The sequence below is a fragment of the Python bivittatus genome, unplaced genomic scaffold (assembly GCF_059951505.1).
Source record: "Python bivittatus isolate LINGU-HERP-01145 unplaced genomic scaffold, Pbiv_v1 ctg000440_np1212, whole genome shotgun sequence".
Classification (NCBI taxonomy): Eukaryota; Metazoa; Chordata; class Lepidosauria; order Squamata; family Pythonidae; genus Python; species Python bivittatus.
In genome coordinates this window covers 8,761,363-8,833,451 of record NW_028277063.1, presented here as the reverse complement: position 1 = coordinate 8,833,451, position 72,089 = coordinate 8,761,363, and the positions used below count along the sequence as shown (strand labels likewise).

General features: G+C 38.0%; 3 protein-coding genes across 3 annotated transcripts; all 3 read left to right on the top strand.

Annotated features, from left to right (window-relative positions):
* The first annotated feature begins 30,957 nt into the window (after positions 1-30,957).
* LOC148215781 (vomeronasal type-2 receptor 26-like) lies at positions 30,958-38,462 on the top strand. Its single transcript, XM_088142492.1, has 4 exons — positions 30,958-31,212; positions 35,350-35,577; positions 36,518-36,644; positions 37,558-38,462. Exons 1-4 carry the CDS (start codon positions 30,958-30,960, stop codon positions 38,460-38,462), a joined length of 1,515 nt encoding a protein of 504 aa, XP_087998618.1.
* A 3,887-nt stretch (positions 38,463-42,349) lies between these two features.
* On the top strand, positions 42,350-53,369 carry LOC103054705 (vomeronasal type-2 receptor 26-like). The gene is made up of 6 exons (XM_088142491.1): positions 42,350-42,444; positions 42,971-43,253; positions 46,403-47,251; positions 48,054-48,281; positions 52,021-52,147; positions 52,468-53,369. The coding sequence occupies exons 1-6, from the start codon at positions 42,350-42,352 to the stop codon at positions 53,367-53,369; spliced, it is 2,484 nt and encodes an 827-aa protein (XP_087998617.1).
* A 9,590-nt stretch (positions 53,370-62,959) lies between these two features.
* LOC148215780 (vomeronasal type-2 receptor 26-like) lies at positions 62,960-71,629 on the top strand. Its single transcript, XM_088142490.1, has 4 exons — positions 62,960-63,214; positions 68,217-68,444; positions 69,690-69,816; positions 70,728-71,629. The coding sequence occupies exons 1-4, from the start codon at positions 62,960-62,962 to the stop codon at positions 71,627-71,629; spliced, it is 1,512 nt and encodes a 503-aa protein (XP_087998616.1).
* The last annotated feature ends 460 nt before the right edge of the window (positions 71,630-72,089 follow it).

The following is a 72,089-nucleotide window of genomic DNA, read 5'->3' as shown; positions in this document are numbered from 1 at the left end:
CCTAAAGTCTCCCATACTTCATGGCTGTTACTAGATGGGCCACAGATATTGACCTTTCCCACCCATCATGACTTTGGTCAAACAAGGCATAGCCTCAATTACCAGTTTTAAGTTTACTTAAACCACATATAGCAACCTCTGATAAATGTAAGCATGCTACTGGTCAGTTTTAATAGAATTTAGCCATGATGCCACAAATACAATTAAAGCCCAGTTTTACCCTATTCATTCTAATCCTGTTCTGTGCAAAGTTTGAATGTTCAGACTACCTTGCATGCCAACATATTGCTGTCTGCATCCCATGAACTAGGAGGTATACATAGTGTAGTAACACATAGGATGTAAAAAACAGAAAGTGGGGAAAATAAGTTGGAAGCCCTGGATTTTAAGATGGGATTGTGCCTTCATGTTGCTTTAGGGCAATCATGTGGCTACATTCTAGTATTTCATAAAGATTCATATCTAACGATGCTATGTTTGATTCTCTAGGTATCTTTTTTTGGGGAAGTTCAAGGCAGGGAGTCTGACAATGTCATTTTGCCTAGTCACAATGTTGCCAAAAGAGATATGATAGTGTATCTGGTAGCCAGGTTTGCTTAAAAAAAATGATTTCAGTGTTTCAATAATTATCTTTTATTGGTGGATAATTGTTTCAGAAAAGGGGCTATCACCAAGCCAGTATAGGCCGACTAAAGAAAGTCATTGTCCAGGATGACATATGCAACCAATCTAGAAGAGACAGTTGTATTACCATGAACATCTTTTCCACTACATAAACAATAACAACAACAAAAAATGTTTTTGAACACACATGCATATCAAAATAATGCAACCAGTGTCAAGCCTCTATATAGATGAACTTTGCTCTGAAACTGCACCCATCCGATTTTAAGAAAATCATCTTTGGAAATTCTAGCTGAATACTTAATATCATATGTGTTGGCTAATATAGCAACATTCCCCAGAAACTCCTTTCCCTCAAAAGGTTTTCTTCTTTCATTAATGAATTGATTTATCTGAGGTTGTTTCATTTGAAAATGATATTAGTCCTGACATCAGATATATAGCCAATAGGAAGAAGAAAAACTTTGGACAATACAAATATTCTCTGGTTGCTACGTTGCAAGAATGAAAATTTTGAAAGAACTATTAGGCAGAGTTTGGAACACAAGAAAAAGAGAGGGAGGAAAATCCAATGATAGAGGAAAAAGAAAAAGAAATAAAGTATGGAAGCAGATGTATCCTTTTCTAACACTCAAGATGTGCACGAGTAAAACAAGGGGAATGAGAAGAGCTTAAAGCTACAGGAGAGAGGAAAAAAATAACAATTGCTCCTTTGAGTTGATTACAAAATGTAAGATGCCCTGAGACATTTAGGAAAGGTGGAATAGAAATCCAATTAAATCAGCTACTGCTAATACTCCTTGAGCTCACCCTCAACTCACAACAGTATTTAAAATGAGGGTAGAGTCTTCAGGTTTTGGCCTGGTTTTAGAATCAAGAATGGATTCCTCATTCCTCTGAGGCCTCCTGCATGAATGCCCCTTTGTATTAGCATGTGTCTGGTTTGTCACAGTGCTTCCTCTTCTGTGCACACCTCCTTTTTGTCTGACAGAGTTCTTTTACAGCTTTCCTCTTTTTAATTGGAATGGGTGACCCAGGGCATAAGTCTTCTGGGCCATGGCCATATCCTGCCCCCCTTCCCCACAACAGGGGATTCATCTTTGATGATCAATATTTCATTCAGGTAGATTTGCCAATAGCCCTTTTCAAACCTCCCCTTCAGTCTGGATACCCTGATGAGTTACCCCCCCCACACACACACACACGTGCCATATCTTTCTCCTTTCTTTTGCTTTTCATAAATACCCCAGAATTTTAACCACATTCTGTTCCTCAGACAAATTTGTGGTGTCAGGGGAAGCCTGGATGCTACGTTGGAAAGTGCCATTGCGGCCCTGAAGAACATTGGCAAAATGACCCTCTATCTGTGGGTATTTCTAGATGTAAAATATCTCCAGAGTTTACTTTTCAGGATATGGCTAAACCTCTCCATAACAGCAGCCTTGGTTTCTTGAGGGGTGACAAAGTGATGAATACTGCTAAAAGTTTCTTCAGAAGATTGTTTAACAATTCTTTATCACCATCCATTTGTAATTTTCGGGAGGACATCCTGTATGGAAGATGTTCTGGGAGGCAGCTGGTACCTTGCTTCCTGACTTGTCAGGTAAAGGGAAGGCCCAGGCAGGTTTCAATAGCAGGAGTAACTGCTAAAATGACTTTTTTTCCCCCTGTGTTTCTCTTTGGAAGATTTTGAAACATCTGAGAGATCAGCCTGCCAGACACCATGGTTTATTTCCAGCAAAATTATTTCTTGGCAGCTTTTTGAAACATATAAGCATCGCTCTCCAGTGAGATGGTAACAAATTTGAAATATAAATGAATAAAATAAATGAATAAAACTTTGTCTTGAAAGCCATGTCTTGACTTGCTTTATGAACAGGTGTTTATCCTGTTTTCTGGTCTCCTGAAAAAGGGAATCCACACTCCAGAACTCCCTACATGACCCGGTGTGTAATAAATGCTTCCTAGAATTTTTTCACCCTCTGTTATATACCTTTAACAAAATTATCATTCATTGACTTTAACACATAATTTTCTTGATAAAGATTTCAAAGGGGCATTTCTATCCTATTGGAAGCAAACTCGTCTTCCTCCTTCTCCTCATCAGAAGAGGAAGAGTCCTAACACACTATTTTACAATACGTGGTCCTTTCTGGCCAGTCCATATCCCCCAAATCATACCCACAGTCCCAAGCAGGGCAGTTGTCACTTGATAGCACTCTAAATCACAATGAAAAGAGAGGGGCCTCTCTGGGAGAATGCAATTGCAGACGCATTCTAGATCAGAAAAGTCTTCAGAAGGTTTTATTTTTCAAAAGCACAATGAACTTTAAACAGCTGAAATCAAATGTCGCTTCTGCCCAGACAGGTGTGGGCATATCAACGCCCCCTCCCTACATCTTTACTAGTTGACCCAGGTCTAACTTCAGCACTTGCCCAGAATCCCAACTCCGACACGCCTAGACATGTGGCTGAAGAAGTGGCTTTGCTTGCTGCTGGCTTGGAGGGGATGTGTGTGTATTTGTCTTACCAGTTTTTGTTTGTTTTTGTGCCTTCAAGTCAGCGTTGATTTGGCAATTGCTTTGGATAAGTCCCTTCAGTTGCCTTGGCACGTTTTCAGAAATGGTTTGCCATTGCCTCCTTCCTAGGGCTGAGAGGAAGTGACTCGCCCAACTGGCTTCATGGCTAAGGCAGGACTAGAACTCACGGTCTCCCGGTTTCTAGCCTGATGCCTTAACCGCTACACCAAACTAGCTCTCTGTTACCAGTGAAACTTTGTCAAACTACATTGGGCTGCTGTGTTAACTTTCATGGCTCACTGGTGGAGAAATGAAAGTGTGGCTTTCTTTCTTGTAAAAATGCACAACAGAGGCTTCCTTCAAAATGTTTAGGTATGTGGGAGGCGGAGCTGGCGTCGCGGTGGTACGGTGTGCGATCTTGAGCTCTCAAGATCGCAGCCGATATCTCCGGTGCTGGATGGTCCCGAGGGACGCAAGCCGTCCCGTAGAGACGGCGACTATATAGGGCACGTCCTGTAGATCGCAGGGACATCGCAAAGTCCCTGGTTGATCCAGGAGAAGTCCCTAAAACCAGCGACAGAGCGGCAGCCATTAAGACTGCAAAAGCCGGGACAGCTCCAAATGCAAGAAGAAAGTGTGTCAACAGGGTGAGATGGACCTTTGCTATTTAACTTTTCTTAGAGAACACCCTAAGTAATTTAAAGTGAATTTTTAAAAGTGAAGAAAAGTGGGATTAAGCGGCGAGATCGAGCCTCTTAAAAAAACCTTTAGTTTTTCAACTTTCCCTTTTTATGGATTTGAATCTGGCAGAGTGTGGTTTGTTTTATTTTTAAACTCAACTGGACTGGCTTTTCTGTTCGATATTTAATAATTTTCGATTTCAAGCTTTTCCTTTGGGATTAAGATTTTTTTTAGTGCCCTAAGAAACATATTTCTTTTTCTTTTCCTTTCTTTTTTTTTTTTTTCTTTTTTCTCCTTTCTTTCCGGCTGGGAAAGAGGGAAAGCGAAGAGAAAATTAATGAAAGAAAGTAGCACTGCCATCTAGAGGCTTGGATATATTGTTTTTTCTACTGTGACTTGTTTTATCCATATTCAAGGACTTTGACCTTTCTAAAAAGATAGTGGGACATGCATGATAAACTGTTTATACAGGTGCCACCCGAATAACTATAAATAAGAAAGTGGAGTTGAAAGTGGATTTTGAAAATGTTTAAGGTGGAAAGCTTGATTTAGTCACAAGAGCCTTGGACACTTAGTGGCAGTAGCTTACTTCTTGCTAGAAGCTTTGGTTTTTTTTTTTTTTTCTTGTTTTTTTTTCTACCCTCTCTTTAGTTGGATTTTTAAAGAGACTTAGCTTTTTTTTTTTTCCTTCCCTTTTAATTTTTTTATTTGCATATTAGTGGATTAAGGTACACAAGTGCCTGAAGATTTTTTCCCCTTTCCCTTTTTTTCCTGTTTCCTTACTCCCTTTTCATTGTTTTTCATTTTCATCTTTTGGAGTAGTAGCTGTGGTTTTTGCCTTGTTTCTTTTCCCCTTTTCTCTTTTCTGCAGCTTCAAGCATCAAGATGAGCAGGAAAATAATAGCCCCGACTTCATCAACATCAGTAGCTTCCTCCTCACCACCTGGGAGACAACGCTCAATCCAGACAATGATACAATATGAAAAAGAGAAGGAAGTGACATTGCAGGCAATTATGCAAGAAATTCAGAAGATTGGAAAGAGGACAGAGAATATTGAGCATAGAATTGAAAAGACAGGTGAAAGTATACAACAGAGGATGACAAAATATGAGGAGAGATTCAAGAAAATCGAAGATGAAGACATACAAAGAGATAAGAAAATTGGAGATATCGATACCTGACTGAGTGAAGTCGAAAAAGGCAGGAGTGAACTGCTAGGATGGGAAATTGATAAATCAGAATACTATTTGAGATTTCAAAATATAGAGGAAGAAAAAGGTGAAAATCTTGCGGAAACAATGACAGAAATATTGGCAGAAGCATTGGAGATAACTAAAGAGAAGATGACGGATGGGATGGATGAAATCTTTTGTGTTTACACAAGATATGCAATGAGAAATAAACTACCAAGAGAAGTACATATAAGATTTACCAAAAAAACTATTAAGGCACAGATACTTCAGGTGGCAAGAGAGAAAACACTAAAGTGCAAAGACAAAGAAATTGTAGTCCTGAAGCAGGTGCCAAGAAGAGTAAGAGACATAAGAAGGCAATATTCATTCCTGACTGAAGAGCTACTCAAAAGAGGAGTAAACTACAGATGGCTGATTCCAGAAGGTCTCCAGTTTACCTGGCAAGAACAAAGACAAAGAGTTGATACAGTCCAAAAAACAGAGCTATTTTATTCAGAATTTTTCAGAGGAAAAGAAGAAGACATACAAGAGGAAGAATTGTTAATTGAGTTTCAAGAAGAACGTGTGGCAGTAATTGAAAAAGAAAAAGAAGAAAGTGGGGGAGATGGTGTTCCCAGAGAGCAACGAGAAGTAAGATCTACTAGAGCAATTAAACCCTCGTACAAAGCCTAACATGGAGGAAAGTAAATTGATTACGATCAATATAAATGGACTTAATTTAGCTACTAAAAGAAGGAAAGTATTTCATAAATTAGAGAAGTTAAAGTTTGATATAATTTGTCTGCAAGAAGTACACATTAAAAAACAACATGAATATTTGCTGCAGCAAAAAAAATTGGGTAAATTATTTACTTCTTTGACACAATGTAAAAAAAGAGGTGTGGTCTTATATATTAGAGATACAATGCTGGCAGAACAAATTTATGCAGATGATGATGGAAGGATTCTGATGGTTGAAATAACAGAGAATAATGTTAAAACTCTTTTAATTGCAATTTATGCTCCCAATGACAACCAAGAAGAATTTTATAGGAAATTACATATGAAAATAGTTGAATTGGACTATGTTAACATTTGTATGATGGGAGATTTCAATGGAATAATTAATGATCAATTGGACTACAAAACACAGAAATTGACAAAGAGAACTAGGAAGACACTGCCAAAATCCTTCCTTCAAATGATAGAAGAAATAAATTTGAAAGATGCATGGAGAGAAAGAAATCCGGCAAATAAGCAATACAGTTTTTATTCAAACAGACATGCATCTTGGTCTAGAATTGATATGGTATGGATGTCAGCGGACTTATTTGCCAACATTCGAGAAATTGAAATACAAACAAGTACTTGGGCCGACCACAACCCAATGGTAGTTATCTGGAAAGGACAACGGAAGAGATCTAGATGGACTTTAAATAATAGGATACTAAAAGAAAAAGATTTTAAACAGAAAATAGAGAAAGAACTTACCTTCTTTTTTAATGAAAATAAAAAAGAGGATACATCATTACAGAATCTTTGGGACACAATGAAGGCTTATACAAGAGGTTTAATAATAGATTATACAAGGAAAAGAAACATAATGCAGAAAAAGACCTTTAAATAATTGGAGGATGACCATAAAAAACTGGAAGAAGAGTTACAGAAATCCCCGCAAAAAAAGACATTAAAGCTAAAATGGATTTAATTAAACATAAAATGGGATTAATGGAAAAGGAGGAACTAGCACAAAAAATCAGAACTGCTAAACAGAACTACTTTGAAGATGCAAATAAACCAGGTAGATGGCTAGCTTATAAACTGAGAAAGGAGAGAGAATCAAAAAGGATTAATCAATTGATAAATGAAGAAGGACAGATCTGCTTTGGTAATGAGGACAAGAAAAAAATTATACAAGATTACTATGGAAAATTGTATTACCAAGAGAATGTACAAGAAGAAGAAGTAAGACAATATTTACAGAAAGCGAAATTACCTCAGTTACCTAAAGACATTGAAATAATGTTAGAGGGGAATATAACTATGATGGAACTAACAGAAGCTTTAAAAAAGCAGAATGTTGGGAAAGCTCCAGGTCCAGATGGGCTGCCAGTGGAATTCTACAAAACCTTCCAGGACATATTGAGCCTCCAACTATTGGAAGTTATGAATGAAGTTATGACAAAGAAGAGGATACCTAAAACATGGACTGAAGCATATATTACACTTATACTGAAGGAGGACACTGACCCGCAACAGGCTAAAAATTATAGACCTATATCTCTACTAAATTCAGATTATAAAATTTTTGCTTCAATATTGGCAGAGAGACTGAAAAGATATTTAAATAATTTTATTCATGCTGATCAAAATGGATTTCTGCCAAAGAGACAAATTAAAGACAACATGAGAGTAATTCTGGACACTCTGGAATGCTATGAGGCACATCCTGAAAAGCAAATGGCCTTGATATTTTTAGACGCACAAAAAGCCTTTGACAACGTGAATTGGCGATTTATGTTACTGCAGTTGGTACAAATGGGCTTTGGCAAAAAATTTACTCAAGCCATTGAAACAATACTGTATATCATGAGCAGACTGCAAAGATCATGATAAACGGAGATTTAACAGAACAGATAGACATAACAAAAGGGACGAGACAAGGCTGTCCACTATCGCCCCTGTTGTTTGTTTTAACATTAGAAGTGTTGAATAGGAATATACGAGAAGAGAAAGAAATAAAAGGAATGAAAATCAAAAAGGAAGAGTACAAACTGCAAGCCTTTGCAGATGACCTAGTATTTATACTAGAGGACCCATTGGAAACAGCATCTAAATTAATTGAAAAGATAGAAGAATATGGAAAAGTAGCAGGTTTAAAAATAAATAAAGATAAAACAAAGATATTAACAAAGAATATGCTAGCAAGGCGAAAGAAAGAATTGGAAGAAGTTTTAGAAATACAGGTCACAAATAGGGTTAAATACCTAGGGATATATATTACACCAAGATGTACTACATTGATGGAGGATAATTATGTTAAACTTAAACGACAGATTGCAACAGATTTGACAAAATGGGAGAATTTACAATTATCAATGATTGGGAGAATATCCACCATTAAGATGAATATATTGCCTAGGATATTATATTTATTCCAGACAATTCCAATTCATCTAGGGAAAGAGTTCTTTGATGATTTAAATAAAATCGTATTGAAATTCATTTGGCAGGGTAAAAAAGCAAGAATAAAGCTTAAACTACTACAAGACACAAGAGTAAGAGGTGGGTTTGCCTTGCCTAACTGGGAATTATATTATCAGGTGACAAATTTGATGTGGGTAAAGGATTGGATAACTTTAAGAAACAACAGATTATTGACCTTAGAAGGACATGACCTGTTGTTGGGCTGGCATGCTTTCCTATGGTATAAGGGAACGAAAACACAGGGCTATTTTAGAAGGCATTATATTCGAGAGGCATTGTTTTTAAACTGGGAGAAGACAAGAAGACAATATTATTTAAAAGTTCCACGATGGATATCCACTATCGAAGCCTTCTCTTATCCAATAACATATAAAAAGGAACAAACAGTTAGATATACTGAGATATTGAATGAAAAGGGTGAACTTAAAACTATGCAAGCGTTGGAAGAACAAGGTATAAAAATGAATTGGTTTTCATATTTGCAAATACAATCTAGATTTGATAAAGATTCTAAAGCAGAAGGTATCTATGATGAGCTGACTGTTCTAGATAAAATTTTGATGGGTACTGATGAAAAGGTGATTAAAAAACTTTATGGACATTTACTAGAATTTAAAATGGAGGAAGAACAGGTCAAAGAAACAATGATTGCATGGGGGAAAAATTTTGGACATGGAATTGATTTAGAGAAGGGGCAAAAACTATGGTCTCAAAACTATAAAATGACAATGTCAACTGCATATAAAGAAAACTTGTATAAGTTGTTTTACAGGTGGCATTTACCCCCAGCGAGGATCGCGAGAATGTGTAAGAACAAGTCCGATAAATGTTGGAAGTGTCATCAGATACCCGGTTCATATTACCATATGTGGTGGACATGCCCAGAAGCCAAAAGATATTGGATTAAAATCCACACATGGTTGGAAAAAATGACAAAACAACATATAGACTTTAAATCAGAGACATTTTTTTCTGGGAATTATACCGGAAACATATAGTAAAGAACTGAAATATCTGATTGTAAATGTTTTGACAGCAGCTAGAATTGTATTTGCTAAGAATTGGAAGAATGAAAAAGTACCTATGCAGGAGGAAGTTATTAAGAAAATTATGGAATGTGCTGAGATGAGTAAATTGACATTTGAAATTAGACAGCAAGAAGACAAACAATTTTATATGATATGGGATTTGTTTTATCAATGGTTGGACGAAAAGATATAGTAATGTAATAGATCAGGAAATTATATAATAGAAACTTGACAAATTGATATAAATTACTACATATATATATAATCAATGGATAAAAATGATACAAATCTTATAATGAAAGCTGGTGTTATAGATAGACTAGTAACAAATGAATAATAATTGATAACTGATAAATATATAAATATATGTTGGATAGATAATATGAGACTATATAAATGGTGAGTGAAGACTATGAAAGGATGGCACAAATGATTGGTAACTGGCTGACACACGGTTTAAGATGGAAGATGGTTTTTATGTTTTTTACACTCTTGTTTGTGTTTGTTGTAAAAAATAAAAAATTTAAAAATAAAAAAAAATGTTTAGGTATGTGAGTATTTGCAATGTCAGTTAAATTTTGCAAACACATTTATGTGTTTTTGGGCATGCATGTTTTTTAGTTAAAGTTTGCCAAATGGTGTCTCTTCAACTTTTAGAAAAGGTAAAGCAGACTGTGTTTTTTTTCCCCTAGAACTCAATGAGGCCTAGGGTCCTGTTAAATATTTATTTTAGTTAATTTTGATTTGAATCCACATAGGATTAGGTGTAGGGTTAAATCAATCATTCACTCAAGGGTTGAGTAGCAGATATCAATAATTAAGCAAACAAGTACGTTTCCATTAAAATTAGTATCCACTATAACTACTGACTCATTCTAGCCTTGTTGTTCCATTAATTCCACAGAGAAATTGAAATTTGAAGGTTGCAATTTTTCCCCTCTTATGATTATAAAAATGAGTATGATTAATTTTTCTGCTTTTCCAGACCCTAATTGCCAATTGATTCCTACTAAGAAGATTGAGTACTAAGTGTTGATGGACAATTTAAATGTCTCATTTTTTATTGCTCTTTGACATTAGGGACAGGAGATCATTATCCAAATGATCTCTTAAAAGGATTTTTCTTCTAAGGCTGAAAACAGAAGATGAGGAACAGATTGAGGTTCAGTTCAAGCTAGTCTATTCTGAGAGAGTCTTCAGCATTATGTGGAATTGGGAGAAACTTTATCAACTGGGATTAATATTTAAGATGTTGTTAATGATTTTTCTACTACTGCTATTGCCACATAAGGCTTTTGAAATTCAAATGATAAAATGCAGGATCCGAGATCCTATCCCGATTCTGCACAATTATTTCCAACCAGGTGACCTAATTGCTGGTGGCACCAGTTCTTTTATCTTCATGCCTACAGATATCGAAACCTTTGAGGAATTTCCTACGCATTCTGCTGTTGGTGAACCTCTGTAAGACATTATTTTGTTTCTATAATCTATAGCAATCTAACTAAAATTCTTTAATGGACATATTATATTTTCTGAAATGTCCCTGTTGATAAATATGAGGCTGCTTAAATTTCACATCTAAAGCTGAATGGCATCGATAGACAACTGCAAACTATCTTGAATTATTTCTTATATAATAAAAGTTTCTATCTTAAGCTTAATACTGAACACTAAGGTCTGCACTGTATTTGTATTATCGTTGTTAATGCATATTAAGCAATTTGTCAGTATATCAATGGTGGTTATTTCCGCCTTCAGGGAACAAGTCTTGCTGTGTCTTTAATCTGCTCAATGAGTCTGAGTTGACCATATCGACATATGCAATTACATTTGTCTTACTCTAATTGTTTCTAATAAGGAAAGCATTTGAAGGAGATGCTAACAGTGAAATTATTGGGCTTCTTATTTTCTTTATAGAATTCCATGCTTTTATCAGATATTGCCTGATAATACGTCTTTTTAAAGTTCTATCCTCCTTGGTGTCTCTGTACCATAAATATCTGTGAAGTCCAGATCACACAACAATATTTTTACCCTGGTTATTTAATTGACCCAAGCCTCTAAATTCATGTTAAAATTAAGTGGGATTTTTAATATTCTGAGATTTTTGAATTACTTACTCAGATAATATAAAGACCTAAAATTTATGCCATACTGAATAATTGTTTATAGTTTTTACTGGTCAATTTATACCATCAGAAACAGTTTTTAATTCAGTACTGCATAGTTGTAAATGTCATTGTGGAGAGCCATTTTGGTGTAGTGGTTAAGGCACCAGGCTGGAAACCAGGAGACTGTGAATTCTAGTCCTGCCTTAGGCACAAAACCAGCTGGGTGCCCTTGGGCCAGTCACGCCCTCTCAGCCGTAGGAAGGAGGCAATGGCAAACTACTTCTGAAGAACCTTTCCATGAAAACTGCAGGGAGGTGTTCAGACAGTTGCCAGGAATCAAGACTGACCTGAGGACACACACAGACACACACACACACACACACAAAATCCATTCTTGCTGGGGCTTCAACAAGATATATGCAGCCTTGGAGGAAAAGACAAATTCAAAATCATTGCAATTTTTTGCCCTCCCTTGAACCTTTTTAGCCAAACAAAAAGGGACTCTACCACAGAGCTCTAGCTCCATGTTTGATTTGCTTGCCAATCATTCTCTTCAGTGTCATTCAGTCAAAATAGCTGAAAAATGGCAAATACACTTAAGAAAAGCTGGTGATTATTCCACTGAAATTAATTGCACAATATTTAAAGTGAATGGTAATCAATAAATCAGTTAATGTGAAACAATGACTACAGCTTTCTGACCAAGAATTTTATAGAGTGAGTTCACTGCCTTTATTAGGTGAAGAATCTCATTTGATATAGCATGTAATTCCATCACAGCCTCCTAATTAAGTATTATCAGCATATTGTGGCCATGATATTTGCTGTGAAGAAGATCAATGAAGACCTCCAGCTCTTACCTAACATCAGCTTGGGCTTCAGAATCTATGAAAATTATGGTGGGCCATACATGTATCATGCCACAATGGAACTTTTCTCCAGCCAGAAGAGATTCGTTCCCAACTACAGCTGTGGCATCATGAACAAACTCATATCGGTTGTTGGGACTCCTGATTCTGAAATTGCTTCCGATATGGCAAATATTTTAGGCATTTACAAAGTTCCACAGGTAAGATACATTAATGATAAGTTATCCATACTTTCTTTGTATTGCAAAACCTTAAGATATATTTAATTTCATTTACATTTCTCTATGAAATGTATTTAGGAAAGCATTTATTAAACCATAAAGCAGATGTAAATTCAGTTTTAGATATTCGTGTAATGGTTGGTCTTTTCAATGATTAACCATTAATGACCATTACCTGTTCATCATCGTGGCATTTTATGAAGTGCATACATAGCATTCAGAGAGAAGTGGATCATGAGGTACGAATGAGGAAAGAATCCACTCCAGAAACCTATTCACACACTAAAGATTAGAAAAGAATAGATAATATCACTATAGAGTTGATATCTGGGCAGAATCAGAAGCCTCCTTGGCCTTTATTTGGAGCAGAACAACAGCTTTGTATTTCTAGGAAGTGCCCCTGGATGTTGGTCCCTTTGGCCCAATATCCCAGTCCTATCCTGAGAAGATGAGATAAAGAGAATTATTTCGTGGCAGGAACAGACAGAACTGTCCATTGAGGTGCAAAGTAACAGCAGGGCAATTCAACATACTAAACCAGAAATATGTTAGACATCTCAGTTTACTGAAGCCTGAAACAGAAAAAAATACTATTTAGATTTTTCGGTGCCATAAGAAGGCAGTTAGAAAAGTTTAACATAAAATATTTATGGTAATTTACACAAGGTAGTTTGTCAATACTTCTATTTCGGCATATAATCTTCCCATGAAATTGAGTTTGCTTTGTAGCTGCTTTTGCTTCTTTCATATTGATGTGGGTGTTTATTATTTTGTTTTATTATTTTTTTCTTCCATGCTGTATGGTGCCCAGAGTCCTTAGGGACTGGAAGGACTCTGACTTTGTAAGGAAGTAAAAAATTAAATATATAACAGCAAAGCTACATCATAAATGTCAGGGGGTTTATGAATGCAAGTTAATAATGCCCATACTTTAACAAGACCACACATTGCTCTTTTTTATATTCCATCCTCATAGAAGATATTAAAAAATAAGGGATTCACTACAGAAAAAACTCAGCCCACAAAAATTTCAATAAATTGAGAAGACATTTAGATTCTCTCCCACGAGGTCCTTACAAATTTTAAACTGTTCTGTTATAAATTACAAATTACTTTCAGACATTATTTTCAGTATAGATGGAACAGAATAAATCCCTAATTTAAGTGGTAAAAGGATGGCAATTCATTTAATCATAGACTTGTGAATTTAGAAGGGAACCATAGTGTCGTAAGTATCTTGTGCACAGAAATTATGTGAAAGCATATACTAATGTATTTCAGAACTCTTATATTTCAGAGGATATACATTTTCTTATGTCAATCAACTTTTTTTCCCTCTAACCTTTCTATTTTCTTATCCAATTTTTATTGCTATAGTTGCTATACGGCTCTTCCCCAAGTATGAATGGTAAAACCGAAATCCCTTTCTATTACCACATGGTTCCAGGCGAAGACTTCCATTTCAGGGGAATTCTTCAACTACTTTTGCACTTCAGGTGGACTTGGGTTGGGATAGTTGTGAAAGGAGAGGGTAGAACAGAATTTTACCAACTCAAATTTCCAATATTTTCTCACCATGGTATCTGTGTTGCCTTCTTAGAACAATTCAAGTCATTTTATATAAATAATATATCTGATGACCTGAAATCACTTGAAAAAACATTTCACCTTCTTAGTAACACTGAAGCCAATGCTGTGATAATCTGTGATGATTATGTTTTATATTTGAGATGGTTGTTATATCTACCTGAAATGGAAATAGTTTCTATAAAGCCGAAAGGTAAGGTTTGGATTGTCGTTTCCCAAATGGGCCTTGCCTCATTCTTTTATCAGAGGAGCTGGGATATCCAAGTCCTCCATGGTGCTCTGACCTTTGCAGCTTCCTCCAATGAAGTTGAAGGATTCCAGCATTTTCTTCAGACAAGAAACCATTTCTCATTCTTTCACCAAGATGGTTTCATCAAAGATGTGTGGGAGCAGGCGTTTGGCTGTGTATTTCCAGATCCATCTGGAAATGAGGGAATGGAGGAGGTCTGCACTGGAAGGGAGAAACTGGAGAGCCTTCCTGGGGCTTTTTTTGAAGTGAGCATGACCAGTCAGAGTTACTGTATATACAATGCAGTGTATGCTGTGGCACATGCTTTACATGCCATGCAGCTGGGCCAACAACAGCACAGGAGAAAGTCGAGTGGGAGGAAACGGCATCTTCTGGAGCTCGAGCCATGGCAGGTAATTTCCTGCATATTTGAAATTGTTGGAAATGGGATTTTAATTGTACTGCATCCTCAGTACTTCACAGGCAGTAAGACATTGACAGAAAGTTAGGAATCTCTTCTGTCTTTCCTCTTTATCTTCACTCTGCCAGTTTTTGTGAGTTTGTTAATCTCAAAGTACTTTCTTCCAGGCTTTCTCATCCGGGATCACTTGTTCTCTAAAGATCTTCCTGATAAGCTCTAGTTAGTTGAAATCTATTTTTTTCCTTATTCTCCCTCCCTCCCTTTCACACACACACACACACACACACACACACACACGTAATTCATGCAACAACCATATTTTTGTTAAAATTCCAAAGAGCTGCTTCCTCAGGTTAGAGTTTGTTTATTTATTAAAAAAGAAAAAGAAGGAAGTAGGAACAAAGGGAAGGGAAGGGAAGGGAAGGGAAGGGAAGGGAAGGGAAGGGAAGGGAAGGGAAGGGAAGGGAAGGGAAGGGAAGGGAAGGGAAGGGAGGGAGGGGAGGGGAGGGGAGGGGAGGGGAGGGAGGAAGGAAGGAAGGAAGGAAGGAAGGAAGGAAGGAAGGAAGGAAGGAAGGAAGGAAGGAAGGAGAGCAAAGAACAAGCAAAAGGAGAAAATAAAAAAACCTGTTATTATGCTTAATAAGAAGAATTGTGGTTTCATTTCAAATTTTCATCAACTGTCTTATCATACTTTGTGTTTCTGTGATGAGAGAGTGTATATCCTAGTGTCTTTATTTGCTTGAAAATCTGCAAAAAGGGCTGCATTGGCCATGATCTTTCCCTTTCGCTGTTGATACATACTTTTCGCCCAGGCTTTGAATTCTTTGGTACTTCCACTTTTTCTATATTGCAAGTAAAAATTGCCACTGCAGGTTATCAAAGGCTTTTTCTGGGTCTAGTAAGATTAGTACTCCCATCTCTCTCTCTCTCTCTCTCTCTCTCTGTTAATATACAGTAGTCTATTGAATTTATTGTACACCTGGTGTAGTCCTTTATGTTCTTCCTCAGAATACAACCTGTTTGATCACTATGTAATATCTGGAATGCATTAAGTTAATATTGTTGTAAAAATTTTACAGTCTACATTCAACAAAGATATTGGCTTTTATGAGTAAAGTTTCTCCAAATCATTTCCTTCTTTGTAAATGAAAGTTGTATATGCTTTTTCCCATGTTTGTGGTATCATCTTGGTCTCATTAATTTCATTCATTGTGTTTGTTAATGGTTCTAACAATTCTTCCTTGAGTTCTCTGTAATATTAAGTTATCTAGAACTGGTGCCTACCGAAGTTTGATTTGTTTCCCTGTTGTTTCTTTTGGATAGTTATAGGTTTATTTAATATTTGTCTATGTTGTTCAATAAATTTTTTAAGAACAAACTTTTTAATGTATTTACTCGGAGCCTCTTCATTGATGTTAGCGATAGGATATAATTCCTTGAAAATAGCTGCCAGTCCTTCTACAATTTCCAATCTTGTATGTAACAGTTAAGTCTATTTATTTATTGCTGATATTGTCTGTTCTTTCTTTTTTTTTTTTCTAATCTGATATCCTAAAAATTTCCCTGTTTTCCTCACACGGTCACATATTTTCATTTAGCAAATGTTACCTTCTTTTGCAATTCTTCCATTATTATTAAATTTAATAGGTGTTTATTATAACTTCTTGCAATTCTTTCCTCAGTTGTCTTTTTGGGTTAGTTCTATGTACTGTTTCTAATTTTCTTATTTTGGCACCTAGTTGTTCTTTCTGTTTATTATGTTCTCTTTTTAGTTTTGCTGCCAATTTGGTAAAAAGGCCTCTCATATATCCTTTCCTTGTTTCCCAAATCATAGTAGGTTAGATTCTTATTCCTCAGGAACACACTCAAATCATTTCAGTCAACAAGGTTATATGCCCATTCTAGAACCACAAACCATCTTATTAAAGAAAAATGAAGTTTTGTTCATATAAACACTCAGCAATTTTCTTAGTCGACGTACAAAAACTCTTTTCAGCAAACAGGGAATCAACAAGATTCTCCCCAAGATTTCCCTGGGGAAAGGTAAGGAGCACATATTTGCAATTTAGGATGCATATCAACTCTAATCAGCATGGCCAACTGTACATTGCATATGTATTAATGCAATGGTACATTGATACATGATAGATTGCCAAGACGGAGCAAATAGAAGATTCCTGCTCCTGGAAGACATTAAGAAGGTGCCAGGCACTGAATTTGACAAATGGAATAAAGCTGCAGAACATGAAATCCAATAATGCTTGGATTCTCAACATTTGTGGTAATTGAAGGACTGATGTTTGATTATTGAAATAATTGCTTTCTGATAAAATTGTCAGGGATCCATCCCATTCTTTCCAATGCAGTGAGGTTTTTAGACTACCAGTCACAGGTAAAGGGTCATAGAGGATTTTGAACCGAGGATAGGACATAGCTGGAGAAATATGCCTTGTTCAAGTGAGTTGTATTTAATTTCAGCTGCACTCTTCTCTTTACCAGCAAAAGTATTGCTTCTTTCAGGACATTTTCATTGCAATGATTCTTTTAAAAAATCCATTACATTGCCTCCTTTTCAGGGAGAAATGTTTGCCTCCTTCCAGTTCCCTTCATAATCTTCTGACACATCAAGGATGGTATGATTCAATCACTTGATTGTAAGGATCAGTCCAGTTTGAGGAGAAACTGATCAGCCATTGAATAGCATTATCTTCCCTTCCCTATATAGCATCACATATTTCTGTACATTAACTATGCTGTCTACAAATATTTGCGTATGTGTTCTATCTTCAGCTTCACTTCTTTTTAAAAAGAGTCTCATTTAACAACAATGTTGGGGATGAAATTTCATTTGATCAAAATGGAGAATTGGTTACAGCACTGAATATTGAGAACTGGGTCACATTCCCAAACCAGTCCTTCCATCGAGTGAAAGTTGGGAAGCTGGATCCCTGGGCTGCTGAAGACAAAATGCTCACTATTGATGATGAAGCCATCAGTTGGCACAGCACTTTCAACCAAGTAGGTTCTGAATGTAGGTAATTTTGCTTCAATAACTGGGATAATATCCAAATTAACTACGCTGTATAAAATATTTGGATATAGGTAGTCCCTAGTTTAAGAATGAGTTCTGTTCCCGAGGTCTCTTTTTAAGATTAAATTGTATGTAAGCTGGAACAATATTATTGTCTAATACTGCATAACTAGTATTGTGTAATGATTTTGAACCATTATTTACTACAAAATAGGCTTCGTTCTTAATTATGGGTCATCTCTAACCGAGCAATCTTAACCCGGGGACTACCTGTATCTGTATGCAAATATTCAACTATACATAATATCCAAATGATAGCTATATTCCATTTGATTAAAAAATAGTAAAGATCTATTATAACAATTGATATGGTTCTATCTACAACTGAGAAGAATTATTAAAAGTGTAAAAAATTTTAAAACTTTATGAAAAGCAGAAATATCTAATCCATTGCACAATTTAATCGTGTAACTAAGCTGTCCTCTTCTGCTTCTTGGAATTTGGAGGTGATAATATGCCTTGTAAGCTAAAGAAACAGCTCTTTTCTCCCCCTGGTGTGCAGCTAGCCTCTCCCAAAACCTGAGCTCCTGAATAGCAGAGCTGGGAAGAATGAATTTGGGGGAGAATCCTGCTGCATGTCCACATGACATTTCTGGTAGCATCTTTTCCAGCTAACAACTTTTATTAAGAGGCATCTGATGAAGTGAGCTGTAGCTCACAAAAACTTTTTCTGAAAGGTATTAATCAGAAAAGGGGCTATAAGATTCCTGATTTGTTGTCACCTTTTTCATCCTGCAATCAAGCTTTTGCTTAAACTCCATTAAATTTTAAATAGGGAGTTGCATAGACACCATTTTTTCCAGATCTAGGACTGAATGCTAACATTTTCCTTCCTTCACCTATTGGGCAGACCCTACCTGTTTCGGTGTGTACAGAGAGCTGCCTCCCTGGTTATTTCAGAAGAAAGCAGGAGAAGAAGCCATTTTGCTGCTATGATTGCCTTCCATGTCCCAAAGAGAAAATGTCAAGCCAGAAGGGTAAGTGGCATCATGAACTGAGTTTGTCTCATACTCGTGAAGGTGATAGCAGGCAGATTCGTGGATTTAGAAGTATGGAAACTAAGTTCTCTTCTTTGTTTTTTGGCAAATTTTGCCCTTTCCACAAAGAAGGAATCCCCAGCATTCTGAAAGGAAGATTTCAGGCAGAGTTGAAAAAGGGGCTGGTATCACATGAATTGGGGAGCCTGGATAACTCAGCCCATTTCTCATGTAAGCATTTTCCATTCCACATCGATATGCCACAATAAACTTTTGAATACCACTTTTTCTTTTTCAGAAAAAAAATCTGAAATTGTTTTGCACAAAATTCAACCGATTAACAGAGTTGAGTAAAGTAAAATTGAAGTTGTCAATTTCTCTAACATTGGGATTACCAACAAATTTTTTATAACTATGTATCATTTTATCTCCCACAAATCTGTGCCACATGATTGAAATGAAGAGAAGAATATCAGATGGACAGTGTCAGTGCAGCTTGGCTTTCTGAGAAAGTATGATAAGAACAATAATCAAATGGCTATAAAACAACCTTATCTAAATATATATTTAAATTCAGACATGGATGGCTGTTCCAAATGCCCAGAAGATCAATATCCAAGCAAGGACCAAGATTCATGTATACCCAAGAAAATATCTTTTTTGTCCTGTGAAGAACCAATGGGAATGAGTTTACTTACCCTTGCAATTTTCTTTTCTCTCTGCACACTTGGGGTGCTGGCAACATTTTTGAAGTATCACCATACTCCCATCGTCAAGGCCAATAACCGAAACCTCAGCTATGTTCTACTCATCTCCCTCCTTCTCTGCTTCCTTTGCTCACTGCAGTTCCTCATTGCACCTGGCAATATAATATGTCTCCTCCGACAAATTAATTTTGGCATCATCTTCTCCGTGGCTGTGTCTTCTGTGCTGGCAAAAACCATCACTGTGGTTCTGGCTTTCATGGCCACCAAGCCAGGATCCAGGATGAGGAAATGGGTGGGAAGACGACTGGCCACCTCCATTGTTCTTTCTTGTTCCCTGATTCAAGCAGGCATCTGTACAGTGTGGCTCTTTACATTTCCACCATTCCCTGACATTGACACCCATTCAGAAATTGAGGAAATCATACTGCAGTGCAATGAAGGCTCAGATACCATGTTCTACTGTGTTCTGGGCTACATGGGCCTTCTGGCAGCTGCCAGTTTCACAGTAGCATTTTTCTCCAGGAAGCTCCCCAGCAGTTTCAACGAAGCCAAATGTCTCACGTTCAGCATGCTGATCTTCTGCAATGTGTGGCTCTCCTTTATTCCATCCTACCTGACCACCAAAGGCAAATACATGGTGGCTGTGGAGGTTTTCTCCATTTTGGCCTCTAGTGCTGGGCTGCTGGGCTGCATATATTTCCCCAAATGTTACGTAATCCTTGTTAGGCCAGAGCTAAACAATAGAGAACAACTCATTCAGAGAAAAAAATAGTAATAGCTGCACAAACCTTCTCGTTTCAATTTTTCTCTCTTTAAGCAGCCTTCTTTTAAAACTCTAGCATTTTATTCACTGATTTTGGAGAGGCAAAATTTCTTATGAGACTTTTCAAGTATAGAAGCAAAGCCCGGTGAAATTATCCTTCATTCAGTTCAAATTGAAAATGCAAGTACTGAAGAGAGCATGAGTCTTTTTAAGTTTCAGCTTTGATTTTGAGGAAAAAATGTTTCATTCAAGTTACCTAAAGAACTAGGATGCATTTTTTAAAAAAAGTTGTTTTTCTAATCTGTAATGGGGAAGTATGAAAATGACTGGAGCAGCATTCTTTTTTGGTACAGAAAAACAGTGGCAGAAACTCCCCTAGAGGACCTTAATTCAGGCACGATTTAGACTGAGAGCTTAAATATTCTGATTGAAAAACGTATTTGAAATATTGAACAGAGATGCCAGGGATACGGGATGATACATAACTAGAATGAGCAGAAAAGAATTTGAGTTGCTTTGAAGTATTGCAGAAAGCATCCCAATACCACTTTTATTTTCTTATGTTTTATGTTTTATTTATTTTTTGGAGTGATCCTCCTGCTCTTTAAGGCTCTGCTACAGCACAGATCTGGGAAATAGGGATTAGGAGCACAAACTGCACTGTCAGACTTGCCTTTATTGTCTGTTTGTCTGTCTGTCTCTATTTTCCTTAGTTATCTTGCTTCCTTTTTAAAAAGTATGATTATGTAGCAAATTAAATGAACATTCTGATCACTGTCTCTTGACTTTTTTTTTTTTTTTTTTGCCTATGCCAAACTCCTTAACATCCCATTTAGAAAAGAAAGCTACTTTCAGGAATTCTAGCTCAATATGATCTTGATAAAACTCCCCTCTCACCCCCATGGGTAGTATGTGTCTTCCTCAACCTTGGGCCCTCTACTGGAGGCCTGGGGATTTGAGGGTGTCTGTGCAGTATCTGAGCTGTTCGTAGCCCTGCACTCTTCTGGACAGAGAGCTCTGGAGCCACTCGCCCAGCTTGGGAGTCATAGCCCCAAGCACTCCTATTGCCAAAGTGACCACTTTGGATTTTACTTTTCACATCCTCTCTAGTTCCTCCTTCAGGCCCTGGTTCTTCTCTGGCTTCTCACCCTCCTTCTTCCAGATATTGCCTTCACTTGGCACCAGGACATCTATTATCACCGCTGTCTTCTGCTCCTTTGTCGACTACCAGAATGTCTGGTTGATTGGCCAGTACCTGCCTGTCTGTCTGGATCTAGAAGTCCCACAGGACCTTAGCTCCATTATTCTCTATGACCTTCTGTGGAATCTCCCATCTGGACTTGGGAGGGTCCAGCCCATACATTGTGCAGATGTTCCTGTACAAAATGCCAGCTACTTGGTTGTACTGTTCAGTATGTGCTGTTCCTGCCTGCAGCTTACACCCTATGACTATGTGTTGGACTGTCTTGTGAGGCGTCTTTGCACAACCTGAACCTTGGGTCCTGTGTAGTGTGGTAGACCCTTGTTTCTATGGATCTGTTGCTTCGTGCTATGAACAGTGTCTCAGTGCTGTCTTTTAGTCCACCTCTTTCCAGCCATTGGTAGGATTTCCCAATAACAGCCACCTCAACTCTGTCAATGGTACATCCCATGCAGGGTCTTATCTTGCCATGGCACTTCCTGTGCTTGAATTTCCTTCCATATCTGTTCTTGCCTCAGGGATTTTTTCAGCAGCTCTTATTTGGATGCCATCTTAATGACGTACTCTTGGATGCTCTGGGTTTCATCTAGGACAGTCACTTTGACACTCACCAGATCTACCCACCCTCTTTCCAGCTGATGTATTATCTCTGGGTCTTGGACCTGGGGTGGAAACCCCTGTACATTGTGAGGAGCTTATGGGTCTTCACACTGGGAGCCTCCATGTCCTCCTCTGGCCAGCTCACTCTACCGCCAGGGTATCTGATGCCTGGCAGGCCATATACGTTGATGGGGTGAATCTTGTTTTTCCCATTGAGCTGCCTATATATATGACAGTGAAAACCAGCAAAGGATTCTTTCTTCATATATGGAGCTGCAATTCTCTGACAGTGGCACTGTTAGCCATTTGTAAGGGTCTGAAAACATGGCTGTTCCTCCAGGCACGTGAACCAGGCAGTTAGGGGCTTTTTATCCTAGAGTGATGGGATGTTTAATTCATCTCAACATGTTCTATATGGGGCAGCCCTTGAAGACCATCCAGAAATTGCAACTGGTCTGGAATGTGGAAGCATGACCAACTTGGATGTCCCATGGTTCACCCATGTTATACTGTGTTGTGTGAGTTGCACTAGCTGTCCCTTTCTTTCTGGGTGCAGTTCAAGGTACTGCTAATCTCCTTTTAAGCCCTGAATAGCACAGGACCAGGTTGTTTGTGGGACTGCATCTTCCTGAGGGTATCTGGCTATTCTAATACATCTGAACACTCCATGTTCCTTCTCTTAAAAGTTGTCATCCAACAGGACCTCGGCAGCACACTTTCTTGGTAACAGCTTAAATTTTTGGGACGCCCTTCCCCCAAGACCTGGCAGGCCCCTAAACCTGGGCTTCCCAAAAAGCTGGGAGACCTGGCTATTCCCACAATCTTTGGTAGTGTGAGGCTGGAGCTCTGAGAAGTTCTAAACATCTTTCTGAACGTGTGGAGAGGTGTTCCTTTTGCAGCCCCAGGAGATTCTTTGTTAGCCTATTTTTTTTTCCCTTTAGTTTCCTTTTATTTTACTTTGTAGTTATATTTCTGTCATTTTGGTTATTTCAGGATGACATGCCTCTCATGACTCATTGATAAGACAGAATAGTTTAATGTGTAAAGATAACAAGAACATTATTCAGTAGTCCACAAAGGATATAACATTGAAAGCTTTAGTTTCACCAATGCACAGACCTTCCCTCCTTCCTCCCTTCCTCCCTTCCTCCCTTCCTCCCTTCCTCCCTTCCTCCCTTCCTCCCTTCCTCCCTTCCTCCCTTCCTCCCTTCCTCCCTCCCTCCCTCCCTTCCTTCCTTCCTTCCTTCCTTCCTTCCTTCCTTCCTTCCTTCCTTCCTTCCTTCCTTCCTTCCTTCCTTCCTTCCCCCTCTTTACTATTTTCTCTTCTTGTACATCAACTTACAGTCTCCCATTCTCCATGGCTGTTACCAGATGCACCATAGATATTGACCTTTCCCACCCATCATGACTTTGGTCAACAAGGCATAGCCTCAATTATCAGTTTTAAGTGTACTTAAACCATGTACAGCAACCTCTGATAAATGTAAGCATGCTACTGGTCAGTTTTAGTACAATTTAGCCATGATGCCAGAAATACAATTAAAGCCCAGTTTTACCCTATTCATTCTAATGCTGTTCTAGGCAAAGTTGGATCTTCAGACTACCTTGCATGCCAACATACTACTGTCTGCATCTCATGAACTAGGAGGTATACACAGTGTAAGAATACACATGATGAAAAAACAGAAAGTGGGGAAAATAAGTTGGAAGCGCTGGATTTTGAGATGGGATTGTGCCTTCATGTTGCTTTAGGGGAATCTTGTGGCTACATTCTAGAATTTCATAAAGATTCATATCTAACGATGCTATGTTTGATTGTCTAGGTATCTTTTTTGGGGGAGATTCAAGGCAGGGAGTTTGACAATGTTGTTTTGCCTAGTCACAGTGTTGCCAAAAGAGATATGGTAGCGTAGCTGGTGGACAGGTTTGCTTAAAAAAAAAAATGATTTCAGTGTTTCTATAATTATCTTTTATTGGTGGATAATTGTTTCAGAAAAGGGGCTATCACCAAGCCAGTATAGGCCGAATAAAGAAAGTCATTGTCCAGGATGAAATATGCAACCAATCTAGAAGAGACAGTTGTATTAGCATGAACATCTTTTCCACTACATAAACAATAACAAAAAAAATGTTTTTGAACAGACATGCATATCAAAATGATGCAACCAGTGTCAAGTCTCTATAAAAATGAACTTCGCTCTGAAACTCCACCCATCCCATTTTAAGTGAAAGTCATCTTTGGAAATTCTAGCTGAATACTTAATATCATATCTGTTGGCTAATATAGCAACATTTCCCAGAAATGCCTTTCCCTCAAAAGGTTTTCTTCTTTCATTAATTTATTTATTTATCTGAGATTGGTTCATTTTAAAATGACATTAGCCCAATTGGAATGATGAGAATCACTATTTTTTTCACAAATCAATACTTACATTTTTGCAATTTTCTCTCCATGTATAATCTGCAAAAACATTGACATTCATCCTGCTTACACTTAAAGCCCAGACATCAGATGTATAGCCAATAGGAAGAAGAAAAACATAGGACAATACAAATATTCCCTGGCTGCTACGTTGTAAGAATTAAAATTTTGAAAGAACTATTAGGCAGAGTTTGGAACACAAGAAAAAGAGAGGGAGGAAAATCCAATGATAGAGGAAAAAGAAAAAGAAATAAAGTATGGAAGCAGGTTTATGCTTTTCTAACACTCAAGATGTGCACGAGTAAAAGAAGGGGAATGAGAAGAGCTTAAAGCTACAGGAGAGAGGAAAAAAATAACAATTGCTCCTTTGAGTTGATTACAAAATGTAAGATGTTCTGAGACATTTAGGAAAGGTGGAATAGAAATCCAATTAAGTTGGCTACTGCTAATACTCCTTGAGCTCACCCTCAACTCACAACAGTATTTAAAATGAGGGTAGAGTCTTCAGGTTTTGGCCTGGTTTTAGAATCAGGAATGGATTCCTCAGTCCTCTGAGGCCTCCTGCATGAATGCCCTTTTGCATTAGCATGTGTCTGGTTTGTCACAGTGCTTCCTCTTCTGTGCACACCTCCTTTTTGTCTCACAGGATTCTTTTACAGCTTTCATCTTTTTAATTGGAATGGATGACCCAGGGAATAAGTCTTCTGAGCCATGGCCATATCCTGCCCCCCTTCCCCATAACAGGGGATACATCTTTGATGATAAATATTTCATTCCGGTAGGTTTGCCAATAGCCCTTTTCAAACCTGCCCTTCAATCTGGATACCCTGATGAGATCCCCCCCCCCCACAAACACAATATCTTTCTCCTTTCTTTTCCTTTAAATAAATAGCCCACAGAATTTTACCCACATTCCGTTCCTGAGACAAATATGTGATGTCAGGAGCAGCTGGATGCTACGTTGGAAAGGGCCATTGTGGCCCCGAAGAACATTGGCAAAATGACCATCTATCCGTGGGTATTTCTAGATGTAAAATATCTCCAGAGATTACTTTTCAATATATGGCTAAACCTCTCCATAACAGCAGCCTTGGTTTCTCGAGCGGTGACAAAGTGATGAACACTGCTAAACGTTTCTTCAGAAGATTGTTTAAGAATTCTTTATCACCATCCATTTGTAATTTTCGGGAGGACATCCTGTATAGAAGATGTTCTGGGAGGCAGCTGCTACCTTGCTTCCTGTCTTGTCAGGTAAAGGGAAGGCCCAGGCAGGTTTCAATAGCATGACTAACTGCTAAAATGATTTCCCCCCCCCCCCCCGTGTTTCTCTTTGGAAGATTTTGAAACATCTGAGAGATCAGCCTGCCACACACCATGGTTTTATTTCCAGGAAAATTATTTCTTGGCAGCTTTTTGAAACATATAAGCATCGCTCTGCAGTGAGATGGGTGGTAACAAATGAATAAAACTTTGTCCTGAAAGCCATGTCTTGACTTGCTTCATGAACAGGTGTTTATCCTGTTTTCTGCTCTCCTGAAAAAGGGAATCCACACTCCAGAACTCCCTACATGACCCGGTGTGTAATAAATGCTTCCTAGAATTTTTTCACCCTCTGTTATATACCTTTAACAAAATTATCATTCATTGACTTTAACACATAATTTTCTTGATAAAGATTTCAAAGGGGCATTTCTATCCTATTGGAAGCAAACTCGTCTTCCTCCTTCTCCTCATCAGAAGAGGAAGAGTCCTAACACACTATTTTACAATACGTGGTCCTTTCTGGCCAGCCCATATCCCCCAAATCATACCCACAGTCCCAAGCAGGGCAGTTGTCACTTGATAGCACTCTAAATCACAATGAAAAGAGAGAGGCCTCTCTGGGAGAATGCAATTGCAGACGCATTCTAGATCAGAAAAGTCTTCAGAAGGTTTTATTTTTCAAAAGCACAATGAACTTTAAACAGCTGAAATCAAATGTCGCTTCTGCCCAGACAGGTGTGGGCATATCAATGCCCCCTCCCTACATCTTTACTAGTTGACCCAGGTCTAACTTCAGCACTTGCCCAGAATCCCAACTCTGACACGTCTAGACATGTGGCTGAAGAAGTGGCTTTGCTTGCTGGTGGCTTGGAGGGGATGTGTGTGTATTTGTCTTACCAGTTTTTGTTTGTTTTTGTGCCTTCAAGTCAGCGTTGATTTGGCAATTGCTTTGGACAAGTCCCTTCAGTTGCCTTGGCAAGTTTTCAGAAAGGGTTTGCCATTCCCTCCATCCTAGGGCTGAGAGAAAGTGACTTGCCCAACTGGCTTCATGCCTAAAGCAGGACTAGGACTCACGGTCTCCCGGTTTCTATCCTGATGTCTTAACCGCCACACCAAACTGGCTCTCTGTTACCAGTGAAATTTTCTCAAACTACATTGGGCTGCTGTGTTAACTTTCATGGCTCACTGGTGGAGAAATGAAAGTGTGGCTTTCTTTCTTGTAAAAGTGCACAACAGAGGTTTCCTTCAAAAGGTTTACGTATGTGAATATTTGCAATGTCAGTTAAATTTTGCAAACACATTTACGTATGTGGTTTTGTGCATGCATGTTTTTTAGTTAAAGCTTGCCAAATTGTGTCTCTTCAACTTTTAGAAAAGGTAAAGCAGACTGTGTTTTTTTTCCCCTAGAACTCAATGAGGCCTAGGGTCCTGTTAAATATTTATTTTAGTTAATTTTGATTTGAATCCACATAGGATTAGGTGTAGGGTTAAATCAATCATTCACTCAAGGGTTGAGTAGCAGATATCAATAATTAAGCAAACAAGTACGTTTCCATTAAAATTAGTATCCACTATAACTATTGACTCATTCTAGCCTTGTTGTTCCCTTAATTCCACAGAGAAATTGAAATTTGAAGGTTGCAGTTTTTTCCCTCTTATGATTATAAAAATGAGTATGATTAATTTTTCTCCTTTTCCAGACCCTAATTGCCAAATGATTCCTACTAAGAAGATTGAGTACTAAGTGTTGATGGACAATTTAAATGTTTCATTTTTTATTGTTCTTTGACATTAGGGACAGGAGATCATTATCCAAATGATCTCTCAAAAGGATTTTTCTTCTAAGGCTGAAAACAGGATATGAGCAAAAGATTGAGATTCAGTTCAAGCTAGTCTATTCTGAGAGACTCTTCAGTATTATGTGGAATTGGGAGAAACCTTATCAACTGGGATTAATATTTAAGATGTTGTTAATGATTCTTCTACTACTGCTATTGCCACATAAGGCTTCTGAAATTCAAATGATAAAATGCAGGATCAGAGATCCTATCCCGATTCTGCACAATTATTTCCAACCAGGTGACGTAATTGCTGGTGGCACCAGTTCTTTTATCTTCATGCCTACAGATATCGAAACCTTTGAGGAAGTTCCTACGCATTCTGCTCTTGGTGAACCTCTGTAAGACATTATTTTATTTCTATAATCTATAGCAGTCTAACTAAAATTCTTTAATGGACATAGTCTATGAACCAAAATGAATGGCAGTGATTTTCCCAGTTAAAATCTAAATGTGATGATATTTTCCAAATCATACATTATTTCCTTATACTTTCTAAAGGATACCTATAGCTAGATACTGTGTTCCTTAAATCCAAGGGAAAAAAATCAAATTAACCATTTAGTATATCTTGCTCAGAGCATTTTGACAATACATAGATTTCACCCTCCTCCCCAGGTGCTGGGAGTACAGCATCAGCTTCTTAACTGACTTTGCAAAAAAAAAAAAAAATGAAATTGCATTTAATTAAATAGAATAATACTATTCATTTGCAGATGCAACATATTTTAACTGAATAAAAGGGACAAGAAAATTGCAACTTTCTTCCAGGAATAATTTTATCATGTACTGAAGCCTTTTGGGAGGTGGGGAGGGGAGAAATACCTGCCCTCCGTCTTACTTAATTAGTGAAATCCTTATTCTGCCTTTTACGAATTCTGTTCTCTCTCTCTTTCTCTCTCTGAATTTCTTCATTACAACAAATTTTTATAGCTAGGCTTACCAAGGCATTAATGATTACATCAATACAATATTTTTTCCTTTATATTGTTTTATTGTATTATTATAAAGCACAAGTAGTAGATTAATGAGTTGAGTACAGTGGTATTTACATAGTATTGACTGGAGATTATTACACTCTGATAACTTAAACCTTTAAAGATAAAGAAATAAAATTTCAATATTAACTATATTTTCTGAAATGCTAATGTTGATAAGTATGAGGCTGCTGAAATTTTACATCTAAAGCTGAATGGCATTGATAGACAACTGCAAACTCTCTTGAATTATTTCTTATGTAATAAAGGTTTCTAACTTAAACTTAATACTGAACACTAAGGTCTACACTTTATTTTTACTTATCATTGTTAATGCATATTTAAAGAAAAAAGAAAATCAAAGAAAAGGGTTAAAAAGCTCTTTGATTTCTAACTCCCCCCTTCTTGGCCTCTACTAACCTGTGGCATTTATAAGCATAAAAATCATACTGTAAGTGTTTATATTTGGTCCAATATTGTTCAAAATTGATTTTTGCTGCCATGAGCCTGTATCTCAAACAATTACCTAGGAAAAAAAGTCATGATTTCATTTTGAATTTAATTTCCAAAATTTTCTGCCTTGTACTAGGCATACATTTCCAGTATTTTTGAGGTTTTTGTTTTTGTTTGTGGTATGTCCACCACATGTGGCAAAATGTTCTTTCTGTTTCATGGAATTTTCAACATTTATTACTATATGATTGATCTATCTTGGAGAGTATTTGCAGAATTTGTCTTTGTATATGTGCCCTAACAGATGGTATTGGTTTCCTATAAGTATTTCAAATTCTGTCTTTTCTGTTAATGTCCCTTCCTCATTCTCAAAATCAGATTTTATCTTCCAGCAATTTGTAAGTATATCAACTGTGGTTATTTCCGGCCTTCAGTGAACAAGTCTTGCTGTGTCTTTAATCTGTTCACTGACTCTGAGTTGACCATATCTACATATTTGATTACATTTGTCTTACTGTGATTGCCTCTAATATGGAAAATATTTGAAGGAGATGCTAACAGTGAAATTATTGGGCTTCTTATTTTTCTTATAGAATTCCATATCCGCACTCAATCGTGACTGATTCTGCGGCGACTGCCTGGACGAATCCCTGCAGTTTTCATGGCAAGGTGTTTCGGAAATGGTTTTCCATTGCTGCCTTCCTAGAGCACAGCCCAGGTGGTGAGTGCAGGAGGCAGGGATTCCATTGCTTCCCACCTTTTTCAGGCGTGCATGGCTTCCGCGTTCCCGACAACTGCTCCCATATCCTTTGCAAGGCGCCGCCAGCATTTTTCCTCCCAATGGGGTGAGAGTACCCATTTATCGACTCACGTAAGTTTTCGAGCTGCTGGCTTGACAGGAGCTGGGGAGGAAGCAGGAGCTCACGCTGCTGCATAGAGCTGGGCTCGAACTGCTGAACTGTTGACCATTTCTGGCCGGCAACTTTCAGCATCATTAAGCCACTGCGCCACTGCGTCCCTACCTGGCTGATAATATGTCCTTTTAAATTTGCATCCTCCTTCGTGTCTCTCTACTATAAATATCTGTGAAGTCCAGATCACACAATAATATTTTTACCCTGATTATTTAATCAACCCAAGCCTCTAAATTCTTGTTAAAATTAAGTGGGATTTTTAGTATACTGAGATTTTTGAATTACTTACTCAGATAATATAAAGACCTACAATTTATTCCATATGAATAATTATTTATACTTTTTACTGAAGCATTTTATACCATCACAAATAGTTATTAATTCAGTAATGCATGGTTGTAAATGTCATTGTTGAGAGCCATTTTGGTGTAGTGGTTAAGGCACCAGGCTGGAAACCAGGAGACTGTGAGTTCTAGTTCTGTCTTAGGCACAAAGCCAGCTGGGTGACCTTGGGCCAGTCAGAGCCTCTCAGCCATAGGAAGGAGGAAAGGGCAACCACTTCTTGCCATGAAAACTGCAGGGAGGTGTTCCGACAGTTGCCAGGAATCAAGACTGACCTGAGGACACACACACACACAAATGCCATTCTTGCTGGGGCTTCAACAAAATATATGCAGCCTTGGAGGAAAAGGTAAACCAGACAAATTCAAAATCATTGCCATTTTTTGCTCTCCCTTGAAACTTTTTAGCCAAACAAAAAGTGACTGTACCACAGAGCTCTAGCTCAATGTTTGGTTTGCTTGCCAATCATTCTCTTCAGTGTCATTCAATCAAAATAGCTGAAAAATGGCAAATACACTTAAGAAAAGCTGGTGATTATTCCACTGAAATTAATTGCACAATATTTAAAGTGAATGGTAATCAATAAATCAGTTAATGTGAAACAATGACTATAGCTTTCTGACCAAGAATTTTATAGAGTGAGTTTTACTGCCTTTATTATGTGAAGACTTTCATTTGATATAGCATGTAATTCCATCACAGCCTCCTAATTAAGTATTATCAGCATATTGTGGCCATGATATTTGCTGTGAAGAAGATCAATGAAGACCTCCGGCTCTTAGCTAACATCAGCTTGGGCTTCAGAATCTATGAAAATTATGGTGGGCCATACATGTATCATGCCACAATGGAACTTTTCTCCAGCCAGAAGAGATTCATTCCCAACTACAGCTGTGGCATCATGAACAAGCTCATATCTGTTGTTGGGACTCCTGATTCTGAAATTGCTTTCGATATGGCAAATATTTTAGGCATTTACAAAGTTCCACAGGTAAGATACATTAATGATAAGTTATCTATACTTTCTTTGTATTGCAAAACCTTAAGATATATTTAATTTCATTTACATTTCTCTATGAAATGTATTTAGGAAAGCATTTATTAAACCATAAAGCAGATGTAAATTCAGTTTTAGAAATTCGTGTAATGGTTGGTCTTTTCAATGATTAACCATTAATGACCATTACCTGTTCATCATCGTGGCATTTTATGAAGTGCATACATAGCATTCAGAGAGAAGTGGATCATGAGATATGAATGAGGAAAGAATCCACTCCAGAAACCTATTCACACACTAAAGATTAGAAAAGAATAGATAATATCACTATAGAGTTGATATCTGGGCAGAATCAGAAGCCTCCTTGGCCTTTATTTGGAGCAGAACAACAGCTTTGTATTTCTAGGAAGTGCCCATGGATGTTGGTCCCTTTGGCGCAATATCCCAGTCCTATCCTGAGAAGATGAGATAAAGAGGATTATTTGGTGGCAGGAACAGACAGAACTGTCCATTGAGGTGCAAAGTAACAGCAGGGCAATTCAACATACTAAACCAGAAATATGTTAGACATCTCAGTTTACTGAAGCCTGAAACAGAAAAAAATACTATTTAGATTTTTCGGTGGCATAAGAAGGCAGTTAGAAATGTTTAAAATAAAATATTTATGGTAATTTACACAAGGTAGTTTGTCAATACTTCTATTTCGGCATATAATTTTCCCATGAAATTGAGTTTGCTTGGTTGTTGCTTTTGCTTCTTTCATAGTGATTTGGCTGTTTATTATTATGTTTTATTATTTTTTTCTTCCGTGCTGTATGGTGCCCAGAGTCCTTAGGGACTGGAAGTACTCTGACTTTGTAAGGAAGTAAAAAATTAAATATATAACAGCAAAGCTACATCATAAATGTCAGGGAGTTTATGAATGCAAGTTAATAATGCCCGTAGTGTAGTAAGACCATTGTTGTTTGCTATTCCATCCTCATAGAAGATATTAAAAACTGAGGGATTCAGTACAGAAAACGCTCAGCCCACAAAAATGTCAATAAATTGAGAAAACATAGTCTGTACATTGAGATTCTCTCCCACAAGGCACTTACAAATTGTAAACTGTTCTATAAGAGATTACGAATTACTTTCAGACATTATTTTCAGTATAGATGGAACAGAATAAATGTCTTATTTAAGGGGTAAAAGGATGGCAATTCAGTTAATCATAGAATTGAGATTTGGAAGTGCTCATCTACTGCAACCATAGTGTCGTAAGTATCTTGTGAACAGAAATTATGTGAAATTACCAATATATTTCAAAACTCTTTTATTTCAGTGGACATACATTTTCTTACATCAATCAACTTTTTGTTTTTCTTTCTCTTTTCTTATCCAATTTTTATTGCTATAGTTACTATATGGCTCTTCCCCAAGTATGAATGGTAAAACCGAAATCCCTTTCTATTACCACATGGTTCCAGGTGAAGACTTCCATTTCAGGGGAATTCTTCAACTACTTTTGCACTTCAGGTGGACTTGGGTTGGGATACTTGTGAAAGGAGACAGTGCAGCAGAATTTTACCAACGCAAATTTCCAATATTTTCTCGCCATGGTATCTGTGTTGCCTTCTTAGAACAATTCAAGTCATTTTATATAAATAATATATCTGATGACCTGAAATCATTTGAAAAAACATTTCACCTTCTTAGTAACACTGAAGCCAATGCTGTGATAATCTGTGATGATTATGTTTTACATCTGAGATGGTTGTTATATCTACCTGAAATGGAAATAGTTTCTATAAAGCCGAAAGGTAAGGTTTGGATTGTTGTTTCCCAAATGGGTCTTGCCTCATTCTTTTATCAGAGGAGCTGGGATATCCAAGTCCTCCATGGTGCTCTGACCTTTGCAGCTTCCTCCAATGAAGTTGAAGGATTCCAGCATTTTCTTCAGACAAGAAACCATTTCTCATTCTTTCACCAAGATGGTTTCATCAAAGATGTGTGGGAGCAGGCGTTTGGCTGTGTATTTCCAGATCCATCTGGGAATGAGGGAACGGAGGAGGTCTGCACTGGAAGGGAGAAACTGGAGAGCCTTCCTGGGGCTTTTTTTGAAGTGAGCATGACCAGTCAGAGTTACTGTATATACAATGCAGTGTATGCTGTGGCACATGCTTTACATGCCATGCAGCTGGGCCAACAACAGCATAGGAGAAAGTCGAGTGGGAGGAAACTGCATCTTCTGGATCTTGAGCCATGGCAGGTAATTTCCTGCATATCTAAAATTGTTGGAAATGGGATTTTAATTGTACTGCATCTCCAGTACCTCACAGGCAATGAGGTGTAGACAGAAAGGAATTTCTTCCGTCTTTCCTTTTTATCTTTACTGTGCCTGTTTTTGTGAGATTGTTAATCTCAAAATAGTTTCTTCGAGGCTTTGTCATCCCAGTCACTTGCAGTCTAATCATCTTCCTGATAAGCTATAGATAGTTGAGATCTATATTCTTCCTTATTCTCCTTCCGTTTCACACCACACACCAACACACACACACACACATACACACGTAATTCATACAACAAACCATATTTTTGTTAAAATTCCAAAGAGCTGCTTCCTTAGGATCAAGGAAGATTAGATACTACAACTGTCAGAGCAGTAGGAATGGACCTCCTGGGTCTGCATGATTTTCTCTTCACTCCTCTTTGAGATTTAGGTAAAGGCAAGGATATTTGGAAAATTCTGTCACACTCTATAAGAAAAGATCTTCACTTTCAAAAATGTAACTTTAGGCTGCAATGAAATAAGAGACTAAGAGAAGAACTGAATATGAGAAACATATCAATGAAATGCAAGAAATGGGATGGCACCTTGAAAGGGAAGAGGTAAAAATGTAAACAGAAATATTTATTGCCCTGCTTCTAAACCCACTACTGGAATGTTATGAGACTACAGTGCATGCATTGGAAATGAGAGATGGAAGAGATCTTAACTTTACAATACACCACCTGGAAGATTTTGTCTTTTGAGAGAGTAGAATGAAAACTCCCTCCACATTCAGCTTACAAAACCGTGTACAGGAAAAGGTGGTACTTCCATTATTGGGATCCTGGTCAGATGCAAGCTTATTACCTTAAGAAAGTTAAGATAGGGAAATTATCACATGTCCATACAATTAAAGAAAGCCAGAAAAGAGAATTCAAGCAAATGAAATGCAGGGGGCAGATGAGGGAAAGACTTACAAATACACTTTCTAATTTGAAAGATGGAAACAGACTGATAGATTCTGTTTCTGATAGAGCCACAAACCATCTTAGTAAAGAAAAATGAAGTTTTGTTCAAATAAACACTTGGCAATTTTCTTAGTCGATTAACAAAAACTCTTTTCAGCAAACAGGGAATCAACAAAATTCTCCCCAAGATTTCCCTGGGGAAAGGTAAGGAGAACATATTTGCAAGTTAGGACGCATATCACCTCTAATCAGCATGGCCAATTGTACATTGCATATGCATTAATGCAACGGTACATTGATACATGGTATGTTGCCAAGAAGAAGCAAATAGAAGATTCCTGCTCCTGGGAGACATAAAGAAAATGTCAGGCACTGAATTTGAGGAATGGAATAAAGCTGCAGAACATGAAATCCAATGATGCTTGGATTTTCAACATTTGCTCTTGACATTGAAGGACTGGTGTTTGATTATTGAAATAATTGCTTTCTGATGAAATTGTCAGGGATCCATCCCACTCTTTCCATTGCAGTGAGGTTTCTAACCAACCATTCACAGGTAAAGGGTCATAGAGGATTTTGAACCAAGGATGGGACATAGCTGGAAAAATATGCCTTCATCAAGTGAGTTGTATTGCTTCTTTCAGGACATTTTCATTGCAATGCTTCTTTTAAAAAATCCATTAAAGTACTAATACCAGGGAGAAGTGTTTGCCTCCTTCCATTTCCCTTCATAATCTTCTGACACATCAAGGATGGTATGATTCAATCACTTGTTTGTAAGGATCAGTCCAGCTTGAGGAGAAACTGATCAGCCATTAAATAGCATTATCTTCCCTTCCCTATATAGCATCATATAGTTCTGTACATTAACTATGCTGTCTACAAATATTTGCATATGTGTTCTATCTTCAGCTTCACACCTTTTTGAAAAGAGTCTCATTTAACAACAATGTTGGGGATGAAATTTCATTTGATCAAAATGGAGAATTGGTTACAGCACTGAATATTGAGAACTGGGTCACATTCCCAAACCAGTCCTTCCATCGAGTGAAAGTTGGGAAGCTGGATCCCTGGGCTGCTGAAGACAAAATGCTCACTATTGATGATGAAGCCATCAGCTGGCACAGCACTTTCAACCAAGTAGGTTCTGAATGTAGGTAATTTTGCTTCAATAACTGGGATAATATCCAAATTAACTACGCTGTATAAAATATTTGGATACAAATAATCTCCAGTTTAAGAATGAGTTCTGTTCCCAAGGTCTCTCCGTACAATGAATTTGTATGCAAACAGGAACAGTATTACCGTATAATACTGCATAAGTAGTACTGTGTACCGAACTCGAACCATTGTGTATTTAACTCGAATTTTGCTACAATAGGCTCCATTCTTAACTATGGGTCATCTGTAACCCAGGCAGTCTTAACCCCGGGACTATCTGTATTTCTATGCAAATATTCAAATATATATAATATCCAAATGATAGCTATATTCCATTTAATTAAAAAATAGTGAAGATTTATTATAATAATTGATATGGTTCTATCTACAACTGAGAAGAATTATTAACAGGGTAAAAAAAAAAATTAAAAATGGAAAGCAAAAATATCTGATCCATTGCACAATTTAATTGTGTAAGTAAACTGTCCTCTTCTGCTTCTTGGAATTTGGAGGTGATAATATGCCTTGTAAGCTAAAGAAACAGCTGTTTGCTCCCCCTGGTGTGCAGCTAGCCTCTCCCAAAAACTCAGCTCCAGAAGGAAGAGCAGAGCTGGGAAGAATGAATTTAGCGGAGAATCCTGCTGCATGTCCGCATGACATTTCTGGTAGCATCTTTTCCAGCTAACAACTTTTATTAAGAGGCATCTGATGAAGTGAGCTGTAGCTCACAAAACCTTTCCTGAAATGTGTTAATCAGAAAAGGGTGTATAAAATTCCTTATCTGTTGTCACCATTTTCATCCTGCAATCAAGCTTTTGCTTAAACTCCATTAAATTTTAAATAGGGAGTTGCATAGACACCATTTTTTCCAAATCTAGGACTGAATGCTAACATTCTCCTTCTTTCACCTACTGGGCAGACCCTGCCTGTTTCAGTGTGTACGGAGAGCTGCCTCCCTGGTTATTTCAGGAGAAGGCAGGAGGGGAAGCCGTTTTGCTGCTATGATTGCCTTCCGTGTCCCAAAGAGAAAATGTCACGCCAGAAGGGTAAGAGGCTTCATGAACAGAGTTTGACTTACAGTCGTGAAGGACATAGCAGGCAGATATGTGGATTTAGAAGTGTGGAAACTAAAAGTTGTCTTTTTTGGTTTTGGCAAATTTTGCCCTTTAAACAAAGAAGGAATCTCCAACACTTTGAAAGGAAGACTTCAGGCAGAGTTGAAAAAGGGGCTGGTATCACATGAATTGGGGAGCCTGGATAACTCAGCCCATTTCTCATGTAAGCATTATCCATGCCACATCAATATGCCACAATAAACTTTTGAATACCACTTTTTCTTTTTCAGAAAAAAAGAAACAAACCTGAAATCGTTTTACACAAAATTCAAGCAGTTAGCAGAGTTGAGTAAAGCAATATTGAAGCTCCCAATATCTCTTACACTGGGATTACCGACACATTTTTATAATTGTCTATCATTTTATCTCCCACAAATCTGTGCCACATGATTGAGATGGAAGTTTGTTGATGTTCTAAGGAGAAGAGGCAAATCCTTTCCTCTTTCCTTGAGCATACCTGACATTTATGGATATGAACACTCATTTTTTCCTGATTTTTATCTAGCTCATAAAAAATGAACTAGATAAAATACCTATTATATGTATTGCTACTTATAATATTTTCAATAATACTTTCTAGCTTTTGTGACAAGTTGTAATTCATTAAAATATGATACAACAATAAAATTGAATAAATAGTTACACTCTTACTATTTGAAATATGCAATAATTAAGAGAGAGGAAGAAAGAAAAGCCTTATTCCTTGGTGTTCACTATGTCCCAAATGAAGAGAAGAATGTCAGATGGATAGTGTCAGTGCAGCTTGGCTTTCTGAGAAAGTATGATAAGAACAATAATCAAATGGCTATAAAACAACCTTATCTAAATACATATTTAAATTCAGACATGGATGGCTGTTCCAAATGCCCAGAAGATCAATATCCAAGCAAGGACCAAGATTCATGCATACCCAAGACAATAACTTTCTTGTCCTGTGAAGAACCAATGGGAATAAGTTTACTTACCCTTGCACTTTTCTTTTCTCTCTGCACACTTGGGGTGCTGGCAACATTTTTGAAGTATCACCATACTCCCATCGTCAAGGCCAATAACCGAAACCTCAGCTATGTTCTACTCATCTCCCTCCTTCTCTGCTTCCTTTGTTCACTGCAGTTCCTCATTGCACCTGGCAATATAATATGTCTCCTCCGACAAATTAGTTTTGGCATCATCTTCTCCGTGGCTGTGTCTTCTGTGCTGGCAAAAACCATCACGGTGGTTCTGGCTTTCATGGCCACCAAGCCAGGATCCAGGATGAGGAAATGGGTGGGAAGACGACTGGCCACCTCCATTGTTCTTTCTTGTTCCCTGATTCAAGCAGGTCTCTGCACAATGTGGCTGTTCACATTTCCCCCTTTCCCTGACATTGACACCCATTCAGAAATTGAGGAACTGGTACTGCAGTGCAATGAAGGCTCAGATACCCTGTTCTACTGTGTTCTGGGCTACTTGGGCTTTCTGGCAGCTGCCAGTTTCACAGTAGCTTTTTTCTCCAGGAAGCTCCCCAGCAGTTTCAACGAGGCCAAATGTCTCACGTTCAGCATGCTGATCTTCTGCAGTGTGTGGCTCTCCTTTGTTCCATCCTACCTGAGCACCAAAGGGAAATACATGGTGGCTGTGGAGGTTTTCTCCATTTTGGCCTCTAGTGCTGGGCTGCTGGGCTGCATATATTTCCCCAAATGTTACGTAATCCTTGTTAGGCCAGAGCTAAACAATAGAGAACAACTCATTCAGAGAAAAAAATGGTAATAGCTGCACAAACCTTCTCTTTTCATTATTTCTGCCTTTTAACAGCCTTCTTTCAAAACTCTAGTAGTTTAGTGTAGGTGGTTATTCTTGATTAGCCAATAGGCCACATCAAGATACAGAGAATAAAAGATATGAAACATAAAAAACTCTAGTATTTTAATCCCTGATTTTGGAGAGGCAAAATTTCTTATGAGACTTTTCAAGTCTAGGAGCAAATTAGCCTTCATTCAATTCAAATTGAAAATGCGAAATCTTAAGAGAGCATGAGTCTATTTAAGCTTTCAGCTTTGATTTTGATGAAAAAATGTTTGATTCAAGTTACCTAAAGAATTAGGATGCATTTTTTTTAGAAAAAGTTCTTTTTCTAATCTGTAATGGGGAAGTATGAAAATGACTGGACCAGCATTCCTTTTTGGTACAAAAAAACAGTGGCAGAAACTCCCCTAGAGGACATTAACTCAGCCACGATTTAGACTGAGAGCTTAAACGTTCTGACTGAAAAACGTATTTGAAATATTGAACAGTAATGGCAGGGATAAGGGATAATACATCACTAGAGTGAGCAGAAAAGAACTTGAGTTGCTTTGAAGTATTGCAGCAAACATCCCAATACCACTTTTATTTTCTTATGTTTTATGTTTTATTTATTTTTTGGAGTGGGAATCTGGGAAATTGGGATTAGGAGCACAAAGTGCACATGTAAGACTTGCCTCTTCTGTCTGTTTGTCTGTCTGTCTCTCTTTCCCTTAGTTATCTTGCTTTCTTATTAAAAAGTACAACTATGTAGCAAATTAAATGAACACTCTCTAACTTTTGATCACTGTGTCTTAACTTTTTTTTCTTTTCTTTTTCTTTTTGTTTTTTGGCCTGTGCCAAACTCCATAACACCCCATTTAGAAAAGAAAGCTACTTTCAGAAATTCTAGCTCAATATGATATTGATAAAATTCCCCTCTCACCTCCATGGGTAGTATGTGTCTTCCTCAACCTTGGGCCCTCTACCGGAGGCCTGGGGATTTGAGGGTGTCTGTGCAGTATCTGAGCTGTTCGTAGCACTGCACTCTTCTGGACAGAGAGCTCTGAAGTTGTTCCTAGGATCTGTTGGAGCCACTCTTCCAGCTTGGGAGTCATAGCCCGAAGTGCTCCTATTGCCAAAGTGTTCTGTCTAGTGTGGCAGACCCTTTCTTCTGTGTATCTGGTGCTTCGTGCCTGTTCTTGTGGTGCTATTATCAGTGCCTCAGTGCTCTTTTAGTCCAGCCCTTTCCAGCCCCTGGTAGGATTTCCCAATATCAGCCTTCTTAGTTATCTGTCAATGGTACATCCCATGCAGGGTCTTATCTTGCCATGGCACTTCCTGTGCTTGAATTTTCTTCAATATCTGTTCTTGCCTCAGGGATTTTTTCAGCAGCTCGTATTTGGATGCCATCTTACTGATGTACTCTTGGATGCTCTGGGTTTCATCCAGGACAGTCTCTTTGATACTCACCAGATCCTGCCCACCCTCTTTCTAGCTGATGTATAATTTCTGGGTGTTGGACTTGGGGTGGAAACCCCTGTACATTGTGAGGAGCTTATGGGTCTTCACATTGGCAGCCTCCATGTCCTCCTCTGGACAGCTCTTTCTACCAGCAGGGTAACTGATGCCTGGCAGGGTGTACGTGTTGATGGAGTGAATCTTGTTCTTCCCAGTGAGCTGGCTATGTATTTGACAGTGAAAACCAGCAAAGGATTCTTTCTTCATATATGGAGCTGGATTTCTCTGACGCTGGCACTGTTAGCCATTTGTAAGGCTCTGAAAACATCGTTGTTCCTCCAGGCATGTGAACCAGGCAGTTAGGTGAACTCTGTTGGGGAGGTGTTTTTTTACTCTGGAGTGATGGGATTTTTTAGTTTATCTCAACATGCTCTATATGGGGCAGCCCTTGAAGACTGTCCAGAAATTGCAGCTGCTCCGGAATGTGGAAGCATGAGCAACTTGGGTGTCCCATGGTTCACCCATGTTACACTGTGTTGTGTGAGTTGCACTAGCTGCCCCTTTCTTTCTGGGTGCAGTTTAAGGTGCTGCTAATCACCTTTTAAGCCCTGAATAGCATAGGACCAGGTATTACTTATGAAATACCATTAGCTATTGGACTCTCAGGTTTCCATCTTTTCCTCAGATTTTGCAATGAGAAAGTAGGCACTACTTCATTTAATAGCTTTGATCTCTGAAGGAGAACGCTCAGTATGACTCAACTCCTAGAATATGAACACCACAGATAAGTAAGTCCCATTTGTATTCACAGCTAGGAACAATGAATCAAATCTATTATTTCTCTGGCCACATGCATACATGCACACAAACACAAAGAGCTTTTGAGAACATCTTGGTCACGTTTGTTGATTACGTGGAATAGAGGTGATGCATCTGTCATAGTGCTCCTTGATCTCTTTGTGTCCTTTCCTGCTGTCAAACCTAATATCCTTTTAGTTATTATTTATTTATCTATTCACTTTATATAGCCACCCATCTCAGACTAGTGACTTTTGAACTGGCTGCACAGGTTGGGAATTGGGGTCAGCATTTATGGTGGTTCTTGTCTTTCCTTCATGCTTGGTTCCAGTTAGTGTTGGTGTGGGGGGAAAAGCTATCCCCTAAGCCCCTGTTATGTCTGGTGCTACAGGGCTTGATGCTATCTCCTCTCCTGTTTAAAAACCACATGAACCCACCTGGTGAGTTCATCTACGAGTTTGGGGTTTGGTATCATCAATCACCAATATATACCAATTATAACTTTTGAACTCTTGTTTGTGAGATTGTTCACGTCCTATTCCAATGGCTGGAGACTGTGTGGGGCTGGCTGGGGAGGAACTGCCTCTGACTCAAGGCTAATGAGGCTCTGACTCATGGCTGTGGACATTGGATCTCCCTGGATTTGAGGACTTGCCATCCATACCCTTGGATGAGGCTGCTAAATTCAACAGTGATGCAGAAACTGGGGTCCTCTTGGATTAACAAATCCCACTCAAAGTGCAGGTGGTAGCTGTGGCCAAGGGAGGCTGTGCTTAGCTCCATCCGGGGTGCCAGTTGCATTCTTTCTTGAATCAAAAGGCCCTTCAGATGGCCACTCATGCACTTAAGGCATCAAGACTACCCTGGAATCCACCCTGAGACATTTAGGAAGTCTGGTATAGAAGTGAAATAACATCAATTACTGCTGCTACTGGGTGTGAGGTCACCATGAACACATAAAAGTATTTCTAAATGAGGATGAAAGCTACAGCTTGGCCTGGCTTTAGAATCAAGCAGCAATGTGTCAGTATTTTTTGTGCCTCACTTTTCATCTGAAAAACATATCCTTCAATATTTATTGTTGTCCCATTCCAGCCTTGTTGTTCCATGAATTGATAGAATTGCTAATACTGTGTATTGTTCAGATTTGAGAAGCACATTCTTAATTCTACAGAGAAATGGAAATTTAAAGGTTGCAATTTTCTCTCCCCCTTATAATTACTAAAAATGTTATTATCAACTTTGCTGCTTCTCAAAGCTCTGATGGACAGTTTAAATCCTTCATGTGTTTTGAAAAATCTGTTCTTAGAGTTTAGGGGTGGATAAGATCATTATCAGAATGACATCTCAGAATGATTTTTATTCTATGGTTCAGAACAGAATGCGAGATATGTGAGGAACAGAGAGAGATTCCGTTCAGGTTTGCCTATTCTTGGAGACTCTTAAGCATTGTACAGAAATCATAGAAACCTTGTCAAGTGGGATGAGAATTTGTCATGATGATATTGATTCTTCTTCTCTTGCTATTGCCACATGTGACTTGCAAGACTCAATCAATAAAATGCAGCATTCAAGATCCTATCCCAATTGTTCACCGATATTTTCAACCAGGAGACATGATCATTGGTGGCATTACTTCTTTTGTCTTCATAACTGCAGATGGAGAAAGCTTTGAGGAAGTTCCCAAGCATTCGGCTGCTGGTGAACCTCTGTAAGATGTTCTCCTCCTCCTCCTCCTCCTCCTCCTCCTCCTCCTCCTCCTCCTTCTCCTCCTCCTCCTCCTCCTCCTCCTCCTCCTCCTCCTCCTCCTCCTCCTCCTCCTCCTCCTTCTCCTTCTCCTTCTCCTTCTCCTCCTCCTCCTCCTCCCCTTTTCTTTCCATAGTCAATATTGTGGTGCTGTTAAAATAATATCTTGTCGGTTCTGGAACAGAACTTAGGCACCCTTTCAGGAAAAGGTAAACTGAACTAAAATCAAAATCCTTGCCATTTCTTTGCACTGAAATCTTCTCTAGCAAAAGAAAAAGGGACTGCATCCCAAAGCTTAATGTTTAATTAACTTTAATGTCTATATAACATGCAGGTCAGTTATTCTGCTCAGTGTCATATAATCAAAATTGCTTAACAAACACACTTAGGAAAAGGCAGTAATGGTTCTGCTGAACACTGATGGAGTTTAGTTTCACAGCCTGTTTTAGCTGCAGAACTTCATTTGACACAGCATCTAATTCCCATTGCAGAGTCCTGACCAAGTATTACCAGCATATTTTGACTGTGATATTTGCTGTGAAGAAGGTCAATGAAGACCTCCAGCTCTTACCTAACATCACCTTGGGCTTCAGAATCTACGATAGCTATGCTGGGGCACAGACATATCATGCCACAATGAAACTTTTCTCCAGTCAGAATAGATTCATTCCCAACTACACTTGTGGCATCCTGAATAAACTCATCTCGGTTGTTGGGGCTCCAGCAATTTCTTTTGATGTGGCAGATATTTTAGGCACTTACAAAGTTCCACAGGTAAGAGGCACTTATGATACGTTCTCCACACTTTGCCTTTTCTTTTAAGATATGTGCATTTGCAAGTCCATTTGCAAGTCCATTTCTCTATGATGTGTGTGTGGTTTTTTTAAATATTTATTATACCTTAAAGAAATGCAAATTCAGTTTCAGAATTTGGTATGACTATTCAACAGTGTCAAAGATTGACCACTAGTAATAATTAAAAAGTAGTTGCTAGGAAGTAACCTTGAATTTCTGTAGTTCCCCATGTGATGAGCAAAAAACAGTATAAGGTTTCTGAATTTTATTTATTTATATCTCTTTTCATTTTTATATTCATACCTGCCTTCTATTCAGGTGCTGAAGGAGGCATACGTAGTGCTCTCTCCTCCTATACTTCCCTAAAACTACTAGGTGAGGCTAGTTAGGCTGAGAGAGAGCAAATGTGAGCCCCTTCTGCTGAAGGTGGAACTGAACCTGGATCTTCCTAGTTCACACCTTAATAACTTCAGTGCTTCCAATTCCTCAGCATCAACCAAGGAAAGTCTAAAGTGCTAGTATATCAGTAAGAAGCATGCTAAATATAATTGGCACCAAACATATTTTATTATACTGTCCATTTTACGCTGAAATTTGCTGTGAGCTGCTAACCCCACACCAGATTAAATATCCTCATCACTCTGACCAGTTTTACTTAAACTTTTAGTTTTAAATGATTCCATTTCCTTAAGAGTGGCCAAAGTTATTCATGTTAGATATTAGATGTTAGAAGCACCAAAGCCAAGTCTTAGCTGATTATATCCTATGTCATATGTCATGGAGAGAACATTCCAGAGGACAAGGAAACCCCAGAAAAGGCCCGTTTGCCATAAGATGACATAATTTAAAAGAAGGAACCTGGGGTTTGCCCTCCCTGTTGGAACATGTGGTAAGAGGAAGCATATACCTTTATCTCTAGATATAGAAAACTTCACTCATGTCTTTTTTGACTGTCAATATTATGCCCCAGCCAGGGCCCAGTATTTAGAATGTTTATTTGACTAAACAGCCTACTGGGTTCTCAACAATAAATTATCCTATCTGCTTCAGATCAATAATGAATGTGTAGCCAGCTGAACTGCCAAGTTTATACTCAGAACTATTCAGCTGAGAGTTTGTTACACAGAACAGATTGGATTCACATGTAAAGGTGGTGCTTTTATTTGAATACACATTGATATTTATACCTATTTTATCCTTTTGTTGATTCTGTATTGTTTCTTGATATGGTCAATTGACTAATCAATCAATCAATCAATCAATCAGTCAATCAATTGGTTAACTAACTAACCTTAATAATTAGACTAATTTGAAGAACTCATCATGGGTACACTTTATGAAGGGTATTCAGGATAATCAGGATATAGTTTGCTGTGACATCATCATCATCATCATCATCAATTTATATGTAACTCTCAGTGACACAGGGCAGTCTACAAATTGTTAAAACATTTTAAAACAAGGAACAATACAAAAACAACACAAAACTAAAGAGCAAAAATGTCATTGAAAAGAAACCTGGATGGGAACAAGGAAAAGGAAGAAAGGGTCATCAACTGTCCTTGCCAAAGGCTTGGGCAACATCTTCAGGTCCCTTCAAAATACCAGTAGGGTGGGGGCTGTTTGAATGTCAGGGGGAGCTTCATTCCAGAGGGCAGGCACTGCTACAGAGAAGGCACACTTCCGGGATCCTGATAGGTAGCATTGTTTAATCAACGGAACACAAAGTGTGCAAATCCTGCCAATTTGAACCAGCTGGGCACATATCATGGGAGACGTGATATGATATCCTGAATAAAAGATTCCTATAGCAATAGGGAACTACTCCATAAAAAAAATATAGAGCACCAAACAGGTGAGCAGTGATCATGGTTGGTTTGGTATCAGCTTAAATCTCTAACAAGGATATTAAAGCCTCAACAATTCGGTCCTACATCAGTTTTGGGAATGTAATACTTAACTTTCTAGAACAACCAAAAGGAACAATTCCAAAAATGTATAGGCTACTACTGCAGTTAGAAATTGGAGACCATCTCTTGTTTTAAGAGAAGCTTGGGATAAAGATTGCAGTATATATGGGAGACAAAATGGTAGGCATTGTGGAAATCAGCTTCAATGAACTTCAGTGGAAGAGTCTTCATTGTTGTCACTTCTCCAGTCAGATCAGCACACATATATCCTAATTATTTTTCCAATGTTGGAAAGGATGTCTGCAAAAAGCATCCTTTTTTTCATATGTGGTAGTCCTTGGATAAAGTCATACTCCTTGGGCATAAACTGGTGAGATAAGTGTCGTTACTAAACAAAGAACTGAATGTTCCCCAGAATTAGGGTTACTGAATTTATTCATGAGGTTGATTCTCTAGCTTTAAAACAAGATACTCCCTATATAATGAATCTTAGCAGCTAAAATAATAATTGCTCAACATTGGAAAACCTTAGGTAATTAAACAATTGAAATGTAAATCAACAAGCCTTCTTCAATAGCCATGTTAGAAAAGATTATAGATAAAGTTAAAATAATGAAATATCAGAGGCAGGAACCACCATTCAATCAAAATTGAGTGAACTTTATATTTTGTCTTAATTTCAACAGACATACCTTTGGTAACACTTTTGATATACAATGCAGTAGATATGGATGTGTATATTATCAGTCTATTTAATTTTTAGCACATTTTTATTTTCTCAATGCATTACAGATTTCTGTTACTAAGTTACTTGATATCCAATTATATAAATATATATATTTATATATTATGTATATAATATATAATACATGTATGATAGATAGATAATAGATACATAGATAGAAAGATCTAAATGATTTATTACAGAAAATGTTCAGTTGCGCAAACAAAATTCTTTAATAAACTGAGAAGGTTATAAAGGAGTTTATAAATTCTATCTAGTCCAACCCTAGTCTCACAAATAGCACATAAATAGTTGGAAGGCATATACATTTCAGAACTCTCATATTTCAGGACAGAGAATACATATTTCCTTTTGTCAATTTCTTTCTTTCTTTCTTTCTTTCTTTCTTTCTTTCTTTCTTTCTTTCTTTCTTTCTTTCTTTCTTTCTTTCTTTCTTTCTTTCTTCTTTTCTTATCCAATTTTTATTTCTATAGTTCCTATATGGTACTCCTACAACTATGGGTGGTAAAACTGAAATTGTCTTTGAGTACCACATGTTTCCAGGTGAAGAATTTCATTTCAGAGGGATTATTCAGTTACTTTTGCACTTCAGGTGGACTTGGGTTGGGATACTTGTGAAAGGACATGGTGGAGAAATTTTTGAACACCTAATCTTTTCAATATTTTCTCGCCATCGTATCTGTGTTGCATTCTTAGAACGACTCCAGACTTTTTATATTAATAATATTTTTGATGATTTGAAGTGGTTTGTGAAAACATATTACCTTTTTAATAACAGCAAAGCCAATGCTATGGTAATCAATGACAAATATGCTCTACACTTGAGATGGTTGTTACATCTACCTGAAATAGAAATAGTTTCTATAAAGCCTAAAGGTAAAGTGTGGATCATGGCTTCCGAAATGGGTCTTGCATCGTTCTTTTATCAGAAAGGCTGGGATATCCAAGTCCTCCATGGTACACTGTCTTTTGCAGCTTCCTCAAAGGAAGTTGAAGGATTCCAGCATTTCCTTCAGACAAGAAACCCCTTCTCATCAAAAGAAGATGGTTTTGTCAAAGATGTGTGGGAGCATGCATTCGGTTGTGTTTTTCCAAATCCATCTGGGAATGAGGAAATGGAGGATGTCTGCACCGGGCAGGAGAAACTGGAGGGCCTTCCTGGTGCTTTTTTTGAAATGAGGATGACCAGTCACAGTTACAGTATATACAATGCAGTGTATGCTGTAGCACATGCTTTACATGACATGCAGTTGGTCCAACAACAACACAGGAGAAAGCTGAATGGCAGGAAAGGGAATCTTCAGGATGTTAAACCATGGCAGGTAATTTTCTGAGTAGTCAAACATGTTGGAAATAGGACTTCAGCTGCACTGACTTTTCTGCACCTCCCAGCCTCCTGAACCCAAAGAACAGTGTGATGTAGATAGAAAATCAAGAATGTCTTCTGACTTTCCTCTTTATCTCTCACACTGTTTTTGTGAAATTGTTAATCTCAAAGTTCTTTCTTTCTGTGTTTGTCCCCCAAAATGTCATAGATGGAATGCCATTCAAGTGATGGTATGGAAAAATCCCATCAGAGTGTGGGTTCTAAGATACATGCATAGATGCCAAAAGAAACCCAACATGAATTGCAAAAGTGATGAAGGAATGATGGCTGGACATTTATAATACTGCGAGGCCTACAGAATCTATGCATGCATTATTAAAATATACACTTATTTGGATGAAAAGGAAAAAAGAAGATAACATTCTCTACTCCTTTCTATGGCTGTGTAATTTTAAAAGTTGATATAAAAATTAAATTGATTAGTTCTTTCCTGATCTATATGTCTCTAATGAGAGTTTGGGACAAGCTTCCTTTAGTCATCACCAAATATAGTGCAAACATAATCATCTTTAGATCTTTCCCGATCTCTGGTTTTTGTTTTTGGCATAATGTTTTGATCAATGGTGACATATAAACAGAAATTAATGCCCCTGGAGGAACATCACAACATTGTAAATTAGGAAGAAGCCCAACCTATGTCAACTGTTTTGAGTTATCATACAATTCTCTATATTAACCATTCTCTCTCTCTCCCCCCTTTCTTTTTATAAATACGTTCCCATTATTTCTATATCCAGCTTCACTTCTTTTTGAAAAAAGTCTCATTTAACAACAGTGTTGGAGATGAAATTTCTTTCAACCAAAATGGAGAACTGGTTACAGGACTGGATATTGAGAATTGGATCACATTCCCAAACCAATCCTTCCATCGAGTGAAAGTTGGGAAGCTGGATCCCTGGGCTGCTGAAGACAAAATGTTTACCATTCATGAAGAAGCCATCACTTGGCACAACATTTTCAACCAAGTAGGTTCTGAATGTAGGTGATTTTGTTTAAATGATTGGGATTATATCTAAACAATAGCTACATATCATTTAACAGAGAAATAATATTGTATGCTTATTTTTTCGATTGATGTTCATCTGTCTATAAGTGGGAAGAAATGGAAGCATTGTAAGAATTCAGAATTTCTGAAAACCAAGCATACCTAATTTATTGTACAAAATATTATTGGGTTTCCAAACATGTATTACAGTAAATCTTAAAAAAGACATTAGAAGTGATGATAGATATACAGAGAGATGATGAGAGAGAGAGAGAGATAGGGATAGAAAGGTAACACAGCCATTTTTGCAAAGGATAGGGTAGTTATACTTAACTGTATTTCATTTGATTGAAGTCATGCCAGATAAATTTGGACCAGATAGCAAATTAATTTGCAAATTCTTAAAATACTCAGTACGTTTTACTTCTTAGCTTACACATACAGGATGCAGTGCTAAAATATATACTGGTGAGGTGTGTTAACTTTTTATTTACCAATACTTTACCTGAATAAGTAGAGTACGCAGGAGCCTGTGTCTCTGTGTGTGTGTGTGTGTTTGAGCCAGTGTTGATTCTTGGTGACTGGCTGGACAAGTCCCTACAGTTTACTTGGCAAGGTTTTTTGGAAGTAGTTTGTCATTGCCTGCTTCCTAGGGCTGAAAGAGAGTGACTGGCCCAAGGTCACCCAGCTGGCTTTGTGCCTAAGGCGGAACTTGAACTCATGGTCTCCAGCCTGGTGCCTTAACCACTACATGAAACTGGCTCTCCAAGAGTATGCAAAGTGTTTGTTAAATAAATGATAAGCCAAAAGAATAATGAAATGATTGTCCATTGGTTTTTGCAATTTGTGGAAATTAATTTATCTTGTAAGTAGAAGAGACAACTGTGTCCTGTTGTGCTACCTACCTGTTGTGCCACCTCTCCTGAAAAACCTTTCTCAGTTCTGGTTATTGATGAAGAAACAGAAGAGCTGGGAAGAAAGTCTTTAGAAGAGGAGAATGCTGCACTCCCTCATGAGGCAGGAGCTTTGCTTGAATTCCATTAATTTATCAGTTGGGAGATGGTTAAAGAACAATTTTGACTTCAGAATTATCTTCTAAAATCACAGAATGAGCTGTTTCCAATTTTGAACTTATATTTATGATGCAGGCTGTTTAAAACAGACTTCATAAGTGATGTTATAAAAATAACAGGCACTGACATTTAAAAAAATAAATAAATGAAGCATAAGCAATTGAGACTGGTTTGTATCAATATACTACTAAAACTCTCATGTCTATAACCTTCAGCTGGGTGAAATGGTGTGTCATAGGGCAACAATTTTTGAACCAAGGTGCTTCAAATGGGCTAACTTATAGAATGCATCCAAAATCCAGGACCCATTACATCTCTGGGATTGAAATTTGGGAAATTTGTGGCTGCTTCAGCACTGCTGTGCTGCTGTGCCACTGTGGTCAGCCTAGGTCACGTGATCGTCATGCGTGTATCCCTGACCTCTTTCCCACCTCTCTTTGTCCCCTGCCCCCGCTCAGCTGGTGGCAAGGCCCGATGGGTGAGTGGTGATTGGCTATTTTGGAAACAAGGAGAAATTTGAAATCTCTTAAAGCTGTGGGTGTTGAGAGAAGGATGAGGGAGCAATTTGGATGCCTGCTAGCAAGGTAAGGCTGGCTGCAGGACACCAGTGGTCCATGGGTGAGCCCACCTCCTCCCTCGAGGGAGGGGGCCCTTGGGGACACACTGGAATGGGGAGCGGGGGTGCAGTTTTCCTCATGGTCTGTGGCTCCCTTTGTCCCACTTCTCAGCAAAGTGGCAGGTAGTTCTGCAGATGAGCTGAGGAGGAGGGGGAGGCTTCATCAGGGCTCCCCTGAGGATTGTGAGGGGAGGAAGCCTATATCATATGTGGAAAGAAGGAAGGAAGGAAGGAAGGAAGGAAGGAAGGAAGGAAGGAAGGAAGGAAGGAAGGGAGGGAGGGAGGGAGGGAGGGAGGGAGGGAGGGAGGGAGGGAGGGAGGATTTCTGATGCTCCCTTCTAGCTTCTCACAAGCAAAGTCAATGGAGAAGCCAGCAACAAGATGCAAGTTGCTCACACTCCCACTACTTTTTTGCCCTTGGTCATTCGGTTCTCTGTTTAGGTAAGGAAATATCTCTGAAACGATGACCCAAGGGGGCACGGATTGTCTAATTAGTTCTATTCCCTTCTGAGTGGGTGGTTCCAATCTATGGCTGTGGGAGAGGAGAGAGAATCCATTGGCTGCTCCCATGAAGGGTGCCACAGGATTTGGTTCTCTCTCCCTGCTAGTTAACATCTACATAAAGCTACTCCAGATGTTATGCATTGTTTTCGAATGAGGTATCATTCAGATGCTAAGAAACTGGTTGTGAGGTGTTCAAAAGCCTGGGTTTCTGGTTTATGCATGAATACGAGGTCTCCTTGTAATAACTCTGTCCTTATCCATGATTGCATCTTGAATGAGAGAACATACCTGAAGGAGACCTGAAGGGGTACAGATTCCTTCTTCCAAATTGGTTCATCCATTGTTTCTGGTTTGGTACCAGCTACAAACCTAAGGCAGGGGAGACAATTGTAATTTAGAAAGCCCCACCAGTGACTGGAGGCACTATTTTACTTCAGAGCTTCCTATCCAGGGATAGGCTGTTCTTTAATTTCCTTTGCGGAGGGTTCTAGAGCAAAAGCAGAAGTAACAGGGAGAGGAAAAAACTTGTTTTCTCCCTTGTTCAGTGTTAAGTAAGGGAGAGTCTCTACCACTGCATCTTAAATTAATCTTTGTGCCAGATTATATGTTATAAAATGTTTGTATGAAATTGTCTCCACAGTTCATATGTTCACATAATGGAACAAATAAGATCATCTAATTTTCTCAGGGTAGTTTTGTTGTAAAATGGTTACAAGGTGTTGGTTGCTCTTTTGTTTGTTTGTTTATATTTTTTTCTCCAGTTAAATGATTCAATAATTTTCCTTACTAGCTCCATTATATATGTACTTATAGTAAAAACTGATTTATCTTTGCAGCTATATTAATTAATTAGAAATGTGGGTCCACACAAGTTGCTTTTAAATTGTTATTGGGATTGAGTAACAACATTATTTCTGGTCCTAATTTTAGCATCTCCATCACTCACCTTTATTTAATTTTTTTTTTTTAGTTTGTAGGCTAATAATTTAGGAAATACATATTTTTATTCAGTATATTGATGACTGATACATTTTAATTACTGTGAAGTTCTCTCTCTCTAGTTCTCTCTCTGTTTTTTGTTGTTGTTGTTGTTTTGTTTTGGGGGGGAGGGGGGTTTGGCTAACAATTGCCTACAAACTTTATAACTATAAATAGACTTGTGTTTATACTCCACATCTGAAATTTTGGACAAAATGTGTGGTACTTCTTGAGTATGCCTTCTTTAGCTCTACTATCATCACATTCAGGAATCCTCTTGTAAGTGCTTTCATTGTCCAGAAGTGGAAAAAAAAACCAAACTTGATTTTTTTTTTATCATGAGGATGAGGAAAAGGGGAATGCCTTTAGAATTAGCATTTTTTATTACCAAGATTTTTCAACTTTTTTTTTTTAAATCAGTGATTGAATGCTAACATTTTCTTTCTTTCTTTCTTTCTTTCTTTCTTTCTTTCTTTCTTTCTTTCTTTCTTTCTTTCTTTCTTTCTTTCTTTCTTTCTTTCTTTCTTTCTTTCTTATGTATTGGGCAGACTGTACCTGTTTCGGTGTGTACGGAGAGCTGCTTCCCTGGCTATTTCAGGAGAAGGCAGGAGGGGAAGCCATTTTGCTGCTATGATTGCCATCCATGTCCCAAAGAGAAAATGTCAAGCCAGAAGGGTAAGAGGCACCGTGAATTCAATTACTTTCAGTTAGAACACACCAGGCAGACCCATGAGCAAGTAAGTTTGGAAGCTGAGTTATATTCTTTTGTTTGTTGGCAGAGTTTGCCCTCTCCACAGAAAAAAATTGCCTTGTTCACTCTATATGCAAGAGTATAAACTCAGATGGAGAATATCAGTGCCTTCCTTTTAATAGGAAAGGAAAATCAAAGACCTGTACAGTAAGAACAATCATAGAATGACCATAGACACAAACACAGACACGTTTAAATATATAAACATAAACATATATTTAATAAGTATATATTTATATTCCAGACATGGATGACTGTTCCAAATGCCCAGAAGATCAATGTCCAAGCAAGAACCAAGATGTGTGTCTTCCCAAGAAAATATCTTTCTTGTCCTATGTAGAAGCAATGGGAATATGTCTAGCCATTCTGGCATTTCTTTTTTCTTTCTGCACAGTTGTGGTGCTGGCAACATTTTTCAAGTATCACCATACTCCCATTGTCAAGGCCAATAACCGAAATCTCACTTATGTTCTACTCCTCTCCCTTCTCCTCTGCTTCCTTTGCTCACTGCAGTTCCTCGTTGCACCTGGCACTATTATATGCCTCCTCCGACAAATTAGTTTTGGCATCATCTTCTCTGTGGCTGTGTCTTCTGTGCTGGCAAAAACTATCACTGTGGTTGTGGCTTTCATGGCCACCAAGCCAGGATCCAGGATGAGGAAATGGCTGGGAAGAGGACTGGCCACCTCCATTGTTCTTTCTTGTTCCCTGATTCAAGCAGGCATCTGCATGGTGTGGTTGTTCACCTTTCCACCATTCCCTGACATTGACATGCATTCAGAAATTGAGGAAATCATACTGCAGTGCAATGAAGGCTCGGCTATCATGTTCTACTGTGTCCTGGGCTACATGGGCTTTCTAGCAGCTGCCAGTTTCACAGTAGCATTTTTCTCCAGGAAGCTCCCCAGCAGTTTCAATGAGGCCAAATGTCTCACGTTCAGCATGCTGATCTTCTGCAGTGTGTGGCTCTCCTTTATTCCATCGTACCTGAGCACCAAAGGCAAATACATGGTGGCTGTGGAGGTTTTCTCTATTTTGGCCTCTAGTGCTGGGTTGCTGGGCTGCATATATTTCCCCAAATGTTACATAATTATTGTTAGGCCAGAGCTAAACAGCAAAGAGCAACTCATTAAGAGGAAAGAATAATAAGATTCAACTCAAACCTATTTTTTATTAATACTCTCTTTTAGTATACCTTCCTTTAAATCCCTAGATTTTTAATCACTGACGTTGAAGAATCAGAATTTTTTAGGAGCGTTTTCGATATAGGAGCAAACTCTGGTGAAATTAGCCATCATTCAGTTAAAATTGACATATGATGAAGGCATGGGTGTATTTAAGTTTGCAGCTCAGATTTTGAAAAAATAACTTGAATGGATTCAGTTGCTTAAAGAATCAAGATTCAATCTGAAAAAAAAAAAAAAGGAAGATTGTTCCTAGTGTATAATGTGAAGGTCAGTTACTGGAAAGCTGTTGGCCTGAGCTAAAGAACAGAGAACAATTAAGAAAGAGAAAATATCAATAGTATATGCACAAATGCCCCTAACTCCATTTTTTCTGTTACATACTATTCTTCTTTTAAATTTCAGTTGTCTTCATTCTTTATATTTATACCTTGTGGATTCTTATCTGATGTATATGTTGAACAGAAAATTCTTGGAAGTATTGCAGATTATAATAAGTGTAGTAACTCTCCATCAATCAGTCACCATTCGTTTTGTTTTGAAGAAGCAGTGATTTAAGTTTGCAGTGTGATTTTGAAGGCAAACCAGTTTGACTCAAGTTGCCTATAAATCTGAGATTTAATTTTTTTAAAAAAGTGGAAATATCAAAATGCCTCAAATCCTTTGCATTTTGGTACCATGAAAAGAGCAATGACTATAAACCCTTTAGAGGACATGATCTGTGCTAGGCTTTTGAATGAGAGCTTAAAAGGTTCCAATGAGAAACATATTTTGAAAAATCCCTCGTCTGTGTGTTTTGAGTGCCAATAGTAAAGACAAAAGATACAGAGCCTTCTGCAAACTGACCAGAAGAAGCTTGAGTTGTTTCTGAACTAAAGCAGTGAGTGTCCAAAATTTGAAACATGGCAATAAAAGTTTTAAAGTAAGCTCTTAGCTTTTGGCTTGCTTTTCTGACATACTTGATTTTAGGGCTCAGGTGTGATCAGGCTTTGAAGGAAAAGGAAGAGGAATGTCAGCTTGGTTTTCTATGTTTGTAGAGACATAGAAATAATGAACATATAGATATTTATAGACCTACACTTACAAATGAATATATAATAGTAATAACAACAACAATAGCTCTTTCTTCCCTTTTCTAACAAGTTTCCTTTTATTTTACTTTGTAGTTATATTTCTGTCACTTTATTTCAGGATGACATGCCTCTCATGACTCATTGATAAGACAGAATAGTTTAATGTGTAAAGATGACAAGAACAATATTCATTAGTCCACAAAGAATATAACATTTAAAGCTTAAGTTTCACCAATGCACAGACCTTCCTTCCTTCCTTCCTTCCTTCCTTCCTTCCTTCCTTCCTTCCTTCCTTCCTTCCTTCCTTCCTTCCTTCCTTCCTTCCTTCCTCCCTCCCTCCCTCCCTTCCTTCCTTCCTTCCTTCCTTCCTTCCTTCCTTCCTTCCTTCCTTCCTTCCTTCCTTCCTTCCTTCCTTCCCCCTCTTTACCTCTTTACTATTTTCTCTTCTTGCATGTCAAGTTACAGTCTCCCATATTCCATGGCTGTTACCAGATGCGCCATAGATATTGACCTTTCCCACCCATCAGGACTTTGGTCAAACAAGTCATAGGCTCAAGTACCAGTTTTAAGTGTACTTAAACCATGTATAGCAATCTCTGATAAATGTAAGCATGCTACTGGTCAGTTTTAGTACAATTTAGCCATGATGCCACAAATACAATTAAAGCTCAGTTTTACCCTATTCATTCTAATGCTGTTCTGTGCAAAGTTTGAATGTTCAGACTACCTTGCATGCCAACATATTGCTGTCTGCATCCCATGAACTAGGAGGTATACACAGTGTAGTAACACACAGGATGTAAAAAATAAAAAGTGGGGAAAATAAGTTGGAAGCACTGGAGTATAAGATGGGATTGTGCCTTCATGTTGCTTTAGGGCAATCATGTGGCTACATTCTAGTATTTCATAAAGATTCATATCTAACCATGCTATGTTTGATTGTTTAAGTACCTTTTTTGGCAGGGGGGTGTTCAAGGCAGGGAGTCTGACAATGTTATTTTGCCTAGTCACAGTGTTGCCAAAAGAGATATGGTAGCATAGCTGGTAGCCAGGTTTGCGGGGGGGGGGGGTATGATTTCAGTGTTTGTATAAGTATCTTTTATTGCTGGATAATTGTTTCAGAAAAGGGGCTATCAGCAACCCAGTATAGGCCTACTAAAGAAGGTCATTGTCCAGGATGACATATGCAACCAAACTAGAAGAGACAGTTGTATTAGCATGAACATCTTTTCCACTACATAAACAATAACAACAAAAAATGTTTTTGAACAGACATGCATATCAAAATGATGCAACCATTGTCAAGTCTCTATATAAATGAACTTTGCTCTGAAACTGCTCCCATCCCATTTTAAGAGAAAGTCATCTTTGGAAATTTTAGCTGAATACTTAATATCATATGTGTTTGCTTATATAGCAACATTCCTCAGAAACTCCTTTCCCTCAAAAGGTTTTCTTCTTACATTAATGAATTGATTTATCTGAGGTTGGTTCATTTGAAAAGTGAGGGAGGAAAATCCAATGATAGAGGAAGAAGAAAGAGAAATAAAGAATGGAAGCAGGTTTATCCTTTTGTAACACTCAAGATGTGCATGAGTAAAACAAGGGGAATGAGAAAACCTTAAAGCTACAGGAGAGAGGAAAAAAATAACAATTGCTCCGTTGAGTTGATTACGAAATGTAAGATGCACTGAGACATTTAGGAAAGGTTGAAGAGAAATCCAGTTAAGTCAGCCACTGCTAATACTCCTTGAGCTCACCCTCAGCCCAAAACAGTATTTAAAATGAGGGTAGAGTCTTCAGGTTTTGGCCTGGTTTTAGAATCAAGAATGGATTCCTCATTCCTCTGAGGCCTCCTGCATGAATGCCCCTTTGCATTAGTATGTGTCTGGTTTGTCACAGTGCTTCCTCTTCTGTGCACACCTCCTTTTTGTCTGACAGAGTTCTTTTACAGCTTTCCTTTTTTTAATTGGAATGGGTGATCCAGGGCATAAGTCTTCTGGGCCATGGCCATATCCTGTCCCCCTTCCCCACCACAGGGGATACATCTTGACAATGTTCTTGACTGCAGACTTCACATGCAAATTAATTATTTCTTAATGATCCTGTATATGACAGAGGTTTCTCAGAAGATGGCAAGACCAGAATCAGCTTTGTACTCTGCAGTAAGGAATGTAATCTTGAGGATTCCCATCCTCCTTAATTACAAACATCCTTCAGTTTCCTGAGGCCCAAAATGAAGCTTAACTACCTTCCCTTGATAAATGTGGAAGTTTTTGTTTTGGTCACTTTTGATTTCTATAGCCATGGTATCAAGGCACTGCTGGCTGAGATGTAATAAGGTCAGCCATAAGTCACCATGCTGAAATCATTATCTTTCCCTGCCATAGACAGACAGCACATTAATGGCACACCAAAGTCCCCCACTATCTGGTCCTCTGTTATGGCTGCTTAGACATTACATTTTGAAATCTCTGGTAATGTCTTCTGCAAAGGGGAATTTTTTGATACATAATACTGAGATGGGGCCTAATACATGTCCAAGTCATCTCCAGCTAGACTAGAATGTGGTTCTTCCCCTTTAAGATTAATTATTCAAACCGAAAACTGAATGGTCATTTTAGGGCCATCCTTGGTGCCTGATACAAGGCTACTCACGTTTTCCAACAGCTGTTGGATGCTGACATAGCACCTGCTTCTTAAAGAACAATTCCACCTCTTTTTCTTGTTAGCAGTTTCAGAATAACCAACTGAAGTTAGTGTGTTCCAGCTATGTGGGTATTGCTTCTCTATTAATCTTAATTCCATGACACAGGAAGATCCAGGGACCTTCTAATAAAATAGTAAAACTGGAACTTTTCTTCTGGGGAAAAGCTGCTATTACCCAGCATGCCAAGTCAAAGGTGCTTTACTTGAGTTTCCTTTACCCAATTGCTGAACCTCTCTGCCCAGCTGACCAATTTGACTAGAATCTGTCTAGTTTTTCCCTGCCCTCTTTTTCCATTTTATACATGGCTTGTTGGTCAGCAGGGGCCTTCTGGAGTTCTTCATAGTAAAAAGACCCCTGTACAGGCTCATTTCTATAGTCTTTTAATCTACAAACCATTGTTTTTACCCTTGTCCCCAGTTCTTTGATGATGAATATTTCATTCAGGTAGGTTTCCCAATAGCCCTTTTCAAACCTCCCCTTCAGTCTGGATACGCTGATGAGTTACCCCCCCCCCACACACACACAAACACAATATCTTTCTCCTTTCTTTTGCTTTTAATAAATAGCCCACAGAATTTTACCCACATCCTGTTCCTCAGACAAATTTGTGGTGTCAGGGACAGCCTGGATGTTACGTTGGAAAGGGCCATTGTGGCCCTGAAGAACATTGGTAAAATGACCATCTATCCGTGGGTATTTCGAGATGTAAAATATCTCCAGAGATTACTTTTGAGGATATGGCTAAACCTCTCCATAACAGCAGCCTTGGTTTCTCGAGGGGTGACAAAGCGATGAACACTGCTAAAAGTTTCTTCGGAAGATTGGTTAAGAATTCTTTATCACCATCCATTTGTAATTTTCAGGAGGACATCCTGTATGGAAGATCGTCTGGAAGGCAGCTGCTACTTTGCTTCCTGACTTGTCAGATTAAGGGAAGGCCCAGGCAGTTTTCAATAGCATGACTAACTGCTAAAATGACTTTTTTTTTTCCTCGTGTTTTTCTTTGGAAAATTTTGAAACATCTAAGAGATCAGCCTGCCAGACACCATGGTTTTATTTCCAGGAAAATTATTTCTTGGCAGCTTTTTGAAACATATAAGCATCGCTCTGCAGTGAGATGGGTGGTAACAATTTTGAAATATAAATGAATAAAATAAATCAATAAAACTTTGTCCTGAAAGCCATGTCTTGACTTGCTTCATGAACAGGTGTTTATCCTGTTTTCTGGTCTCCTGAAAAAGGGAATCCACACTCCAGAACTCCCTACATGACCCGGTGTGTAATAAATGCTTCCTAGAATTTTTTCACCCTCTGTTATATACCTTTAACAAAATTATCATTCATTGACTTTAACACATAATTTTCTTGATAAAGATTTCAAAGGGGCATTTCTATCCTATTGGAAGCAAACTCGTCTTCCTCCATCTCCTCATCCGAAGAGGAAGAGTCCTAACACACTATTTTACAGTACGTGGTCCTTTCTGGCCAGTCCATATCCCCCAAATCATACCCACAGTCCCAAGCAGGGCAGTTGTCACTTGATAGCACTCTAAATCACAATGAAAAGAGAGAGGCCTCTCTGGGAGAATGCAGTTGCAGCCGCATTCTAGATCAGAAAAATCTTCAGAAGATTTGTAACAGCAGCAGTTGCCACAGGAATATGTACGTGGCCTCCTTTGAACTGGTCATTGTCTGGGTGGCATTAATTCAAAGATTGAAAAATACAAATAATTTACATTTGTAATATAAATGTTTAGAGTACTGACTGCTCCACCAGCATTTACATAACAGAAAAAAACCCCATTTTTTTCCCCTGAATGATGTCCTTTGCTGGGGTTTCGCAGGCTGTCTAGTAAGTATTACAGGATATTGCCCCCATTTCCCTCTCTTGCTCATCAGCTTTACTAAATTACAACATCCAGACAAAATTAGTGTGAAGAAACCATTTCCTTCATCACAACTCTGACAACAGGTTTTATTGCATTCTGTCAGTAATGGGCTTGAGTAAAAGGGTTTGCAGAATCTTTAAGCACTCCTTTGGAATCTGAGATTGCCATTTTATTTTTCAAAAGCACAAGGTACTTTAAACACCTGAAATCAAATGCTGCTTCTGCCCAGACAGGTGGGGGCATATCAACGCCCCCTCCCTACATCTTTACTAGTTGACCCAGGTCTAACTTCAGCACTTGCCCAGAATCCCAACTCTGACACGTCTAGACATGTGGCTGAAGAAGTGGCTTTGCTTGCTGGTGGCTTGGAGGGGATGTGTGTGTATTTGTCTTACCAGTTTTTGTTTGTTTTTGTGCCTTCAAGTCAGCGTTGATTTGGCAATTGCTTTGGATAAGTCCCTTCAGTTGCCTTGGCAAGTTTTCAGAAATGCTTTGCCATTGCCTCCTTCCTAGGACTGAGAGAAAGTGACTCGCCCAACTGGCTTCATGGCTAAGGCAGGACTAGAACTCACGGTCTCCCGGTTTCTAGCCTGATGTCTTAACCGCCACACCAAACTGGCTCTCTGTTACCAGTGAAATTTTCTCAAACTACATTGGGCTGCTGTGTTAACTTTCATGGCTCACTGGTGGAGAAATGAAAGTGTGGCTTTCTTTCTTGTAAAAGTGCACAACAGAGGTTTCCTTCAAAAGGTTTACGTATGTGAATATTTGCAATGTCAGTTAAATTTTGCAAACACATTTACGTATGTGGTTTTGTGCATGCATGTTTTTCAGTTAAAGCTTGCCAAATGGTGTCTCTTCAACTTTTAGAAAAGGTAAAGCAGACTGTGTTTTTTTTTCCCCTAGAACTCAATGAGGCCTAGGGTCCTGTTAAATATTTACTTTAGTTAATTTTGATTTGAATCCACATAGGATTAGGTGTAGGGTTAATTTAATCACTCAAGGGTTGTGTAGCAGATACCAATAATTAAGCAAACACATAAGTTTCCATTAAAATTAGTATACACTGTAACTACTGACTCATTCTACCCTTGTTGTTCCATTAATTCCACAGAGAAATTGAAATTTGAAGGTTGCAGTTTTTTCCCTCGATTATAAGAATGAATATTATTATTATTTTTTGCTTTTCCAGGCCCTAATTGCCAATTGATTCCTACTAAGAAGATTGAGTACTAAGTGTTGACGGACAATTTATATGTTTCATTTATTAATCCCAGTAATAAAATTTGAGATTAGGGACAGGAAGATCATTATCCAAATGATCTCTTAAAAGGATTTTTATTCTAAGGCTGAAAACAGAATATGAGCAACAGACTGAGATTCAGTTCAAGCTAGTCTATTCTGAGAGAGTCTTCAGCATTATGTGGAATTGGGAGAAACTTTATCAACTGGGATTAATATTCAAGATGTTGTTAATGATTCTTCTACTACTGCTATTGCCACATAAGGCTTCTGAAATTCAAATGATAAAATGCAGGATCCGAGATCCTATCCCGATTCTGCACAATTATTTCCAACCAGGTGACGTAATTGCTGGTGGCACCAGTTCTTTTATCTTCATGCCTACAGATATCGAAACCTTTGAGGAAGTTCCTACGCATTCTGCTCTTGGTGAACTTGTGTAAGACATTATTTTATTTCTATAATCTATAGCAATCTAACTAAAATTCTTTAATGGACTTAGTCTATGAACCAAAATGAATGGCAGTGATTTTCCCAGTTAAAATCTAAATGTGATGATATTTTCCAAATCATACATTATTTCCTTATACTTTCTAAAGGATACCTATAGCTAGATACTGTGTTCCTTAAATCCAAGGGAAAAAAATCAAATTAACCATTTAGTATATCTTGCTCAGAGCATTTTGACAATACATAGATTTCACCCTCCTCCCCAGGTGCTGGGAGTACAGCATCAGCTTCTTAACTGACTTTGCAAAAAAAAAAAAAAATGAAATTGCATTTAATTAAATAGAATAATACTATTCATTTGCAGATGCAAAATATTTTAACTGAATAAAAGGAACAAGAAAATTGCAACTTTCTTCCAGGAATAATTTTATCATGTACTGAAGCCTTTTGGGAGGTGGGGAGGGGAGAAATACCTGCCCTCAGTCTTACTTAATTAGTGAAATCCTTATTCTGCCTTTTACGAATTCTGTTCTCTCTCTCTTTCTCTCTCTGAATTTCTTCATTACAACAAATTTTTATAGCTAGGCTTACCAAGGCATTAATGATTATATCAATACAATATTTTTTCCTTTATATTGTTTTATTGTATTATTATAAAGCACAAGTAGTAGATTAATGAGTTGAGTACAGTGGTATTTACATAGTATTGATTGGAGATTATTACACTCTGATAACTTAAACCTTTAAAGATAAAGAAATAAAATTTCTCTCAATATTAACTATATTTTCTGAAATGTTAATGTTGATAAGTATGAGGCTGCTGAAATTTTACATCTAAAGCTGAATGGCATTGATAGACAACTGCAAACTCTCTTGAACTATTTCTTATTTAATAAAGGTTTCTATCTTAAGCTTAATAGTGAACACTAAGGTCAGCACTATATTTGTATTATTGTTGTTAATGCATATTAAGCAATTTGTAAGTATATCAATGGTGGTTATTTCCGGCCTTCAGGGAACAAGTCTTGCTGTGTCTTTAATCTGTTCACTTAGTCTGAGTCGACAATATCTACACATGTGATTACATTTGTCTTACTGTAATTGTCCCTAATATGGAAAGCATTTGAAGGAAATGCTAACAGTGAAATTATTAAGCTTTTTGTTTTTCTTATAGAATTCCCTGCTTTTATCAGACTTTGCCTGATAATATGTCCTTTTGAATTTGTATCCTCCTTGGTATCTTTGTACCATAAATATGTGTGAAGGCCAGATCACAGAACAATATTTTTACCTTGGATATTTAGGGGAGCAAAGCCTCTAAATTCTTGTTAAAATTAAGTGGGATTTTTAATATTCTGAGATTTTTGAATTACTTACTCAGATAATATAAAGACCTACAATTTATGCCATACTGAATAATTGTTTATAGTTTTTACTGAAGCATTTTGTACCATCAGAAACAGTTATTAATTCAGTACTGCATAGTTGTGAATGTCATTGTTGAGAGCCATTTCGGTGTAGTGGTTAAAGCACCAGGCTGGAAACCAGGAGACTGTGAGTTCTAGTCCTGTCTTAGGCACAAAACCAGCTGGGTGACCCTGGACCAGTCACGCCCTCTCAGCCGTAGGAAGGAGGCAAGGGCAAACCACTCCTGAAGAACCTTGCCATGAAAACTGCAGGGAGGTGTTCAGACAGTTGCCAGGAATCAAGACTGACTTGAAGGCACCAAAAAAAAAAAAAAAAAAAAAAAATCCATTCTTGCTGGGGCTTCAACAAAATATATGCAGCCTTGGAGGAAAAGGTAAACCAGACAAATTCAAAATCATTGCCATTTTTTGCTCTCCCTTGAAACTTTTTAGCCAAACAAAAAGTGACTGTACCACAGAGCTCTAGCTCAATGTTTGGTTTGCTTGCCAATCATTCTCTTCAGTGTCATTCAATCAAAATAGCTGAAAAATGGCAAATACACTTAAGAAAAGCTGGTGATTATTCCACTGAAATTAATTACACAATATTTAAAGTGAATAGTAATCAATAAATCAGTTAACGTGAAACAATGACTACAGCTTTCTGACCAAGAATTTTATAGAGTGAGTTTCACTGCCTTTATTAGGTGAAGAATCTCTTTTGATATAGCATGTAATTCCATCACAGCCTCCTAATTAAGTATTATCAGCATATTGTGGCCATGATATTTGCTGTGAAGAAGATCAATGAAGACCTCCAGCTCTTACCTAACATCAGCTTGGGCTTCAGAATCTATGAAAATTATGGTGGGCCATACATGTATCATGCCACAATGGAACTTTTCTCCAGCCAGAAGAGATTCATTCCCAACTACAGCTGTGGCATCATGAACAAACTCATATCGGTTGTTGGGACTCCTGATTCTGAAATTGCTTCCGATATGGCAAATATTTTAGGCATTTACAAAGTTCCACAGGTAAGATACATTAATGATAAGTTATCCATACTTTCTTTGTATTGCAAAACCTTAAGATATATTTAATTTCATTTACATTTCTCTATGAAATGTATTTAGGAAAGCATTTATTAAACCATAAAGCAGATGTAAATTCAGTTTTAGAAATTCGGGTAATGGTTGGTCTTTTCAATGATTAGCCATTAATGACCATTACCTGTTCATCATCGTGGCATTTTATGAAGTGCATACATAGCATTCAGAGAGAAGTGGATCATGAGGTACGAATGAGGAAAGAATCCACTCCAGAAACCTATTCACACACTAAAGATTAGAAAATAATAGATAATATCACTATAGAGTTGATATCTGGGCAGAATCAGAAGTCTCCTTGGCCTCTATTTGGATCAGAACAATCACTTTCTATCTCTAGGAAGTCCCCCCGGAAGTTGGTCCCTTTGGCCCAATATCCCAGTCCTATCCTGAGAAGATGAGATAAAGAGGATTATTTGGTGGCAGGAACAGACAGAACTGTCCATTGAGGTGCAAAGTAACAGCAGGGCAATTCAACATAGTAAACCAGAAATATATTAGACATATCAGTTTACTGAAGCCTGAAACAGAAAAAAATACTATTTAGATTTTTCGGTGGCATAAGAAGGCAGTTAGAAAAGTTTTATAGAAAATATACATGGTATTTTACACAAGGTAGTTTTTCAGTACTTCCATTTCTGCATATAAACGTCCCATGAAATTGAGTTTGCTTTGTAGCTGCTTTTGCTTCTTTCATATTGATGTGGGTGTTTATTATTATGTTTTATTATTTTTTTCTTCCATGCTGTATGCTCCGAAAAGTCTTTTGTGACTGTAAGCAAGTAAAAAATTAAATATATAACAGTAAAGCTGCATCATAAATGTCAGGGACTTTATGAAAGCAAGCTAATAATGCCCATACTGTAACAAGACCACACATTGCTCTTTGATATTCCATCCTCATAGAAGATATTAAAAACTGAGGCATTTACTACAGAAAAAACTCAGCCCACAAAAATTTCAATAAATTGAAAAGACATAGCCTGTGCATTTAGATTCTCTCCCAGAAGGCGCTTACAAATTTTAAACTGTTCTATAAGAGATTACGAATTACTTTCAGACATTATTTTCAGTATAGATGGAACAGAATAAACCTCTAATTTAAGTAGTAAAAGGATGGCAATTCATTTAATCATAGAATTGTGGATTTGGACGGGAACTCAGTGCTCATCTACTGCAACCATAGTGTTGTAAGTATCTTGTGCACAGAAATTATGTGAAAGCATGTATTTCAGAACTCTTATATTTCAGAGGATATACATTTTCTTATGTCAATCAACTTTTTTTCCCTCTAACCTTTCTATTTTCTTATCCAATTTTTATTGCTATAGTTGCTATATGGCTCTTCCCCAAGTATGAATGGTAAAACCGAAATCCCTTTCTATTACCACATGGTTCCAGGCGAAAACTTCCATTTCAGGGGAATTCTTCAACTACTTTTGCACTTCAGGTGGACTTGGGTTGGGATACTTGTGAAAGGAGAGGGTAGAACAGAATTTTACCAACTCAAATTTCCAATATTTTCTCGCCATGGTATCTGTGTTGCCTTCTTAGAACAATTCAAGTCATTTTACATAAATAATATATCTGATGACCTGAAATCACTTGAAAAAACATTTCACCTTCTTAGTAACACTGAAGCCAATGCTGTGATAATCTGTGATGATTATGTTTTACATTTAAGATGGTTGTTATATCTACCTGAAATGGAAATAGTTTCTGTAAAGCCAAAAGGGAAGGTTTGGATTGTTGTTTCCCAAATGGGTCTTGCCTCATTCTTTTATCAGAGGAGCTGGGATATCCAAGTCCTCCATGGTGCTCTGACCTTTGCAGCTTCCTCCAATGAAGTTGAAGGATTCCAGCATTTTCTTCAGACAAGAAACCATTTCTCATTCTTTCACCAAGATGGTTTCATCAAAGATGTGTGGGAGCAGGCGTTTGGCTGTGTATTTCCAGATCCATCTGGGAATGAGGGAACGGAGGATGTCTGCACTGGAAGGGAGAAACTGGAGAGCCTTCCTGGGGCTTTTTTTGAAGTGAGCATGACCAGTCAGAGTTACTGTATATACAATGCAGTGTATGCTGTGGCACATGCTTTACATGCCATGCAGCTGGGCCAACAACAGCACAGGAAAAAGTCGAGTGGGAGGAAATGGCATCTTCTGGAGCTCGAGCCATGGCAGGTAATTTCCTGCATATTTGAAATTGTTGGAAATGGGATTTTAATTGTACTGCATCTCCAGTACCTCACAGGCAGTGAGACGTTGACAGAAAGTTAGGAATCTCTTCTGTCTTTCCTCTTTATCTTCACTCCCACTCGACTTTCTCCTGTGCAGTTTTTGTGAGATTGTTAATCTCAAAGTACTTTCTTCCAGGCTTTCTCATCCCAGGTCACTAGCTCTCTAAAGGTCTTCCTGATAAGCTCTAGTTAGTTGAAATCTATGTTTTTCCTTATTCTCCCTCCCTTTCACACACACATGCACACACACACACACAAACACACACACACAGACATGTAATTCATGCAACAAACATATTTTTGTTAAAATTCCAAAGAGCTGCTTCTCAGGTTAGAGTTTATTTATTTATTAAGAAAGGAAAAGATAGAAGAAGGAACAAAATAAAGGTAAGGTAAGGTAAGGTAAGGTAAGGTAGGAAGGAAGGAAGGAAGGAAGGAAGGAAGGAAGGAAGGAAGGAAGGAAGGAAGGAAGGAAGGAAGGAAGGAAGGAAGGAGAGCAAAGAACAAGCAAAAGGAGAAAATAAAAAAGCCTGTTATTATGCTTAATAAGAAGAATTGTGGTTTCATTTCAAATTTTCATAAAGTGTCTTATGATGCCTTGTGGTTCTGTGATGAGAGAGTGGATATCCTCGTCTCTTTACTTGCTTGAAAATCTGCAAAAAGGATTGCATTGGCCATGATCTTTCCCTTTTCCTGTTGACATACTTTTCGCCCAGGCTTTGAATTCTTCAGTAGTTCCACTTTTTCTATATTGCAAGTAAAAATTGCCACTGCAGGTTATCAAATGCTTTGTCTGGGTCTAGTAAGTTTAGTGCTCCTGTCTCTCTCCCTCCCTCTCTCTCTCTCTCTCTGTTAATATACAGTAGTCTACTGAATTTATTGTACACCTGATGTTGTCCTTTATGTTCTTCCTCAGAATACAACCTGTTTGACTGACATTTAATATCTGGAATGCATTAAGCTAATATTGTTGTAAAAATTTTACAGTCCACATTAAACAAAGATGTTGGCTTTTATGAGTGCGGTTTCTCCAAATCTTTTCCTTCTTTGTAAAACAAAGTTGTATATGCTTTTTCCCACGTTTGTGGTATCATCTTGGTCTTGTTAATTTCATTCTTTGTGTTTGTTAATGGTTCTAACAATTCTTCCTTGAGTTCTCTATAATATTAAGCTATCTAGACCTGGTGCCTACTAAAGTTTGATTTGTTTCCCTGCTGTGTCTTTTGCATAGTTATAGGTTTATTTAATATTTGTCTATGTTGCTCATTTAATTTTTTAAGAACAGACTTTTTAATGTGTTTGCTCGGAGCCTCTTCATTGATGTTAGCGACAGGATATAATTCCTTGAAAATAGCTGCCAGTCCTTCTACAATTTCCAATCTTGTATGTAACAGTTAAGTCTCTTTATTTATTGCTGATATTGTCTATGTTTCTTTCTTTTTTTCTAATCTGATATGCTAAAAATTTCCCTCGTTTCCTCACATGTTGAAATGTATTCATTTAGCAAATTTTACCTTCTTTTCCAATTCTTCCATTTCTATTAAATTTAATAGGTGTTTATTATAACTTCTTGCAATTCTTTCCTCAGTTGTCTTTTTGGGTTAGTTCTATGTATTGTTTCTAATTTTCTTATTTTGGCACCTAGTTGTTCTTTCCGTTTATTATGTTCTCTTTTTAGTTTTGCTGCCAATTTGGTAAAAAGGCCTCTCATATATCCTTTCCTTGTTTCCCAAATCATAGTAGGTTAGATTCTTATTCCTCAGGAACACACTCAAATCATTTCAGTCAACAAGGTTATGTGCCCATTCTGGAACCACAGACCATCTTATTAAAGAAAAATGAAGTTTTGTTCAAATAAACACTCAGCAATTTTCTTAGTTGATATACAAAAACTCTTTTCAACAAGCAGGGAATCAACAAGATTCTCCCCAAGAGTTCCCTGGGGAAAGGTAAGGAGCACATATTTGCAGTTTAGGATGCATATCACCTCTAACCAGCATGGCCAATTGTACATGGCATATGTATTAATGCAATGGTACATTGATACATGGTAGATTACCAAGAAGGAGCAAATAGAAGATTCCTGCTCCTGGGAGACATAAAGAAGATGCCAGGCACTGAATCTGGGGAATGGAATAAAGCTGCAGCACATGAAATCCAATGATGCTTGGATTGTCAACATTTGCTCTAATTGAAGGACTGATGTTTGATTATTGAAATAATTGCTTTCTGATGCAGTTGTCAGGGTTCCATCCCACTCTTTCCAATGGAGTGGGGTTTTTAAACTACCAATGACAGGTAAAGGGTCATAGAGGATTTTGAACCAAGGATAGGACATAGCTGGAGAAATATGCCTTGTTCAAGTGAGTTGTATTTAATTTCAGCTACACTCTTTACCAGCAAAAGTATTGCTTCTTTCAGGACATTTTCATTGCAATGATTCTTTTAAAAAATCCATTACATTGCCTCCTTTTCAGGGAGAAATGTTTGCCTCCTTCCACTTCCCTTCATAATCTTCCGACACATCAAGGATGGTATAATTCAATCACTTGACTGTAAGGATCAGTCCAGTTTGAGGAAAAACTGATCAGCCATTGAATAATGTTATCTTCCCTTCCCTATATAGTATCACGTAGTTCTGTACTTTAACTATGCTTTCTACAAATATTTGCATATGTGTTCTATCTTCAGCTTCACACCTTTTTGAAAAGAGTCTCATTTAACAACAATGTTGGGGATGAAATTTCATTTGATCAAAATGGAGAATTGGTTACAGCACTGAACGTTGAGAACTGGGTCACATCCGCAAACCAGTCCTTCCATCGAGTGAAAGTTGGGAAGCTGGATCCCTGGGCTGCTGAAGACAAAATGCTCACTATTGATGATGAAGCCATCAGCTGGCACAGCACTTTCAACCAAGTAGGTTCTGAATGTAGGTAATTTTGCTTCAATAACTGGGATAATATCCAAATTAACTATGCTGTATAAAATATGTGGATATACGTAGTTCCTAGTTTAAGAATGCGTTCTGTTCCCAAGGACTGTCCGTATGACTAAATTATATGTAAGCTGGAACAATATTATTGTCTAATACTGCATAAGTAGTATTGTGTAATCAACTCGAATCATTATTTACTTAACTTGAATTTTGCTACGAAATAGGCTTCATTCTTAACTATGGGTCATCTGTAACCCAGGCAACCTTAACCCAGGGACTACCTGTATTTGTATGCAAATATTCAAGTATATATAATATTCAGATGATACCTATATTCCATTAAATAGAAGAATATTAAAGACTTATTATTTCAATTGATATGAATCTATGTACAGCTGAGAAGAATTATTAACAGGGTAAAAATTATATATATATGTATATGAACACACAGAACTTTCTAATCCATTGCACAATTTAATTGTGTAACTAAACCGTCCTCTTCTGTGTATTATCAAAGGCTTTCATGGCTGGAATAGGATGGTTGGTGTGGGTCTTCCGGGCTGTGTGGCCGTGGTCTGGAAGTTTTATTTCCTAATGTTTCACCAGCATCTGTGACCGGGATCTTCAGAGGGCAGGAGCACAGACAGGAGCAGTTCTCTCTGTACCCAGAGAGAACTGCTCCTGTCTATGCTCCTGCCCTCTGAAGATGCCAGTCACTGATGCCGGCAAAACATTAGGAAACAAAACTTCCAGAACACAGCCACACAGCCCGGAAGACCCACACTAGCCACCTGTCCTTTTCTGCTTCTTGGAATTTGGAGGTGATAATATGCCTTGTAAGCTAAAGAAACAGCTCTTTGCTCCCCCTGGTGTGCAGCCAGCTTCTCCCAAAACTGAGTTCCTGAAGGAAGAGCAGAGCTGAGAAAATGAATTTGGAGGAGAATCCTGCTGCATGTCCACATGACAAATGTGGTAGCACCTTTTCTAGCTAACAACTTTTATTAAGAGGCATCTGATGAAGTGAGCTGTAGCTCACAAAACTTTTCCTGAAATGTGTTAATCAGAAAAGGGGCTATAAGATTCCTGATTTGTTGTCACCACTTTCATCCTGCAATCAAGCTTTTGCTTAAACTCCATTAAATTTTAAATAGGGAGTTGTATCGAGAGCAATTTTTCCAAATCTAGGACTGAATGCTAACATTTTCCTTCTTTCACCTACTGGGCAGACCCTACCTGTTTCGGTATGTACGGAGAGCTGCCTCCCTGGTTATTTCAGGAGAAGGCAGGAGGGGAAGCCGTTTTGCTGCTATGACTGCCTTCCGTGTCCCAAAGAGAAAATGTCACGCCAGAAGGGTAAGAGGCTTCATGAACAGAGTTTGACTTACAGTCATGAAGGACATAGCAGGAAGATATGTGGTTTTAGAAGTGTGGAAACTAAGTTGTCTTCTTTGGTTCTGGCAACTTTTGCCCTTTAAACAAAGAAGGAACCTCCAACACTTTGAAAGGAAGACTTCAGGCAGAGTTTAAAAAGGGGCTGGTATCACATGAATTGGGGAGCCTGGATAACTCAGCCCATTTCTCATGTAAGCATTATCCATGCCACATCAATATGCCACAATAAACTTTTTAATACCACTTTTTCTTTTTCAGAAAAAAAAACAACAACCTGAAATCCTTTTACACAAAATTCAAGCAGTTAGCAGAGTTGAATAAAGTAATATTGAAGCTCCCAATATCTCTTACACTGGGATTACCGACACATTTTTATAATTGTCTATCATTTTATCTCCCACAAATCTGTGCCACATGATTGAGATGGAAGTTTGTTGATGTTCTAAGGAGAAGAGGCAAATCCTTTCCTCTTTCCTTGAGCATACCTGACATTTATGGATATGAACACTCATTTTATGCTCATTTTTATCTAGTTCATAAAAAATGAACTAGATAAAATACCTATTATATGTATTGCTATTTATAATATTTTCAATAATACTGTCTAGCTTTTGTGACAGGTTGTAATTCATTAAAATATGATACAACAATAAAATTGAATAAATAGTTACACTCACACTATTTGAAATATGCAATAATTAAGAGAGAGGAAGAAAGAAAAGCCTTATTCCTTGGTGTTCACTATGTCCCAAATGAAGAGAAGAATGTCAGATGGATAGTGTCAGTGCAGCTTGGCTTTCTGAGAAAGTATGATAAGAACAATAATCAAATGGCTATAAAACAACCTTATCTAAATACATATTTAAATTCAGACATGGATGGCTGTTCCAAATGCCCAGAAGATCAATATCCAAGCAAGGACCAAGATTCATGCATACCCAAGACAATAACTTTCTTGTCCTGTGAAGAACCAATGGGAATAAGTTTACTTACCCTTGCACTTTTCTTTTCTCTCTGCACACTTGGGGTGCTGGCAACATTTTTGAAGTATCACCATACTCCCATCGTCAAGGCCAATAACCGAAACCTCAGCTATGTTCTACTCATCTCCCTCCTTCTCTGCTTCCTTTGTTCACTGCAGTTCCTCATTGCACCTGGCAATATAATATGTCTCCTCCGACAAATTAGTTTTGGCATCATCTTCTCCGTGGCTGTGTCTTCTGTGCTGGCAAAAACCATCACGGTGGTTCTGGCTTTCATGGCCACCAAGCCAGGATCCAGGATGAGGAAATGGGTGGGAAGACGACTGGCCACCTCCATTGTTCTTTCTTGTTCCCTGATTCAAGCAGGTCTCTGCACAATGTGGCTGTTCACATTTCCCCCTTTCCCTGACATTGACACCCATTCAGAAATTGAGGAACTGGTACTGGAGTGCAATGAAGGCTCAGATACCCTGTTCTACTGTGTTCTGGGCTACTTGGGCTTTCTGGCAGCTGCCAGTTTCACAGTAGCTTTTTTCTCCAGGAAGCTCCCCAGCAGTTTCAACGAGGCCAAATGTCTCACTTTCAGCATGCTGATCTTCTGCAGTGTGTGGCTCTCCTTTGTTCCATCCTACCTGAGCACCAAAGGGAAATATATGGTGGCTGTGGAGGTTTTCTCCATTTTGGCCTCTAGTGCTGGGCTGCTGGGCTGCATATATTTCCCCAAATGTTACGTAATCCTTGTTAGGCCTGAGCTAAACAATAGAGAACAACTCATTCAGAGAAAAAAATAGTAATAGCTGCACAAACCTTCTCTTTTCATTTTTTTCTGTCTTTTAACAGCCTTCTTTTAAAACTCTAGCATTTTATTCACTGATTTTGGAGAGGCAAAATTTCTTATGAGACTTTTCAAGTACAGGAGCAAATTAGCCTTCATTCAATTCAAATTGAAAATGCGAAATCTTAAGAGAGCATGAGTCTATTTAAGCTTTCAGCTTTGATTTTGATGAAAAAATGTTTGATTCAAGTTACCTAAAGAATTAGGATGCATTTTTTTTAAAAAAAGTTCTTTTTCTAATCTGTAATGGGGAAGTATGAAAATGCCTGGACCTGCATTCTTTTTTGGTACAAAAAAGCAGTGGCAGAAACTCCCCTAGAGGACATTAAATCTGCCAGGGTTTAGAATGAGAGCTTAAACGTTCTGACTGAAAAACGTATTTGAAATATTGAACAGAAATGGCAGGGATAAGGGAT

Excerpts from the sequence above, each read along its gene's own strand:
- LOC103054705 (XM_088142491.1), top strand. The coding sequence starts at position 42,350 with ATGATCATTGGTGGCATTACTTCTTTTGTCTTCATAACTGCAGATGGA. Across the intron at positions 42,445-42,970 it reads TCGGCTGCTGGTGAACCTCT|AGTCCTGACCAAGTATTACC; the intron begins GTAAGATGTTCT and ends TTCCCATTGCAG. Across the intron at positions 43,254-46,402 it reads GCACTTACAAAGTTCCACAG|TTCCTATATGGTACTCCTAC; the intron begins GTAAGAGGCACT and ends TTATTTCTATAG.
- LOC148215780 (XM_088142490.1), top strand. The coding sequence starts at position 62,960 with ATGATATTTGCTGTGAAGAAGATCAATGAAGACCTCCAGCTCTTACCT. Across the intron at positions 63,215-68,216 it reads GCATTTACAAAGTTCCACAG|CTTCACACCTTTTTGAAAAG; the intron begins GTAAGATACATT and ends TTCTATCTTCAG. Across the intron at positions 69,817-70,727 it reads GAAAATGTCACGCCAGAAGG|ACATGGATGGCTGTTCCAAA; the intron begins GTAAGAGGCTTC and ends ATTTAAATTCAG.
- LOC148215781 (XM_088142492.1), top strand. The coding sequence starts at position 30,958 with ATGATATTTGCTGTGAAGAAGATCAATGAAGACCTCCGGCTCTTAGCT. Across the intron at positions 31,213-35,349 it reads GCATTTACAAAGTTCCACAG|CTTCACACCTTTTTGAAAAG; the intron begins GTAAGATACATT and ends TTCTATCTTCAG. Across the intron at positions 35,578-36,517 it reads GGCACAGCACTTTCAACCAA|ACCCTGCCTGTTTCAGTGTG; the intron begins GTAGGTTCTGAA and ends CCTACTGGGCAG.